The following is a 72,089-nucleotide window of genomic DNA, read 5'->3' on the forward strand; positions in this document are numbered from 1 at the left end:
GCAGCCTAGGTCTGCACTGTTGTCCTTCTGACTTCAGTTAGATTGAGGAGGTACGCCCGGAGCGTCTGTTCATCAAGGAGTTGCGACTCAAACAGCATCTGTTCTGGCATCCAGCGGCTGAGTATGAAATACTGTATCGCGTCAGCTATACCTAAGGAGGCAGTCCCTCCAGCCCGATGTAGACAATGCGGTCCTGGCAAGGTAGCCTGCTGGAAATCTTCAACAGCAAGAAAAACAATAGTAGAGCTGCTGCTGCTAGAGGGATGGCAATCAGCAGTATCTACCCCGCGCGTAAGAATATCCGAAAACACTCCTGGCAACACCCGAGTGGTGAAACTTGCTTTCAGATAGACTACGTACTGGTCGACAGGCGACATTTTTCTAACGTCATAGCAGCAGGGGCAGCAGCGACGAAAGTCCTGGGGCCTGACGCACCCCCCCCCCCCCCCCCCCCCCGTCAACCGAGAGTCCAAAGGACGGTCCGCAAGCTGAGCAGCAGCTTGGCAAAATCATCGACTTTGCGTCCACTAAGTCGAACATAAGCAAGGACCTGAAAACGGCCTTGCTTCGACTTAGGGCGTCGATCGACGATGCAAAGCAGGAGCACGCGGCACTCGCGTTGCTGACTGCTGCAGCAGCGGAGCCTGCAAATGAGAAAGTGCCGAAGTTTACCCAAACGGCGGCCTTCTCCTTCGCAGGAAGTCCGAATAAGGCGGAAGCGACTGCTCGCGACAAACGGGGCAAGCAATCGCAGAAGCAGGCGAGGCAACCGTCAGGCGAGGAGCTGTCTGGCGGTGCCCACAAGGCCAGGCGAATCATTACCCCGAAAGTCGGTAATAATGCAGGAAGGTCGGACCCCAGCCAGGGTTCCCGGAAAGCTGGGAAGGGTGGACCTGAAAAGGCTGGCCCGTCCCGGAACGATGGGAACAAGGGGTTGCGACCGCTGGTGGGCCCTCAACAGTCACAGAGTAGGGCGATCCAAGGGGAGGACCCCTCTTGGACGAAGGTAGAGCGGAAGAGGAAGAAGAAGGCGAATCCGCAGGTAGTAGCGCAGGACGCCAAGCCAAGGCGTAGGAGGGCAGGTGCCAAGCGCGAGAAAGGCGACGCGATCGTCATCAAGACGGAACAGTCCAAGTACTCGGACGTCTTGAAGATGATGCGAAGCGACGCCAAGCTTGAGGGTCTTGGAGCCGACGTACGCAGTATTAGACGTACTCGTACGGGCGAGATGATCCTGGAACAGAAGCGCCAGAAGGAGCACAAGGGCGCCGCCTATAAGAGGCTGGCAGAAGAGGTCCTTGGTGAGGGTGTGCAGGTGAGGGCTCTGACACATGAGGCGACTCTGAAGGTCAAGGACATTGATGAGATCACCGAAGTGGAAGAGCTCGTCACGGCACTGCGGCAACAGTGCGATGTGCAGGTGGCCACCGCAGCCGTTAAGCTACGGAAAAGGCCAGCAGGGACACAGATAGCTTTGGTTCAGCCACCTGTGGCGGACGTCAAAAAGTCCGTTAAAGTAGGGAGCATAAAGGTGGGTTGGTGTGTATGTCACCTGACATTCCACGAGCCACCAGAGGTTTACTTCAGGTGTCTGGAACCAGGACACAAGTCGTGGGACTGCAAAGGCCCCGACAGGCGCAAACTGTGCAGGCGATGCGGCGCAGAAGGCCATAAGGCCCAAAGCTGCACGAGTCCGCCCATCTGCATGATCTGTACCGGGAAATCCTCGAACAACAGACATCCGATGGGTGGTCCAAGGTGCCCGGCCTTCAAGAAAGCCGCAGTGAACAACAAATCACAGTGCAGGTAACGCAGGTAACCTGAACCACTGTGATGCGGCTCAGCAACTGCTTTGTCAGGCGGTTTCTGAGTGGGAGACGGATATCGCCATCATATCGGACCCATACCGAATACCCGCCGGCAACGGCAACTGGGTCGCGGATGGGACCAGAAAAATGGCGGCGATATGGACGACGGGTAAATACCCCGTCCAGGAGTTGGTGTCTACTACCTATGAGGGCTTCGTGGTCGCCAAAGTAAACGGGGTCTTCTTCTGTAGTTGTTATGCGCCTCCGCGGTGGCCGATCGAGCAGTACACGCAAATGCTGGACCACTTAACGACCGTGCTAACAGGGCGGAGGCCGGTGGTAATAGCGGGTGACTTTAATGCCTGGGCCGTGGAATGGAGAAGCCGTTTCACGAACCAGCGGGGTCAGATCTTGCTAGAAACACTGGCCATCTTAGATGTCGACTTGGCTAACGTCGGTACCAAGAGTACCTTTAGTCGAAACGGAGCGGAGTCAATTATTAGCGTGACCTTTTGTAGTCCTGGCCTAACAAGTAGTTCGAACTGGAGAGTAGATGATGGCTACACTCACAGCTACCACCTGGCGGTTCGCTACAAAATCGACTACAACAACAGCAGACAGCGGATAGAAGAAGAGGCGGCTAGGCCAAGGCCAAGCCCTCGCAGGTGGAAGACATCATACTTCGACGAAGGGGTATTTAGGGAGGCGCTCCGCCGTGAGCGAAACTTATTCAGTTTAGACGGCGATGAGCTGGTAGCGGTGCTCTCACGTGCGTGTGATGCGACCATGCCTAGGCGAGTCCACCCTAGAAATGGGAGGCCACCAGCTTACTGGTGGACCGACGCGATTGCGGACCTGCGCCGAGCCTGCCTACGGGCTAGGCGGCGGATGCAGCGAGCACGATCAGAGGAAGAGCGAAACGAACGGCGGTTGGTGTTCGCCACTGCAAAAGCCGCGCTTAAGACCGAGATAAGAGCAAGCAAGTCTCTGTCAGAGTGCCAATACGAACCCGTGGGGTGACGCCTCCCACGGCGTCCCGAGATGTTCAGGTCTGCTATGCAGAGATGTCCATATCCTCAGTGTAGAAAAGAGAAATAGATAATACACCACTCACGCTGTACGTCTGAACAGGAGCCCTTCTCTTATATGTGGATCCACCACTGCGATTCGGATGCGCGCAAGCTTGGTGGGTAGAAATAAATCTCTTAGCTCCCTGAGCACGAGGTTACACAACAGTGCGGTGAGAGCGCTTTAAAATTTTCTCCGGTGAAAGTGTAAAAAATCACCCGGGCGCGCGCTCCAGTGAGGTTTTTGCGCCAGAGTGCGCGCTGCGGTGACTTTTCTTTTGTTGGGTTCGAGGGACTTTAACCCGAAGGTCATTCGTCCCTTAAAACGCTGCGGTGAAACACCGGAGAGTTCTCGCCCCAGTGACACCATGATGGTGATTCGGTGACTGCCGGGTGAAAACCGTGAAAACACGGGAGAGCGCGTGAGAGCGATGTGCGCGAAAGAGTGAGCCACACTCGATCCAAGGCGAACGAGTAAGAGCACACACTAGCGCTTGGTCTACCCATCACCCAAAACAAGAGAAACTGGCTTTTTGGTGTGGTGAAATTTTTTCCTATCCCCAGTGTGGTCGATAAACTGACGCCCCAGTGAATCGCTACTGTGAAATGCCATCTCTGCTGCTATGCAGAAATGCCTGGACGAGGGAGTTTTCCCAGAAGCTTGGAAGAGGCAGAGCCTGGTACTATTGCCAAAGGCGGGGAAACCACCCGGAGACCCGTCGGCATATAGACCAATATGCTTGATTGACACGGCGGGGAAGGTGCTCGAAATAGTATGTTGGGGTTTGGTGTTATAGAATGTAATGTACGACGAGGTGTTGAGGTTATAGTACCCAGTGGAAGTGGAGATTGTCGGATTTGCCGACATTACGCTCGAAGTCTACGGTGAAGCGATCGAGGAGGTGAAGTTGACTACCGACCACTCGATCAAGGTTGTGGAGGCGTGGATACGGTCCAGGAAACTGGAGCTGGCTCACCACAAGACTAAGGTAACGGTTGTTAACAACCGGAAGTCAGAGCAGCAAGCGGAGATCAGTGTACGTGAGTACACTATCCTGTCGAAGCGCTCCGTCAAACACTTGGGCGTGATGATCGACAATAAGCTTACCTTCGGTAGTCACGTCGGTTATGCCGGTAAAAGAGTCTCCACGGCTATTGCGGCACTGTCCCGGATGACGTCCAATAGCTCTGCGGTGTACGCCAGTAAGCGCAAGCTTCTGGCTAGTGTTGCTACGTCCATACTTAGGTATGGCGGCCCGGCGTGGGGCACTGCGCTAAGGACTAAATGCTACCGACGGAAGCTGGACAGTACTTACAGGATAATGTGCCTGAGGGTTGCGAGCGCGTACCGTACCGTGTCACACGACGCTCTCTGCGTCATTACTGGTATGTATGGTGCCTATCGGCATTCTTATCAGTGAGGGCATGCAGTGCTTCGGAATGCGCGGCACAAGAGGCATACGTAGGACTGCCAGAATAACCTCTATGGTCAAATGGCAGCGCGCGTGAGATAGTTCCACCAAAGGAAGGTGGACCCATAGGTTGATAGTGAGGGTAGATATTTGGATTAATAGGCGCCATGGGGAAGTTACATTCCACCTGACACAGATCCTTTCAGGTCATGGTTGCTTCCGACAGTATCTACACCGTTTCGGGCATGCGGATTCTCCCGAATGCCGAGTGTGGAATGGTTTAGAGGAAACGGCGGAACACGTTTTGTTCGTGTGCCCGCGTTTTCGCACAATGCGTGACCGCATGCTTGCCACATGCGGGGAGGACACAAACCCGGACAACTTGGTCCAGAGGATGTGTAGGGATGAGTTTGGCTGGAACGCCGTTTCAACGGCTATCACCCATATCGTCTGGGAACTACAGAGGAGGTGGCGCGTGGACTCGGAGAGTGGCTAGTCCAGATGCAGTACAAGAGGTGGTCCAGGGGTTCGGAGTCGGCTTCGTAGGTCATACCGGTGCCCTGCGGTCGAGATCGACCCTTTCAGCGATTAAGTGGCCACGGAGAAGAAGTTCCGGTAGTGGTGCTGTCGTGGCGCCGGTCTACTGGGTTGGATCCGAGCCCGCGGTTGGAAAGGGGTCCCCGGCAAGGGTCGGGGCAGGTGGAGACCCTGCAATCTGCAAGCTTCGGGTGCATCTGACATGGCCTGCAGGGTAGTGATACCCTTCCTTTGCGGGCAGGTCAGATCGGGTTGCACGTGGGCATCAGTTCTTGATGTCTGCTAAGCAGTTGGGCGTGGGCGGGGTTGACCCTGTCCGCCTTCCGAGGACAAAGGGAGTGGTGAGGACCACTCGGGAAACTGGCTAAGCGCCAGCATGCTACTGTGATGGACTCTCCAGAGCGAGTCATCGATGTTCGTTGCTGCAGGCTACGCAGCTAACCTTGAGGGTGCGATGTGCACTAGCCCATCTCTGAAGCAATGCCTTCTGGGTGGTTCCGGAGAGACGTAGGGTTTGGCGACAAAGGCAGGCCTAGTGGCGGCAGTGCTGAAACAGTGAATGATTGGAATGTGTTTAAAGTTGTTTAAGAATTTGATTATCTTGGAACACTTGTGCCATGTGGCAGTGACGTTTCCCATGGCGTATTGCAGCTGCATACTGATTCTTTCGCGTACCCTTCATGGCTACAGCGCGTGGACGTTAAAGGAGGTAGACCGAAAAGCTTTCCGAGTTCTTGAGCGCAAGGTGCTGCAGAAAATCGCCTAAGACAGACGAAGATGGACTGGGCACACCATAAATTAGGGGTCATCTGTTTTAGTGGACTCATTCTATCGACACTAGAAGTGTACAACTATCCAGGCTGACGAGGGAAGTTCAAAGTGATGATCAACGTCATACTGGGTCGAAAAACCGACAAAACAAGCACCCACCAACTGCCACAATTTCGCCGTGGACACCATTTCAATCAATAAGAGCAATAACATCACTCGACTCTGGTCCTGGTCATGTGTCATGTGCGGGGTTTCCACACTATACGTCGGCCGTCCGTCGGCGTTGGTTGGTCCGGCGCAGTTCTTGGGATCTTCCTGACATGATGTGCGCCACAGCAGCCGCCATCAGCCAAAGCAAAAGCGAGCAGGCCAACCACATCAGGCCAGAAGTGTGGGAGGGAGGAATGAACAGCGTCGGACGCATTTACTTGAATGAGTAATGTTTATTTTGCAATTAAATGAGGTGTCAACTGTCTGGTAGGAAGCGGATTTTACAGCCCGAAGTGTGTGAAGTCCGAATGGGTTCAGGATGTTGAATTTAAATGTAGTAATCTTTTTTTATGTGGACAATAATATTTTAATTGATCCTTGCCTGAATTACGATTTTAAGTTGTTTTGTGGATCAGTTTTGCAGAAAATGTCTTCAAATATTCTGTAACGAGTTCTCCTGTCAGTTACACTAGGAATTCTTCTGAAGATTTATATAAAAAATCTCCCCAAGACCGAGCTGGTAAGTTTAACAGCAACTCTTCGTGGCCGAGCGATTAGCGGCGTCAGTCGTTTAGGTGTCTCGTAAGCCTCGGAGTGTGGGTTCGATTCCCGCTCCAGTCGGGGAAAACTTTTCGTCGGACGAATAATACTCCACTGGGCCACTGGGTGTTCTGTGTGTTGTCCGTTGTCAAATGTTAGTATTGTTCAGTCTGTAGAGGCCGCAAGGTCGAAGACGGTGTAATTGTCTTTCAAAAACTCTCTCAGGGGTTTAATAACTAATTCTTTCAGTAAACACGAACATTTATTTAGTTGTATCTTTTTATTTAGTACTAACATACATGTTTGGTTCAGATATTTCCATTTTTTTCTTTTCAGAAAATAAAGCAGAAATGATTCCTCCTGACATTCCTGCCAGGAATAGTCTCGCGAATTCTCCCAAGAATCCACTAGGAATAACTCCTAAGATATCTCCTGTAATTTATACCGGTGTTCCTATCAGGATTTCCCCCTCCTCCTCTCCTCTTCTTGGCGTAACGTCCTCACTGGGACAAAGCCTGCTTCTCAGCTTAGTGTTCAATGAGCACTTCCACAGTTTTTAACTGAGAGATTCCTCTGCCAATGACCATTTTGCATGTGTATATCGTGTGGCAGGCACGAAGATACTCTATGCCCAAGGAAGTCAAGGATTTCCCCCTGATATTTCTTTAAGCTTCTAGGGGTTTCCCCAGGAATTGTTCCCGGGATTCTTTCTCGCAGTATTTCATTAAGGATAACTTCTGGGTCTTCTGGGTTTCCGTTAGAAATCCCTTCAGGAAATTTTCCTGAGATTCTTTCAGGGATCCCTTTATAAATTACCTTCCCTTGGAATTGTTTCAGGGATTTTTTAAGATTCTAATTCCAGCGAAATTTTAAAAGTATTGCATCATATTAAACTAAATCGGTCAGTCTCGGGTTCATGGAAAATCAACAGTGCTTTAACGTGGCCACGAGAATGAACGGGTTGGTATCACATACCTGCTAGTGTTGGCAACATTTAATTAAAGCAATTCAGCAGAATTCTCCCTATTCCACGGGGAACAAGTATTCCAAACGCTATTTATTATAGATATTATAGGTCCGTTGTGGTGCAAATTGATGAAAGCTGGCAATGGCTGCGGATTTTCGTCTATGAGAGTCTAGTCTGCTCGCATGCAGAGCAGAGTTTTAGTCTCATGCATGCGATAGCCGCCCGACCCCTCTAGGTTCAAGTATCGTTTTTCCGGGTATTTTATGCAAAAAGCTGTGCACTCTTCCTCTCTTTCCGGTTTGTTTATGTTACCACCCCTTTTATAAATGTTATCACTGCCGGGGCTGGCTAGCTAGCTGGGGCCGTGACTTTCATTGACGTCATCATATTTTCATTACGTGCGAACGGCACTTTATTAGCAGCTTATGCCAGCCCCAGGCCATGCCATTGGGCAACACAGCCAGAGTAGACACACACAGACGTTTTCATCGACCACGAAACAAGTTCGTCTAGTTAGTTCCTCTACGCTGGCTGGTTTCGAAGAGGTTTCCGGTCCGCCACACTATCCTGAACTTATTATAGGAGGACATTTGCCGTTGTCGTCGTCGTCGTCGTCGTCGTCGGCGTCGTCCTCGTCAAGTGGACTTGATAGAACGAAGCACCATTTGTATACTCTTTGGAAAGTTTCACTCGTCTACTCGGTACACAATCAAACAGTTCCCATTTAATCTGGACAATGAGGAACGAAATGAAGGAGACTGTAACTTACGACAGTTTGAAACGAGAATCAGCAGCCAGGAAGAACTCTTCTAATATTTCTTCTTAAATGGACCACAAGAGAATATCGCAATGATAAGATTGTGAGAACCGACTTGGGATCTAAAGTTTAGGTTTTAAAACAGGATATTGCAACCAGTGTTCATCGTGTGGAACATGGTTCTATAAATAGCAAAACAAACCTTTATACCTACCCTTCTCAGATGGAAGATAGGAACCAGAGAAATGGGTTGGTCGCGTCATGAAGGAACGTCAATAAATTACGTCAATTTAACGTTGGGTACCTTCTAGCCTTTCACACATGTTGTATGAATTCTTCAAATTATGTGTGTGAGTCGCTATACCTGGGCGAACGTAGCATGATTTATGGACGCTCTCTTGCTATACCCCTTGATTAAATAGTAATGAACATCCCCTTACCTGGCCTAAATGGATCTTTCCTAGTAGTGAAGCTTTTCCCTTTCGACGACGCGACGGCTTGAAATCATGGGAACGGTAATACGCGCATCAATAACCTTTTGCAACGATTCTAATAGGCAAATATAGCGGATGACGATACTACTAGGATCGGATCTGTTTTTAGTCTTGCCTACACATACACAGCCAATGCTAGAAAAAATCCTGGAAAATTATGAAATCGACGGATTTTATCATTTTTCTAGAAATTAACAATACTTGCAGTACATCGGAGATGCACTACGAGCATTGGAGTGACCAGGTCAACTATGCAGCATCTTTGAATGTTAATATGGAAACTAACATTTAATTTGGTTCCACATTGAAACCATAAAGAAAGGACATCAGGCACCAACCACTCCGTGTAATTTTGATTAGAAATGTTATAAAATAATAGAGTAAAGGTGCTGGGAGATTCACATGTCTATGTTGCCCTTTGCAGGCTTTTACCAATTTTGCTGGTACGACTTGACATGCTGGGAAAAACTTGAAAATTAGAAGACACAGAATGTTGATTGATTAAGAGATGAAATTGTGTAAGAAAATCGCGTTCAGGTGGGATTCGAACCCACGACTCCGTATTCGCTAGACCGACGCTTTAACCAACTAAGCCACAGAACATGTAACGGTTCGGCGGAATGGAAAGCCAAACTGACTCCGAGCCCACACCATGAACACTCCTGTTTTCACAATTCTGTCTCTCTTTCAGCTTACATGCCAACCTCTCAACACGATCGCGACTGTGCCTTCTAATTATTATACAAACGAGAGTGGATTGTTTTATAGCACCGAAACATTAGAGTGGGTCAACGTTGTATGGAGAAACTTTAAATTTGATCTATCAACCCGGAACAAAGCTTTTTCAATCTATATTAGCGTCCAAAACAACTGTGCAAAATTTAGGAGCGATTGGTGGCGTCCCCGTATTCTGCATTGCGATTGAAATTTGTATGGAAGTTAGTATGGGAAAACGTACTTTTTTGCATTTTACACATAAGTTGAATTCTTTTGTCTAATACCATGTAACTAAAGACGTTAAAGTTTAGCCTAGAATATACCGAAAAACTTTTCCGAAGACCGCAAAGTGATCCGACGGTTGTGAAAAAAGTTATTCGCCTGGTAACTTAGGCCAAAAATTGAGATTTTATTATTGATGTTATTCCTTTACATGTTAAACGTTAAGCACCACCGGACAATCCGTACGTTAGACCTTTTTTCACAAGTGTCGGATCACTATGCAGTCTTCGGCAAAATTATTCGGCATATTCTAGGCTATACTTCGACGTCATTAGTTAGATTGTTTTAGACAAAAAATTTCAATTTATGAGAAAAATGCTAAAAAGCACGTTTTCCAATTCCATACAAATTTCAATCGCAATGCGGAATACGGGGAAGTAACCAGTCGCTCCCAAATTTTGCACAGTTGTTTTGGATGCTAAAAGGAATCGAAAAAGCTTTGTTCCTAAAAGTCGACCTTGTTGACCCAGTCTACCGAAACATACTCTTGTACTCGCATATCTAGATACTGAACCATATGTGTTGCCAGTGTCTATTTGGTATGTTTTATTTAGTCACTCCCAACAAGGGATAAAAAAAACAATAGAAATAGCGCTTATTAGCTTTGTTTTTGATAGGACGAAAATTTGAGCATTTTGCTTTAGAAGGGTTTCGGTCAACTATCTCTGGATAGTTTTTACCCAGAAGCATTCATCATTAGTTTAACATAATTGTTGTCATTAAAATTTAAAGCTTGATATTTACCGCATAACTCATCTGGGTACCATTCAGGATTGTATTGACAGCTGAACTTCCAGGAAAGATAGCATAACCACGACCCAGTAATCATTTTTGCTGTACAAGAGTGGAACAAACTATTCTTGAGAAAACTTAAGCTTCTTCTTCTTCTTCTTGGCGTAACGTCCTCACTGGGACAAAGCCTGCTTCTCAGCTTAGTGTTCTATGAGCACTTCCACAGTTATTAACTGAGAGCTTCCTCTGCCAATGATCATTTTGCATGCGTATATCGTGTGGCAGGCACGAAGATACTTTATGCCCAAGGAAGTCAAGGAAATTTCCTTTACGAAAAGATCCTGGACCGACCGGGACCCTCAGCATGGTCATGCTGAATACCCGTGCATTTACCGCCTCGGCTATGTGGGCCCTTAAAAACTTAAGCTTAAAAAACTGTTATTCAGCTAGCTCTATCCCTTGGGGAGTAACTGTTGCATCAAAGACCTAATTATTTAGTCTTTACCCATGCTATTTGAAACATAAGTAGTTCATTTGCAAATAAAAATACAATTGAAACCTATAACGCGGTCACACACTTTCAAAACAACAGATTTACACAGAAGAGATAAAAGCTCGCAAATGAATTACCCAAAGTATAAAGTTTTGATATACCAATCCGAGTGGTCAATTAGTTTTCAATTTTTACTACAACGCACTAGCTCAGCTTCGTCATAAGTCTGGTAGATTCAAATACTGTTAAGAAGCGCTGCCACACAGTTTTCTTCAACGATCATATCCGTCATTTATGCACTTACCCTGAAAGAGAGTTTCAGTCTTAGGACTTACCTGAAAATAAACAGAGAAAAAAATTAATAACTGCTTTGTGACGTAAATGCATAAACAGACATAAAGATACATTCTTGAATTGCAATCGCAATGTTGTATTTTGTACAACACGTTGAAAAAATCTCGCTTTTTGTACACCGCATTAGCGTGGTGCTGTAGGTAGTAGCCAACCACGTAACTACCGGAAGGTTAAAGTAACATTACCTTAATGGAACTTCATGATATTCAGGCCATGGAACGTTAGTGACGTTAATACTGGGTTTACGGAACAGGGTTTATAGGCGTTCAAGGTGTGTGTGTTCGGAATAAAGGCTAGACACCTTATAAAGTAGTTAATACCCGACTATAGAATTGTAATAAAAATATAACATAATTCTAACAAACCATGATACTTATTACTTATTACTTAGTAGTTTTGAGTCTTCGACATTTGGAAAATAATGTTACACAATTGTATCAAATATTGATAGAAACTAGCAATCTTGAGGCTAAAATTATATCATATTTTGTTATCATTTAGATCTGGTTACAAAAAATAGGTTATTATCTTGATTAGACCAGTGTACTTTTTGTTTCAATTTTAGTTTATTTAACATCATGCTGCATCTAGTTTATAACATAATAAGTTATAGATATATATGTATATTATAACATCATAACACAATATGATATAAACTTGATATAATTTTCCAGTCGGGTAACACTGTGTTTGGAAATTGAAAGAGTGAATTATTCGAACTTGATGTCGCGATCAGCTGATCGGTTTGTTTGCATATTTTTGGCGACAAATTCAGGCAAACATATATATACGCTCAACCGGACCTGTGAATAATTGACATCGAGTTTATGCTCCCTAGTTTCCTAGTAGGGTGGAGACGCGTGATAGGATATTCTTTTAACCCTCTAATTCCCAAATTTTTGATTTTGATCTAAGTATTATTTTTCGTCATCTAAAATCGATTTAAACATGTTTTGGAAGATGATTCTTTTTAATTCTCGATTTTGTGAATTTCGGTTTTTGATTTTTCTAATTTTTATTTTTGAACATCCTCACAGTTTTATATTTTTCCTGGAAAACTATATGGGGTACGGATTTTTTGAGATGAAAACATTTTGCAATTTTATGATTATTGTTGAAAAATTTATATTTTCCGTGTAATTTTGAAGAAAATAATTTAAGAGTGTATTTGATTCCCTTAAACTATAAAACTAGGATAGAATGATTTGGGAAAAATTTAAAATATGTTAATGGTAACGATTTAATACAAAATAAACAATGACTTCTAGAAGGTGACTAAAACATGAATTTTTCAATGATTTTTTTAAAAATGTTAATACGCTTTAAAATACACCAAAAACCATTTTGAGATATACAAAACAGTCCTAAATATCAGCCAAAAATATAAAAAAAAATGATTTACCACGAAACAAAAATTACAAAAATGCTCAAACTATACCCCGTCTAAAGGCGGGGTTGGGTATTAGAGGGTTAAGCTTGTTTTCGCGTGGGAAAATGCTCGGTGGCAGGGAGTGGTTAGTGTAGGGGAAAAAGGGGCAAAACGCCCCGCCTAAGCATATGCGGTAATAAACCCCAAACTATACTGTTTTAAGGATGTATTTTGCCTTGGAGAGCAGTTTATTCCCTTACCTAAGGACTTGAGCTTTTGGCCCGCGTGCCCTCAAAATTTCCCATTCAAATTAACAATTCAAAAAATTGTTACTTTTTAGGTGCCGAAAAACTGTAGGAGGCAAAACGCCTTTTTGGGTGAGGCAAAACGCCCGCTGGCATTTCCCGCTTTGACTTTTTGTGAAATACCAAGGGGCTCCATCGAATTCTTTCAAGCAGCAAATGAAGGAGTAGGAGACGCATGGTAGTTTGATGGGTTGATTCCATATAATCAGCGCGCAATGTCTTAATTTCTGTGCACTGCAAATTAGGGAATCTTTTCAAATGTGGAAAATCATCATTTTCCACGCTTTTCTTTTTCTTTATCTGTCTTAACGAGATTTTTAGCCCTAGGCTAGTTCATCTCGGGACCCACGCTTTACTTCCCTTCCGAAGGAAGAACTCACATTGTGCGAGTTTGTCGGGAGTGGGATTCGATCCCAGGTCCTCGGCGTGATAGTCAAGTGTTCTAACCATCACACCAGGTCCGCTCCACCACGCTTTTTTTTTCGAATATCGAATATATGTATATACTTAACCTGCTCAATTTTAGATCTAGTTTGCTTGTATCTTACCAAACCCTTCGCAATATGATGTAATCGCTTGATGGAAATTGTTTTGAATACGTTCAGATACGTTTTATGGGTGAAATGCATAGAATATTAAATAATGACAAATTTAAGTAAATTCAAAAATTCAGTATAAAAAAAATACTCCAAAACATGTTGTTAATTATTTTTCCCTAGTAGTTTGGATCTATATCAAGCTGTAAAATTATATTATATCTCTGAAAGTTGCGTCATACAAAAGTTTGTTTCTGACACTCTTTGCTGTCATTTGAAGGGTGAGCCCCCAGGCTTTTTGGCCATATGCAATTTGGGAAACCCTCATAATTGTGTAAAACTGCCCTGCAATTCTGGTTTTCCAATGAATACATGAAATTATGAAGAATGTTAAAGCTGTTGCAATAATTTCGTGTTCGCCCTTTAGTCCCAAGGCTAGTCCCAAAAACCATCCAATAGTTATCTGTGCAATATCGATTGCTCCGGTCAATCACGGAGTAGCAACTATGATTATGTATGCTCATTTTCCACATTACCATCGATACTCCCATAGACCCTATATGTAGAGTTCCTTACATATCCTTGACACTTTTCTGCGATCTCCCTGAACTATAATTGAAAATTTCTTGGGTTTTCGGCTTGCAGTCTGAAAAAAATGCGTTGACTGATTTCAGATCATCGCCGACGTTTCTGTTCAGGTATAGGACCTTACTCAGGGCCTAAAATATATTGCAAATTGGCACAAACATATTCAATATTATACATACAATGTTTAACAAAACATTTAACAGAATTACAGACGCTGTTTGAGCTCCTTGGTGAACAGACGCTCGTGTCGTACCTCCTCAATCTAACTGAAGTCAGAAGGACAACAGTGCCCAGGCTGCACTACCAGCTAAGCACATAACTCTTAGCTAATGATCTTTGTGATCGCTTGACCCGTGGAAGCATGAGGTATGAACTTGTGAGGACCAGAGCTATGTTGGACGCTCTCCTCATCGACTCACCGTTTTGCAGCCTAATGTTAAACCCAGGTTCTAAACTTCTTACTGGGAACAATTTAGCGGTAAACAAGGGTGATGCTAGGTTTCCGATGCATGACCAATTATCAGTGCTCTTGTTTTGTTTTCTATTAGAAAGAAATTTCTAAGAAAACAAAACGAAAACTTATCAATATCAAAACTTTTTGGCAATTGAGTAATGCGACATGCACTACCCTAAGGATACGGGTAATATCACAATAGATCTAAAAACTGGTCGCAGTGACAGACTCGAACAGGAAAAAAATTAACATTTTCCGAATATTAGATCTTTAGTCTATCTGAAACAAAGTAAACTTTTTTGAATTATCTTTTGAATTCAAATACTTCTAAGCTTCAATTCAGAAATTGGCTCAAAGGAAAGAATTTTTTTGTGTACTAGGTTTTTGCTTTAACGTGACACACCCGTAACGTGGGTAGATCACCTTAGAATGGTGCGTTGCGGTGTAAGATCTACCAAATCAAATTTTGATTTTGATATTTACCGAATTTTTAAATATTCCAAGATCAAAGTTTGATGCTCTTTTCCTTGTGTTTTGTAGTATTTGTGTTTCAATGTACTGTTAATTAACATTTTATTTCAGCAGGATTCAGGTAAATGTATCGTACGATATAGATAATATTTTAAAAATGTGTAACTGTGGCGAGCGTATCACTAATATGTATCTTATTTGACGTACGATGTTAATATTATTTTATATTTCAGATTATCAACCGAAGAATCTAGTAATTCAACCAAATGCCAACAAGATGACGAGGAACCCAAGATGAATTGGGCAGACAACTGATTCGAAGCAGTCTAACAATGGTGTGCCTGAACTTTAACCAAGCGTATTCTTTGGAGTTTAGTTTACCCTTCCACTAAGAACACCCAAATTCCCGTGACACCTAGGCCTGAGAGATCGTAGAGTTGTCTACATTTTTCATAGGTGTCCAAAACTAACCATCCTTTCCCATTCCTCAGCAGTCGCAAGGACGTGGCCAGGACAGTGCTCGACCATTGGAGGATTGCGTCAGTCTTGTCTAAGAGTCAGAGATTAGTCCCAAATCTTTGTGCTTTGGTTCGGACGGGAAGGAGTCAACCCTCATAACAGCGGTCTAGGACTGTACCACCTACGAATTTGTGCGACTCGCTTAATGCTAATGCTAATGCTAATGCTAATGCTAATGCTAGGTTTTTGCTTTAACGTGACTGTATGGTGCTTCAAGTTCATCCATTCATTTTGGAATATTCCTCGACGGGTCGTCCTCGGCCGATCGACTACGGTAAGGGTGACCGTAGCACCTTACAAATGTCAATTTCTTGATTTTGCTTTGGATGATCAAGCCATTGGGAGTCGTGAGTTCGAGTCTCACCGGAGTACGTGGATTTCTTCTCATAATTCAAATCTCAATTAGTTCATCGAACACATGTTCTGTTATGCACATGGATGTCAAAACATTTTCAACAGTATAAGGGTTCTTGATACATTCTGTACGAGTTATTGCGCAACACGCTAAAAAAATAATATGAAAAATTTTTTGTTAGAAAATCTTTTTTTTTTTTCAAAAGAACTATATTGTCTTTCTTGAAAAACAAAATGAAAACATAAGAACGTGAACTTTTTCTGTAAATTGACTTTTAATTTTGAAATGATATTTTTAGCGTGTAATATTTTTTCATAAAAGATTGGACATTTTCCATGATGATGGGCCTGCACGTTGTACACCCAAAGTTTATTCTACCGTAGGATGAACTAACTACCTAATCCGTCGTTGATCGGCCCTCACGAAAACTCGCCTGAATCGAAAGACTTCTCAATTAGCCTGTCAAACAGAATTCTGGACAAATTCTTCAAGGTAACACACTTGTTACAGAAGAGTTACGGTGGTGCAGGTTTATGTCCCAGTCAACACACGATCGTATATGCTGTTGAATAGAATGCAAAAGTGGAGGCGATATACGCACACTTTACACGCGGTTAAATGGAAGCAGGTACGCATATGGTCTCCACTTTAGCATCCTATTCAACATCATATAAGACTTTGTGTTAGCTGGGGTTGCGCAGAAGTCACTGTGATTTACTTCTAACAAATAACAAATAAAGGTTTACCTGCACCGCTGTAACTCTTCTGTGACAAATGTGTTACTTGGGCAGGTCGATGCCCTTTTTGTAACGAGGTAAAATGAGACCATCTAACCAACTAGCAGGCAGTTCTTGCTTTTCCCATAACTTGAATAATATAAGGAGTAAGAGTAGATACAGCTGCTAACTACCGTGCTTGAGAGGCTCGACCGGGAGTTCGTTTTTCTTAGCAGCGTTGTTTTCCTCCAATGCAATGGCTGTCTTGATCACGTCTTGATGATGGAAGTTGCACAGCTTGTCCGTGTTGTCGTCGATTCGAATTCTGTCTGTCGCTCTTTTATTACCATCGTTCAACAATACCTCGAAGTGCCCTCTCCACCGGCATCCACTATTGTTTTATCTGACAGCAAGTTTCCATCACGGTCGTTGAACATGATGAGAGAAGGTGCTGTTTTATCCGCACGCTAGGGACAGTTTCGTAAAACCTCCGCATGTCGTTTTGTTCCATACTTCCCATCAAGTACCAGGTACCAAAGCAAAAAAAAACACGTCCAATTCCACATTATACAATCAATTACTCAATAGATTTAAATCATGTGGCGACAACGTAAACAGATTTGAAAATCCCTCACCAAATACAATTGGCTTGCGGTTGCGGTTGGCGCCTAAAGGACTAAATCAGGGCTATTGGAGGCATTTTCTGCCCAGCCATCCACGTACACCTACCCACTACAATCTTTTGAGATGCAAATCCAAAGAAACTTTTCCAACACACGTTCCCCACTGCGACGTCGTCGTCCCTGCGGATTTTCCAATGTTTTATTAATACATTTGCATGCATAATCAGCACTGCTTCTGCTGCGCTGGAATGCTTCCGCTCCACTCGCTTCGCCCTTGTGGTGTTGTCCGAAGCGATTTACCGTAAAGAAAAAGAAGACGCACAACACATGCCAAGCCCAAGCCCGGCAGACACCGGACGACCGGATCTGTCCACGCTTCTGGCTGCCTGGCTAGCTGGTGGTAGGTACCCTGCTCGACGACAACGGGCGACGATGATACGATGATGACAACGATGGTGGCCGAGTGTGTGCAAATTGCCCTCGGAGGGTTGAACATGTGCCAGGAGCGTGTTTGCAGTGCCACAACCACGCTTCCATCATTTATCCCACAATTTACTGGCAAGAAATTACACATTCCACTGCACATGGGTCGATTCGAGGCATCATCTCGGTTGACGCAGAGGTTTCCTACTGTTGTTTCAAGTGATCTGGTGAGGTAGTTTCAATGAAATTGTAACTTACTGGCTTCCAACTTAAAGTTCATAGTAAAGATTCCATGAAGGATACTGTTTCTTCTTTTAAAATGCATAGGCAAACATACCCACAATAATTTGTACAATAGTTATTTATGTAACGAGTTGCAAAAAGTTGATTTTTTCAACACGAGTCGTACATTTATGAAACGAGGCTTGCCGAGTTGGATAAATACGAAGAGTGCTGAAAAAATCGAGTTTTGCAACGAGTTCCATACAAAATTTTATGCAATGATTTTTTCATAATGCAACTCATTTGAGTTGCATAATGAACACTATGCAACTATTTTTCATTATGCTACTCATTTCAGTTGCATAATGAACCGGTACGGAAAAGTAGGTCATTATGATACTGAAATGGGTAGTATTAAATAGAAATTATGATACTGAATTGCATAATAGTTATTTATGTGACGAGTTGCAAAAAGTTGATTTTTTCAGCACGAATCGTACATTTATCCAACGAGGCTCGCCGAGTTGGATAAATACGAAGAGTGCTGAAAAAATCGAGTTTTGCAACGAGTTCCATACAAAATTTTATGCAATAATTTTTTCATAATGCAACTCATTTGAGTTGCATAATATTCATAATGCAACTCAAATGAGTTGCATTATGAACATTATACAACTATTTTTAATTATGCAACTCATTTCAGTTGCATAATGAACCAGTTCGGAAAAAATAGCCATTATGATACCAAAATGAGTTAGATAAAATGTAAATTATGATACTAAATTGCATAAAATTATTAATTTCCCTGCGTTGGGTTTAATTAGATGTAATTGACAATTTGAGTTAATGACAATATGAGTTAAAAAAAATGCAAATCAATATTGCATTTAGTTGTGATACTCAAAAACTCAAAGTTCAGATCCTTACTGACGGTTGACAATTAAATGAGTCGTGTAATTCGAAAGCGTGCCAATGGGAGTTGTACTATGGGCTCCAGAAGAACTGCTGCAGTGAGATAGATGGCGCAACGATGAACCCGTTCGGGAGAGATCGCCACCACGAGAATGGAAGCCGGAAGCTGGAGTACCACTAGCGATCAGCCAGCAGGAGGCGCACGTGATGAAACAGCACAGGAAGAGGAAGCGCAGATGAGTGGCGCAAACCTCAAAACGGGCGCTGAACTAAAACAGGAGAGGGCTATCAAAGATGTCGCTGAGCAAATCAAAGAGGGGCTGCTGAAACTCTACAAGTCGATGGCTCTTGTCAAGAAGGAGTGCGATCTTCCGACCAAGGAGCAAATCGCCTTGGCTACTTATTTATACTGTTATTTCGCTTACTGCATTTATCAGATAAGCGCTCTACCGGCACTCTAGTATAACGGTGGTTTGAACTTTTGCCGCTCCGAATGGATCTAAAAAATAATGGTTCTGGAAAGCGAGATAAACAGCTACTTAACTGTTGGCTTGACCTCTAGTGAATGTGCCTCGATGACCGTCTGCAGTGACCTATCAGGTATCAGAAGGCCGGCTCCAGAGGCACGTTATCCTCCATTTGGGACATTTGTGCCATCGCCATACATATAAGCCTATTTCATCATTTACCTGAGGGAATGGGACAAGGGATGGAATGGGATTAGGAAAAGGAAAGGTGATGAAATAGGAAGGGGTGCCCTAGAAGAGGGAATGAACGCATAAGCGCAACGAGAGCTCATAGCCCATACCACAACAGGTTTAATCAGTGCCCTGAAAAGGACATTGTAAAACGCATAAGCGTAAAAAGAGCCTATAGCTCATTGGAGGTAGCTTGTGACGTCATGCAACTTTCAATATGACATTGAAAGGCACGCCATCGAAAGCACCCTCAATATTCAAGAAATCACCCAAGCAAAAACTACGTTTGAGCAAGTACTTTCTTGAAAACGTATACAACTTTGTGTAAAAGAGTCACTGTGGACATCCCAAATTGGGAGGCATGTGAATTCACATGAAAAGGCATGTCAGCCAGACAAACATCGCAGATGTGATAATCGACAATGCGTTTCAAGCACTTCAGAAAGAACGAGGTAACCAGATGAATCTGGAACTCATTCCTTCTTTACAACGCACGCACCCTTTCGGGATATAACTATGGAGTAATTTCAAGCCATGAAAATACCCAACAGCAATCTACAAGAGTTCAAAACATGTTTGAAATACTCAAATCCCTTTGGAGAAAATAGGACAAACCCCCATTTGCACCTGGAGATTTGAAGTAAGCAGAGCTTTTTAGGGCCCACTAAGTCGATTATATAGCTATAATTCTCAAGCGGAAGCTAGAGCTTCGTAACTATACAAAAGAATGGTTTATCCGAAGATATTTTGAACTTGAACAGATCAGAGTTCCATTCAGGAATACCTCTTGCGGTCCGCACAGACCGCAGAAGACAAGCTTCTTTCAAAGCAATAGTTATGGTATACCACAATGGAGGGCGTTGTAGGTACAAAACCACAATGAAACTCTCTTGGAGTAGCAATGGAAGCGAGTTATCCACAAAACGTGGTCGCAACCAGTTAGTACAGGTTCCCTAGTTCGTTGAGCAGGGACGCCTGAATACGCAAATTTTGCGAAGGAACACTCAAAAGTGCAAAGAAGGTCAAATGGAGACTCCTCATCTGACACATGCCAATCAGTCAGCTCATGACAAATTCTGCTCATGCAGAGTTGGGTTAGGTGCAATTCTATGTTAAGTTATCCTTGAACTGTACTACGTAAGTAATCCATCCAACTGAAGCATCTCAAATTAATGTTTGAGCTACTTCAGATGATGTTATCATCGTAGCAATACTGCCAAATGCCAGCGAAAAAATGCTGAATACAAGAGCTTGCTTGAAGGCATCCATAAGGATATGTTGACTGTTAACGTTATTCTAAGATATAGCATGCTCGAGGCAAGATACTTCATTTATAATGAAAAAAAAAAGCAAACTGGGTTCACAAGGTAACCTATGCAGACGGTACCCTACGAAAATGAACTTTTCGAAGTAGAGTCACTTGGGCTACGCACGCTTTTTACGCTGAAAATTGATCGGAGGTTTCCTAGCCGTAGCCACTACCCAAACTAGACAGGATTACACTCTTCACAATCACAGCACAAAAAGAAAACATCAACGACAAACCAAATCGGTGTCAATTGAAAAACGCCAATGGCGAAAACGCATTAAGCGAAACCACATAGGTAGTAATGTTAGCTAATTTACAACATTTGAATAATCCCGCCCTTATTTAGCCTCAAATTTGAGACTCAAGAAGGGCAACTGATTATCTCGGAGAGACGCAAGGTCCACTGCACTATTGCTCCGGTTAGTGCAGTAAGGGCATAATACTGTGGAGGACGCCCTAATTCACCACAGGCTCCGTTTGTGGTTAGGTTTTTATTAGACCCCCCTAACCATTCATTCCTTGGCACGGTAAGCATAAAGCCGCATAACACCATGAATTAGGGGTCACCTGTTTAGTGGACTCTTACCACTGGATCAGGCGGTCCGTAGTGTTATTCTTAGCCAATTGAGACAACCGCTACCGACACTACACAGCTATCTAGGCTGATCAGGAAAAGAAGTTAACATTGATGGTTAACTTCCAAACTGTCTTAAGCCCCATTTGCAAAATCGCCTTGGCTACTCATTTATACTGTTATTTCGCTTACTGCATTTATCAGATAAGCGCTCTACCGGCACTCTAGTATAACGGTGGTTTGAACTTTTGCCGCTCCGAATGGATCTATAAAATAATGGTTCTGGAAAGCGAGATAAACAGCTACTTAACTGTTGGCTTGACCTCTAGTGAATGTGCCTCGATGACCGTCTGCAGTGACCTAGCTCCGACCGCCACCGCCTGAACCTCTAGCCTCGGAATGGACGTCGTCTCCAACGGAGTAATCTTTGGATTCGCTAAGCTTCCACGCCATACATATCTTAACAGTCGTCGATCAGCACACTGTAGCATGTCGTAGTAGACGAACGTCGAACGTGGGGAGTAATAGCGGAAAATAATCGCATATTCGATCTCCGGAGATTCGAGTAATCCAACGATCCTACTTCTCGTTGCTTTTGTCGTCGGTAGCTTGATTTCAGTGACTATCGCTACGACACAGATCCTGGACCAGCATTTCTCCGTGGATCACGAAGGTAGTCAGCGTTCCTAACGGGTCGAACAGAGTAACACTAACATTTTGGTTGGACGATGATCGCCGGGAAAATACGACGCCAGGTCATCTCGTAGCTTGTCACTAGCTGGACGCCACACTATCCCCATGACATGCTCTAGATTCGATTCTTTGTTCTGCAGAACATACACACTTCGGTCGGGTGCACCCTCACAGCTGCGTTCCAAAACTTCACCCGAGTTGGATACACCCAAACCTCCATTAAGGTTGAATGTATTTAGGTCCCTCCATTAAAGTAGCGTTACCTAAATGGAATTCGATAATGTTCAGAGCAGTTAGAGTACTTAAGATTGGGGATAAACTTGGTTTATGGGGAAAAGCAGAATTAAGAGCTAAGGGGCGTTTACGGCGTGTTTAAGGGTTATCAGTTTAAGAGCATCCAAGAACTCCCTGGAGTTTATGCCATCGGATCTACTGGCATAATCAGTGATCTACTGGAGCATTATGAATAAAATTTAGGCTTGCACAACCCTATGCAACTACATGCTATCAAGTGCTGAGTACATTTTTTGTTTGAGGACCTCCAAGAACTCCCTTGCGTAGGGTAAATTGCCATAATGCACACCTTAAAAACCAATTGTTGCACACTCCATGCTCTTCTTATGATGTGTGTACCCGAGCAGAGGAGAATATCAAACTAATAACTACCAAATCACATATTCTGTTTTTATATCTTGTTTTGTTATTATTAACTTATCAAGGCATATCTTTTCTATAACATGTTTTGTTTGACAATCTTATTTTGTTATGATCGAGCTATTAATATACATCCAAAAATATATTTCAATAATATGTTTTGTTATGGAACAAATTTAGTTATTATTATGCTATTGAGAGTGTATAAATATTTTATAAACAGTAGCACAACAATAACAAGTTTTGAAATTGATTTATAAATTGAATGAAATTGATTTTATATAATAACTAGCTGTCCCGGCAAACGTCGTACTGCCTGCCTACTGTGTTTTTTGACATGCAGCTCCAAAGGGCCGTCCCCGGCGAAGTCATCTGTATGGGAGCCCCCCGTTCCAGAGACCGGAGAGGTCCCGCACCAAGCTAAGAACCTTCCCCGGCCCCATAAATACCCACATACAAAATTTCACACCGATCGGTCCAGTAGTTTCCGAATCCATAGCGGTCAGACAGACAGACAGACAGACAGACAGACAGACAGACAGACAGACAGACGGAAATCCATTTTTATATATATAGACTAGCAAGGATTATTGATATGTTTGTATATTCATTCATATAGGGTCACGAGCTATTTGGGCAGGTGTACCAAATTTGGGCACTTGATCCTGTAACTAAGTCCATTTCGAACAAATTGATTTAAACTTTTGTATACTGTACCTACAGGGGATGGCCAAAATGTTTGGGATAGGCAACTTTTTTTCTCCCTCAAAAAAACTCAACATGCTGTAACTTTTCATAGAGTGCATCAAAAACTCGCAAATTTTGACCGTTTGTCAACCTATGTATTATATGTGCATAATTGGTACAAATTTGGGCTCGATTGATTAATTTTTCGCGAAGGTTCTAAGTTCGGGTAAAACACTATTTTTTAGACAACTAATTTTTGTACTGTCATATCTCGGAAACCAATGAACCGAATTGAATGAATTTTTTAACGTTTATCAACAATATATTGATACTTAATACGACGTTATAAAATATAATATTTTTTCACGGCAAATTAAGTTATACCGAGTTGAAATTTTTACCCATATAGAGGAAAATAAGTCAAATTTACAATATCACACAAAAATTATTAAATGTGTTCTTCCTTCAATCTAAATAGGCTCTAATATATCTGATTATAGATAATTTGAGAACAGAAGTGGAAAATCTTTGGATATCAACACTAAAGTTTATTGACATTGATGTAAAAAAATTACATTTTTTCGACAAAAATCCAAAAAGTGTCAATCCATGATAACTTTTTTCAACGTTCAAAAAGTTTTCATGTTTTAATAGTTTGTGAAGCATTTACATAGTGCTAGTGTACTTTCAAAATTTCATTCAATTCGGTTCACTAGTTCCCAAGATATGACAGCTCAAAAATGAGTTGTCTAAAAAAAAAGGTGTTTTACCCGAACGGTTCTAACTTTGCGAAATATTAATCAATCGAGCCCAAATTTGTAGCAATGATGCACATATAGTAGGTTGACAAACAGTCAAAATTTGAGAGTTTTTGATGCGCTCTATGAAAAGTTATAGCATGTTGAACTATTTTGTGAGAGAAAAAAAAGTTGCCTATCCCAAACATTTTGGCCATCCCCTGTACCTCATCGTGTGCCAATTAAGTGTAAAATTGATTTACTTATATGTAGCGGCAAGTGTCTTAAATAGGTACATCTGCTCAAATGGTACAAGACCCTATCATTATTACTTACTTTGTTATTAGTTTGATAGCATAACTAATTTTGCTTTCGGATTGTTATCAATAACTTCAAAATAATAACATTTGTTATTGAAATATTTTCCAAATTCATTGTTATTATGGTGTTATCAAAACTAACAAAACATGTTATTAAATTGATCTTCCAGGAACATTTTTTTGTTATGATTTTTGTTATTTTGCCGCTTATGACAGCCAAGTTTATAACATAATTTGTTATGTTAATCACATGAAAATAACTGATTTTATTACTCAGTTATTTTGCCAAAATAACACATTTTATTATGCTGTTGTAATTCCCTTCTGCTCGGGTAACAATTGGCGATTTACCCTATAGGTCATTGGATCTACCAATCTATTCGGTTGTCCCTAAGAGCTGTTTAATTGAGGATGATACTCACATAGTTTGAGGTAGCTATGATCTATCGAGTAGTGAGTTCAATGGTTATTTAAGGGTCTCCCTTGAGGAAAGATCATTAAATCCACGAGATCTACTAGTTGTATCTATTAGGATTATCAATAAGGTTCATAATTACACAGCCTCTGGTATACATCTTCTATCAAGTCTTAAGTTCTGTGATTGTGTATGAGTATCCGAGAGCTCCCTGAAGTTTGGGCTCAGCGCGCTCAGCGTGCCTGTCTGGGTCATAATGACCCCAATGCACGACTAGGGTTAAACGCCCATGAAACCTCAGTGAAATTCACCTGAGAGCCTCTGAAGTCACCTGAAATCCCTCTGAACCTCCTGAAACGCCCTGAAACGCCTCTGAACGTACATATGAAATCTACGTGAAATTCACCTGCGGGTCTCTAAAGCCCCCTTAGAGCCCTCGCAAACCTCCTTAAACGCATTGAAATGCCTTGAAACGCTGCAAAACGCCTCCCTAACCCCCATGAAATCTCCGAGAAATTCACCTGAGAGCCACTGAAACCCCCTTAAACCTCCCGGAAACCTCTTGAAACGCATTGAAAATGGTTCGAAACGCCTCTAAAACCTCAGTGAAATTACCTGGGAGCTTTTGAAGCCCCCTAAAACCCTTTTGAATTCCTCTCACACGTCCTGAAACGCCTCGAAACGCCTTCCAACGTCATGAAATAACTCTGAAAGTCCTCAAAAACTTCCCTGGAACTCACTCGAGAGGATCAGAAGTCCTCCAAATCGTCTCAGGAACGCCCTGAAATGTAAGAACACACCTTGAAACGCCTCTGAAACCCCCCTTCGTGAAACTCACCTGTGAGCCTCTGAACCTCTCCAAAACCTCTCTGTAACCCCCTGAAACGCCTTGAAACGTCTCTTATATTTCATTAAATCTATGTGAAACTCATCTTAGAGCCTCTGATGTTTCCTAAAACCCCTTTGAATCCCCTGAAACGCCTTGAAATGCTTTGGAACGTCTCTGTAACCTCCATGAAGCCTCTGTAAAACTAGCCTGAGGACCTCTGAAGCTTCCTAAAACAATACTCAAATGTCCTGAAATGCTTCAAAATGACTCTGAAACCGCTTTGAAATCATCACGAAACTCATCTGAGAGCCAATAAAGCACCTTTGGTACCTCCTAAAACACCGTGAACGCTTTGAAACTCATTGAATTGCCTTGAATGACTGCTGAAACCCCCCGTGAAGGTCACATGAGGAGAGCCTATGAAGCCCCCAAAAGCCCTCTGAAACCTCCCAGTGCACCCTGAAACGCCTTAACCCTTTGGAGCCGGAGGGGTTATATATGACCAAAACATAGAAACGGCTGTATAAATTCACCCATTCGATAAAACAGAATACTGTCTTCGGCAAAGCTGTTGCAATTTGAGTCCTCTATTGGGGAAAAATGGGAATATTTGTATTTGGGACTTCATTGAAAACCTAGAACATCCTGAACACCATGAAATTTGGAAAAACGAAATAATTGACATACCAGTTGTTCTATAAGCTGAGCTTGGATGTGGGTCACGTTTATATGTATTCATTTAGCCTTCGTTAAGGTTGTCAAAAGGTATTTTATATTCTGGGATGTTCTAGGTGCTCCAAACTGTCCCATAGTGAAGTCCTTCCATTCTACACGAATAAGGTTGTGTATTTTCGCCACAAATAAAAGCATTGCCTAACCTACTGGGATCCGTAAAGCTCTTGACATCTACAATATCATTTATAGACACTATAGGGATATTCCAGGTCAGCCAAACTACCTTGGAGTTCAGAACTTCAGGTCTACACTCGTAACAGTAGATATATTTGTTATACTGAGTAACGGTGTGTATAATCAACCGTAGTTACTGGAGCAACCTGAAGTCAACTAGCTTATTGGAAACCTTTGGGACATTTAAAGTCGTCCAAACTGTTATATAATTAAGTCCTTCAAACCTACAAGAAAAATTTTATGTGTTTTCGCCATAAATAGTACTATTTGCATAATATTGCTGGGATCCGCGAAGCTCTTTAAATCTCAAATGTCATTTAGAGACACTACAGGGATATTTCAGATCAGCCAAACTACCTTAGAGTTCAGGACTTATAGTCTACACTCGTAACAGTATCCATATCTGTTATACTGAGTAACGCTGCATAATCAACCACAGTTACTGGAGCAATCTGAAGTCTACCAGCTTATTAGAAACCTTTGGGACATTCAGGGTCGTCCGAACTGTTCTATAATAATGTTTTTCAAATCTACTAGAATAATTTTATGTATATTCGCCACAAATGATAGCATTGCATAAACTACTGGGATCCGTGAAGCTCTTGACATCTACAATGCCATTTATAGACACTGTAGGGATATTCCAGGTCAGCCAAACTACCTTGTAGTTCAGAACTTCAGGTCTACACTCGTAACAGTAGCCATATCTGTTTTACTGAGTGAGAAACGCTGCATAAACAAGCGCAGCTACTGGAGCAACCTGAAGTCTACTAGCTTATTATAATCCTTTGGGACATTCAGGGTCGTCCAAATTGTTCTATAATGAAGTGCTTCAATTCTACCAGAAACGCTTTATGTGTTTTCGCCATAAATTGTAAGTATTACATAATCTACTGGGACCCGTGAAGCTCTTGAAATCTCAAATGTCATTTATGGACGCTACAGGGATATTCCAGATCATTCAAACTACCTTAGAGTTCTGGACTTCAGATCTACAGTCGTAACAACAGCCATAACTGCTATACTAAGTAACGTTGCATATTTATCCGTGGATACTGGACCAATCTGAAGGCTACATTTTTTTATAATTATAAACCTTTGTGACATCCAGGTTCGTCCAAACTGTTATATAATGAAGTCCTTCAAATCTACAAGAAAAACTTTATGTGTTTCCACCATAAATAATAGCATAGTATAATCTGCTGAGATCCGTGAAGCTCTTGAAATCTGAAGTATCATTTAGAGACACTATGGGAATGTTCCAGGTCTGCCATACTATTTTTGAGTTCAGAACTTCAGGTCTACTCTCGTAATATCAGCTATATCTGTCATACTGAGTATCGTTTCATAATCTATCGCGGGGGCTGGACCAACCTGAAGTCTACTATATATTATTATGAACCTTTGGGATACTGAGAGTCGTTCAAACTATCCTGAAGTTTAGCTCTCGATAGTAACAGTATTGATTTTCACAATGAACTTTAAACTGTAATCTGTAATCCCCCTGGCATATCATGAGTCATTTCAAGATAGTTTAGAGATATTCCAGATCAACAACACTACTCCGAAGACCATTGCTTCAGGTCTACACTTGTGATAATAGCTTTTGCCACTACGTTAAGTAGTGTTACATAATGCACTGTACTTACCAAAGTAGTTAGAGGAACAATAAGCGTTTTTATATATTTTTGGGCTTCCTTACTGTTATAAAGCTAAGTTGATAAAACAACCACTGTACCTTTCAGAAGACTTACTGGAGATGATAGATTACAGCTTTTAATGCTACGGTTACACCCGTAGACTTTAAGATCAAGAACAGTTTGGATGACCTAGGACTTCCCGACTGATCTGATACTGTCTATTAACCTTTCAGAAGACTCACTGGACATGATACAGGGGATAGACAAAATGATCGGGACAGGCAAAATTTTCACTTTTCAAAAAATGTTCAATTAGCTGTAACTTTTCGAAAAGTCCATCAAATATTCTCAAATTTTTACTGTAAGTTCTTCAACTAGTTGTGTATCAGTGAACAAAATTTGGAAAAGATCGAACAATTCTTCACGATGTTATTAAGATTTTTGAAAAAGGTAAAATTATCCGATAGCCAAATTTGAGTTGTTATATCTCCGGATTCAATGAACCGAATGCAATGAAATTTTGACCATTTATGACTTATATAATGAGCTGTGAAAAACCATTGACTTAACTTAGTATTCTTAACACGAAAGAAAATTATAACGATTAGATTATTTTTCTAATAAAACACCAAATTATCCAAAACATCAACATCGTTTCAAAATTTAAGATGCAAATTAGAGTTCATTTAGTTTCCCTCTAATTGACTTATATATAAATGCGTTTTGAAAGAAAGTAACAACATAGCCGCCAATAAGTTGAAAAAGTAATGGGATGCATATAAAAAATAGACCGATTTACTAAAAAATCGTGAAAAAAATAAAATCGCTATACTTTTTCGCTTGTTAAAAATTTTAAGTTAAGTCAAATGTTTTCTAGAGTTCATTATATAAGTCATGAATTGTCAAAATTTCATTGCGATCGGTTCATTGAATCCGGAGATATAACAGCTCAAAGTTGGCTATCGGATAATTTTATCTTTTTCAAAAATCTTTATAACTTCGTGAAATATTGTCCGATCTTTTTCAAATTTTGTCCACTGGTACACAACTGGTTGAAGAACTCACAGTAAAAAATTGAGACTATTTGATGCACTTTTCGAAAAGTTACAGCTAGTTGAACATTTTTTGGAAAGTGATAATTTTGCCTGTTCCGATCATTTTGTCTATCCCCTGTATATAACAAATCGTAGCTTTGTATAATGAAACAAGTTACCGTTATACCCGTACATTTTAGGATCTGAACTCAAGAACAGTTTGAATAACCTAGGATATCTCGACTAATCTGATACTGTTTATTGAACTTTTCAGAAGACTTACTGGACATAATAGATTACCAATCGTAGCTTAGTATAATGAAAAAAGTTACCGTTACACCCGTAGACTTTAAGATCCAAACTTAAGATCAGTTTGGATGCCCTAGGATATCGCGACTGATCAGATATTATCTATTAACCTTTCAGAAGACTTACTGGACATGTTGTATTACAAATCGTAGCTTTGTATAATTAAAGAAGTTACCGTTACACCCGTAGACTTTAGGATCTTAAATTAAGAATAGTTTGCATGACCTAGGATATCCTGACTGATCTGATACTGTCCATTGAACTTTTAGAAGAGTTACTGGACATTATGGATTACAAATTGTAGCTTTGTATAATGAAAGAAGTTACCATAACACCCGTAGACTTAAGGATCCAAACTCAAGAACAGTTTGGATGACCTAGGATATCCCGACTGATCTGATACTGTCTATCAGCCTTTTAGAAGACTTACTGGACATGATAGATTACAAATCGTAGCTTTGTATAATGAAAAAAGTTACCGTTATACCCGTAGATTTAAGGATCAAAACTCAAGAATAGTTTGGGTGACCTAGGATATCCAGAAACAATATTCTGCATAATATTCTACCGTTTTTATGCTATTGACCACCAAAACTACCGAAAAACGTAGAAAAAATCCATAATAATGCTTGGAAAAATTCCGGCTTCAAAGGGTTAAACCCTCCCTTGAAATCTCTCTGACCCTCCCCCTTTACATCTGAAAGCCCTAACCTGCTTCTTCTTCGCATCTGCTAGCCACATACTTCTAAAATTTTTTTGCAACCTTGAAATCCATTTGGGTAAAATATTTTTAGGCGGTCTGGACTCATTGCCTAAATGGAGGTTCGATTCTTTAACCCACCTTTGAAATGCAACGTCAACTTGAACTTGAACTTCAACTTCCTAGACCCGTTTTACCGCTTCTTCGACCGAGTCCGTACTATCGAAATGGTCGACCACGTAAATGGTTCGACGCCTCCAGAAACTGTCCTGCGCACACCTCTGCGTTTCAGTTCTTGACAAAATGCGCCATGCAAGACAAACTCGTCGTGTCGAACATCGCTTTATCTGCTCCAACGGTCCAATCGGTCCCTTCAACGATCTGGAATTAAGCGACACTTTGTTGACCGCTTCTACTGTCTTCCCCACCAGATGCACTTTTCCCGGCTTTTTGGGATGTACCACCACCACGCTGATATGTAACCGTTTCGGGATCGATCCGGCCTGTGCAAGTTCGCCAGTAGATGGTTCTGCCTAGTTTCGACCGGACGGCGATCACCGATCCTGGATATCCAAGAAGCGTACTAATGGATCAGGATTTGCGGGCCATCACGTGATAATTCAGTCACTGGTGATAGTCCTCGCAGGTGAGTGTCCGCCGATGACCTCTGACATGGAGACCACTGCGCTAGTGGGCACACACAACGCGTTCTTTAGGACTGTGTGATATGCGCTGACCACCCTACGGTATATCAGGCTAGTGTGAGTACTCTTGAATCACCCCACGTTCCGGTTGACCCGCTGTCCAGGTAACTCAGAGCAGTTGTGTTACGCCTTAAATTTTCAATAAATGAGTTATATATTTTGATGGGCACAATCCAAAACACAATATAACTGAATGCTCAAATCTGGTTTACAATCATATTCCACAAACCATCAGATTGGGAACTCCTGTCTCTTTCGGATGGTACAGCACTAATAATAGACCACAAACGACACCGCCGTCAACGGCATCCCAGCTGTAAGTACTGAACTGCTTCCTCTACATATTCTACGATTGTAAGTACCTACCTACAGCAGCGGTACATCTATATAGAATACCCAACCCGCGCGCCGTCGTCGTCGGGAGTCGTGTAGCTTGTGAAAATTAAAGTGTACTCATCGGGACAAGCTTTTAAAGCGTTTTCGATCCGAAACGCTTCCCCTGAATGTAGACCAAGCGGAAAAACTATTCTATAAGACCATCACCACGAGACCACACCGCACCGCCGCACCATCGGCGTCGTCGTCGTCGTCGTCGTCGTCGTCGTCGAATATAGCAACTAGTAGTGTAACTTCGTTCCACTTGTGAAAACCACACTGACTGTGGTTCACTATAGGTACTACTGATCTGGGTGGAGGCAAGTAGTGGGTATGGTAAGTTGTTTTGTATGAACCAGGCAATTTCCGCCAACCGTTTTGTTGGAAAACTCGATCCTTTCTAATTTCTTCCTGCTGCTGATGTCAATAGAACGCGCGTTGGGGTGGTAGGTATTGTTAGATGATAACCATCCATTCAATTAGTGAAAATTTCATGGGAAATTGTTCATAAACTTGAGATTGTTCATAGTTGACATTTAATATTTTTTGAGTGCCATTGTTGAATGGATCTCGTCTCAGCTGATGATGTGGTAAAGGTGATGTGCAGCTAGGTATTCACTAAGACTAATGCTGGGGTGTCTAGGCTCGATTCCGGTTCGTTCCACACACTTTTTGTAATGGAAATGGACATAGAGAAGAATGGTAAAGAAAACTCTATCAATAACCGTGGATGAACTCATAGAATCCTGAGAAGCAGTGAAGCTGGAAATTTGTTCTATTCTAAACGTAATACAAAGAAAAATAATAAGAAGATGACGAAAAAGAAGAATAAGAAGAAGAAGCAGAAGAAGAAGGAGGGGGAATAAACAGGAGAGGAGTTTATTTCAAGTGGATGTATTGTCTAGTTTAACTGAAAATTCATTTAATTTACACCTGACACATTGCTGATGTAACCAAAAAATGTTTGTTATATGTACATTTCAAAAGATCAATTAGAAATAAACTGACATTTCATTAACTTTACTTGTCATTTTTGAAGAGATGAAGTTGGGACAAAGGAATCAACAATTTTACGACCAGAAGTTATCCTGAGCACTTTAAACACTCATCTTTTAAATACTTCTGCCAACATGAATTTAAACGAGACAATGATATGCCAATCAATGTCTACTTGGTACGAATTTTATCGACCATCACATGTGAGCTCGCAGTCAGTGCTGCTGACATTTCACCGGCTTCCGCACCACACTCACTTGACTTCCAAAGTGAATTACTATCAAAATGAACAAAAGTTGATCATTTTTTTTCTGTTCTGTCCCGGTTGCCCTTTCCGCAAAACTGTTTCGTCCAAATGGCGCGCCCCTTGTCAAATGATGCTTCAACAATAACCGGCTCTTCAGTGACAGACAGGCTCTTTACTGTCGTCCACGTCTGGGCTGGTTGACTGACTGACTGGCTGGCAGGGATGGGCAGCGCCGAGTGGCAGACAACAGGTAGCATAATAGAACTTTCCACTTTTTGAAAACTATGTACTTGTGCACTTTATCCAGGCGATGGGGACATCAACTCAGCACACGTAGGGGAGAACGGAGTGGGATGCGTCTTCTATGTAGAAGCCACAGTTCTTACGGAATACGAATCATAAATATTATGCCATGTACAGTACACGGACTTCAACACGGACTCACCACTCCTGGGTGCCATGGACGGACAGACCTTCCGAAGTGCAATGTAACTGCCGGCTTAGAATAACACTATTGTTGCGGACACCAGCAGCGATGAAGATGGTCACCCTAGTAATTCTACTCTACCGTGATATTTGCTGCAGGGCGATGAACAATAGCAGTGGTCTCTGTAGCTATGATAGATTGACAGTGTGTAATAGGACGTGGAACGAAACACTACGATTGAATTATATAAAAGTTATTAAAAATCTATTCTAAAATGAAAGTTGGACAGAGGACAAACAGACTAAAAATTGGACTAGAAATGTAAGTTTTTTTTGTTGAATTTCTTAACTAAATCTAAATTTGTACTTATAATTAAAATAAACTATATACAGCTCAAAGCAAGCTCCAAGCATAACAGTGAGTTTCGCTGTGGGAATCCGAACGTCTACCTCTCCAACAAACTTTGAGATTTCTAATTAGAAATCGGATCTCGCAGGATTAAGAGCCACCTGCTAAAAATGTCGCGACCGAGACGAAATACCGATAAATCGTTGGAGAATTGTTGCCCATGTGGTCTTCCAGATTCGGGCAAGATGGTGGAATGCGAGCGATGTCTAATTTATCACCACTACACAATTTAGCGTGGTTCAAAAAATCGTTTTTGCTCCACACCGCTTATTCGATTCCTAACCAGATTATATGCCTTCTCTCAAAATTTGAGCTCATTTGGTTGAAAATTGAGACTGCACAAGCCCATCAAAGTTTGTATGGGAATTACTATGGGAAAATGATGTTTTTCATTCAATCGACCGTAGCATTTCCCCAAGTGCCCTAGTGGGTTAGTCGACCCTTGGCAATCCTAGGCTACTCTATCAGCTACAACTTTGCCGAAAACCGCATTCAAATCGGACGCCTCATTAATTAGTTATCGATTTGTATCCAACTAAGCAAACTTTAACAGTGATCCTCCAGCTTCCCAGCAGGCAACATTGCTGCTTATGGCGCCAAAGATAGCACACTGAAATCATGGCTACTATGTTCCACTGCAAAATGCAGTGATGCCCACCGATTAGTTTAACCATCATGAGTAAAGATTTCGATTCTGGATAAAAACACTAGTTTACAGCATTTTTGAACTCGGTAAGCTGATGATCATTTTTAGTGTAGAATCATGCCCTGAGTTCGAAAACGCGAAAGAAAAAAATTACAGTAGAGCGGAAATTTTTTCGACTTTCCATACAAGGTTGATGATTGGAAATCGATTTTTGTTCTATTTTTAAGCAAAGTCGCTCACTTCAAACATCTCATTCTCCGTAATCAATGCTCCGATTGAGCTGAAATTTTTACTGTATGTCGCCTACATATGATATGTCAAATAAACGTCGAGAAAGAATTTTTAAATTGTTTTTTTCTCATTGAAAAAAATACATTTCTTCAAAATTTTTTGGGAATTTCGCTAAAATTTAAGGAGATTGTCCCTAAAACTCGCCAATATCTTGAATTTCATCAATCTGACGCAAAACCTGTATTCAGATGATCGAATGGTATTGTATTCAGCTTTTAATTTATGCAAAAAGATTTAAAATTGGTTGAACAAAACGCAGTATATTTGAATTTAAGTAAATTGCATATTTTGAAAAGTTGTAAAGCTCGATATTGAGCTAAAACTCAAAAACTGTTCTACTTAAAATTTTTTGAAGGTCGGTTTCGAAATCAGCGCTAAATTGTGCTTCAAAAATTTTGGTCGTTGACATAAGTTCACGACTTTCGTTTTATTTTGTAAACTTGTGAAATCGGTAACTAATTAATGAGGCGTCCGATTTGAATGCGGTCTTCTGTAAAGTTGTAGCTGATAGAGTAGCCTAGGATTACCAAGGGTCAACTAACCCACTAGGGCACTTAGGAAAATGTTACGATGGATTGAATGAAAAACATCGTTTTCCCATAGTAATCCCCATACAAACTTTGAAGGGCTTGTGCAGTCTTAATTTTCAACCAAATGAGCTCAAATTTTGGGAGAAGGCATATAATCTGGTTAGGAATCGAATAAGCGGTGTGGAGCAAAAACGATTTTTTGAACCACGCTACTACACATGTGCCGATGTAGGTGATAGCATTGCTAACGACGATCGGCAATTTGTTTGCAAAACGTGCACACAGCTCGCAATTGTCTCGCATGGTAGCAGATCAGGTAGATCATCAACCTCAAGTACGCGCGCGGCACGAGCCGCACTCGAGCTGCAACGATTGGAGGAAGAAAAACAATTACATGCGAAGCAACTTGCTGATGAAGGGTACAGGGAGAAATCACAACGGGAGAAAGCTTTCCAGTTGGAACAACAGTTCTTAGCCAAGAAGTATGACTTGCTGCTTTCTCCCAGTGCCTAGCAATGACCATACGCGTTGCACTTTAGGTTCAACGGTAGCAGCACCAGTTTCGACCGTTCAAGCCAAGGTTTCCGACGCTATGACTTTACTCCCACCGTCAGCCGATCGCCTCACCGAAGAATTCGCCCAACTTCAGGAGAGAATGGAACGCCTGCAGCAGAAGTTGCGATCAGCTTCGAATCATGCCGATCCGCCTGCAACCAGCATTCCCAAATCGCAACCACTAATGTCGCAAGGCCTGCCAACTTCCAGATCCCAACATCTGCTAGTTCCACCGCTGCAGTACCAGCCAATTCGTAGCCAACCGGCAATTACTTGGAACCCTCGGTTGTTCGCTAGCACGCGGACGTCCACCCTGCCGTCTAGGACAGAAACCCCGTTCGTCAGTGCACATATTCACTCAATACCGCAACCCATACATTTGACCGAACCATGTACACCCCCCCACGTCCGCCGGCCGTGTCCCATGATTTCCAACCATCGATTGGGAGCACCCCCTTGGCATATCAGAGCCTAAGTCGCCCCTCCGTGCAAACAGTCTCGAGTTTCCTTTCGCCAGTCGTTACTCCCTCCATTCAGTCAACGCCGCAACATCCCCAGCAGTTATTCAATGGTCCCAACCCTCAACAGCTTGCAGCCAGACACGCCGTTCCCAAGGACCTGCCTCTCTTTTCGGGCGACCCTGTTGAGTGGCCGTTGTTTTTTAGCAGTTATCGCAATTCAATGGAAATGTGTGGCTTTTCGGACGGGGAAAATCTTCTGAGACTACAACGCTGTCCGAAAGGAAATGCCATGGAAGCTGTAAGGAGTTTTTTGCTGAACCCATCATCGGTACCAATCGTTATTGACACGCTGCAAACCCTGTACGGGAGACCGGAACTCATCATCAATTCCCTTTTGCTTAAAGTTCGCGGTATGCCAGCCCCTAGGACCGACAAATTGGATACGTTGATCATATTCGGATTGGCGTGCAAAAATTTGTGTGCGCATCTACAAGCAGCTGGACAACTGGCCCATCTCGCGAATCCATCCCTTCTACAGGAACTAATTGAGAAGCTTCCTCCTAGTTTGAGATTGGATTGGGCAATGTACAAACGTGGATTCCCCGTTGCGGACCTAACAACATTTGGTAGTTTCATGTCGAATCTCGTATCAGCCGCAAGTGATGTAACGTTTTCACACGTAGCAGACAACACGACCAAGGAAGAAAAAAGACAGCCGAGGGAGAAGCTGTTTGTGAATACGCATTCAACGGACAACATGGAACGAAGAGAGGAACCGTTCGGCGGAACAAATGCAAGTGAACGAAAGGACGCACCCGTGAAGTCATGTCCCATCTGCCAGGAACCAGGACACAAAGCTAGGGATTGTTCTACGTTTCGTGAGATGAGTTTGAATGATCGTTGGAAAAGTGTCCAAGAACGCTATCTTTGTCGCCGTTGCTTGATAGGCCACGGTAAATTCCCCTGTAAGGCTTCTGTGTGCGGCTATGACGGTTGTGAGGAGCGACATCATAAACTCCTACATCCTGGAAAACCCGGAGCTTCTTCGGTAACGTTGTCAAAACAACGATTGCCGCTCATCATCAGTCAGGTCACACTGTGCTGTTTCGAGTAGTTCCAGTAACACTTTATGGAAAAGGAATCTCATTGAACACCTACGCATTCCTTGATGACGGATCGTCTTCAACGTTGATTGACATAGAAATAGCCGAGGAGTTGGGATTGAGCGGAGACATACATCCGCTGTGCTTACAATGGACCAATGATATCGAGAGGACAGAGAAAAACTCGCGTGTCGTTCGGTTGGACATCTCAGGCACAAATGCGTCGAAACTGTTCACTATGAGGGAAGTACATACAGTGAAAAACCTCAGTCTTCCAGTTCAAACACTGTCAGCGAAAGAACTTTGTGAAAAATACGTTCATCTACGTGGTCTGCCCATCCAAAGTTACATTGATGCGCGCCCTAGGATCCTTATTGGTTTGGATAACAGTCATTTGAAAGCCGTCCTAAAACTGCGAGAAAGGGGGAAAGATGCACCAATTGCTGCTAAGACCAGGCTCGGATGGACTATCTATGGGAAAATCCCGGGACCAATGGATCAAGTACATCGACAGCTGCACATTTGCGCACAAACTCCTGAACAACAATTACACGATTTAGTGAATCAGTTCTTCTCCTTGGAAAACGTTGGAGTTACTTTATCGCCGCTATTGGAGAGTGATGAGGAGAAACGAACGCGCAAAATTCTAGAAGAGACGACAACTCGCACCTCTTCGGGTCGTTATCAATCAGGACTTTTATGAAAATACGATTTCGTAGAGTTCAACAACAGTCGTCCAATGGCAGAAAGAAGATTGCAGTGTCTTGAGCGTCGTTTACAGGCAAACCCCGAACTGTACGCGAGCGTGAAACAATTGCTTGCTGATTATCAAACTAAGGGGTACGCCCATAAAGCTACCGCTAACGAACTTCAGAATGCCAATCCAAAACGCACCTGGTATCTTCCACTCGGTGTCGTCGCCAATCCTCGGAAACCTGGGAAACTACGCTTGATCTGGGACGCAGCCGCTAAAGCCGGAGGTCAATCATTCAACTCGATGTTGTTGTCTGGTCCAGATCTTCTTACACCTCTTTCTTCAGTGCTGTGTCGTTTCAGACAAAGAAAAGTTGCAGTTAGCGCAGACATTCGAGAAATGTTTCATCAGGTTGAAATACGACCTGAGGATCGTCAGGCGCAACGATTTCTCTGGAGGGACGATGCTAGCAAACCACCAGAAGTATTCATCATGGATGTAGCTATTTTTGGATCGACCTGTTCGCCTTGTACCGCGCAATACGTAAAAAACAGGAACGCAGTGGAACATGCTGATCAACATCCACAGGCTTCAGCTGCAATAATTGAGAATACCTACGTAGACGACGTACTATTCAGCTTGGATACTGAAGAAGAGGCAATACAGCTTGCTGAAGAGGTCAAATTCGTTAATTCGAAAGCAGGTTTCGATACTCGCAATTGGTTGTCGAACTCTGCAGAGATTCTGGAACAAGTCGGCGATAAAGGTGAGGAACAGACGAAAAGTTTCAAAGCTGACAAACTGGAGAACTAGTGACATGGTTGCCAGAAGAGGATACATTCGTTTTCGAAGGACTTTTCAAGCCGGAAATTCTACTATCGCTGAATAACTGCTCCACTCCAACAAAAAGGGAACTACTTCGTATTGTTATGAGCATTTTTGACCCACTTGGACTTATAGCGATAATTGTCATCCACGGGAAAATTTTAATACAGAACGTATGGCGATCTGGAACGGCGTGGGATCAACCAATCTCCGATGATCTTCGTGACCAATGGATGCGATGGACTGGTCTCCTGAAAGAACTAGAACGCATTAAAATTCCAAGATGTTACTTTCCCGGATACGACCCCAGCAGTTTCGAGAACATAGAACTTCACGTTTTTGTGGACGCCAGCGAAGAAGCGTACGCATGTACTGCATACTTTAGGATTTTCGACCAGGGAAGAGTTAGATGTTCTCTCGTATCGGCAAAAACTAAAGTTGCTCCGTTGAAACCTTTGTCCATCCCGAAGTTGGAGCTGCAGGCAGCAGTCATCGGCGCAAGGCTAGCAAGAACAGTCATGGAGAACCATTCACTGAAAATTGCTAAACGTGTACTGTGGACTGACTCTAGCACTGTACTCTCCTGGCTGCGGTCAGATGTCCGAAAGTATCGACAGTTTGTAGCTCATCGGGTCTCAGAAATTCTAGACCTTACGACAGTAGACGAATGGCGTTGGATTCCCACTCGTCTGAACGTGGCTGACGATGCAACAAAATGGGGAAAAGGACCCCAAATTGACGAAAGCAGTCGTTGGTTCCGAGCTCCAGATTTTTTGTACTATCCTCCGGACACCTGGCCTCTACAAGATACACCTGTTCCCAGCACAGTCGAAGAAATTCGTCCAGTTCATGTGCACCGAGAAGTATCGAAGTTTCGACTGATAGACTTTGGGAGGTTTTCCAAATGGGAGAGGATGCTGCGTTCCATCGCCTACGTCCATAAATTCATCAGCGTGTTGCGTCAACGAATTGAGGGTGAATCAACTACGAAACGACTCAACCTGTTGAGCCAGGACGATTTGGTGAAGGCAGAAATGATAATTTGGAAGCAGATTCAACTCGATCAGTATGCCGTGGAAATAGTCAAGATGCGAAGAAATCAGCAACTCCCACCAAACCAACGAGAACATCTAGATCGAAACAGCAAACTTCGTCAAATTTCTCCGTACTTGGATGAACACGGTGTGGTTCGTATGGAATCCAGAATAGCAAATGCGGTTCACTTCACCAGGGATTTCAAATATCCAGTCATCCTTCCAAAGGACCATCCCGGAACGATGCTAGTGATCGACTGGTATCATCGGCAGTATCAGCATCACAGTAACGAAACGGTTGTGAACGAAATGAAGCAGAGATATCACGTATCGAGACTGAGAGAAGTGTTGAAGAAGGTCAAGAAGAATTGTATGTGGTGTAAAGTTCACTCGGCAACACCGAAGGTTCCGAGAATGGCCCCGTTACCTGTAGCAAGGATCACACCACATGTAAGAGCGTTCACCTACACGGGGGTCGACTATTTTGGACCGCTGCTCATCAAACAAGGCCGCTCGGATGTGAAACGTTGGGTAGCTCTCTTTACCTGCCTGACGATACGAGCTGTCCATTTGGAGCCGGTAACAAGCATGTCAACGGAATCCTGTAAAATTGCAATACGGAGATTTGTATCACGTAGGGGTGCTCCAAAGGAAATCTACAGTGATCAGGGGACGAATTTCTTGGGAGCCAGCCGAGAATTAGCCCAGCAGTGCAGCGAGATCAACCGTAGGTTGGCCAATACATTCACCAACACCGTAACACAGTGGCGTTTCAACCCTCCATCAGCGCCGCATATGGGGGGGGGGCTCTGGGAACGCATGGTTCGGTCCGTGAAATGTGCACTTTCAGCGGTACGCAAACCCAACGACGAAACGTTTCTTACCCTGTTAGCGGAGGCAGAATCGATGGTCAATTCCAGGCCACTAACTTACATGCCCGTTGACTCCGAAAATCAGGCCGCTTTAACTCCAAACTGTTTCCTAATGTTGAGTACAAGTGGCGTCAATCAACCGGCAACGTACATGGTAGAAGAGGGCTCAGCGAGTGCCTCAAACTGGAACATGCTACAATACATGCTGGATCAATTCTGGCACCGATGGGTTAAATAATATTTACCCACCATAACCAAACGAACTAAGTGGTTCGCTGACTGCAAGCCCGTAGAGACTGGCGACTTGGTAGTCGTTGTTGAAGAACAGCAGAGGAATGGTTGGATACGAGGAAGAGTGCTTAGAGTTATCCCTGGACGCGATGGACGCGTTAGAAGTGCGGGGGTCAAAACGGCGAGTACCATTCTTCGGCGACCGGTGACGAAGCTAGCTGTCCTGGAAGTCGGCGGTACAGCTCAAGGGAATCTCGAGCAATACAGGGCGGGGAATGTTGCGGACACCAGCAGCGATGAAGATGGTCACCCTAGTAATTCTACTCTACCGTGATATTTGCTGCAGGGCGGTGAACAATAGCAGTGGTCTCTGTAGCTATGATAGATTGACAGTGTGTAATAGGACGTGGAATGAAACACTACGATTGAATTACCGTGGGTACACAGTCATGGATCACTTAGTGGTATTTTTGACCTTCAAAATTCAATTAAAAGTAAAAGAAAACAAAAACAACGACTTTGAAGGCACCGTTGGCTATGTTTTGATTCGAACTTTTCATTCCCGATCCATTTGAAGTATAATCGCAAGTCATTTTCGCGTAAAAAAGGAATATTTCACTGTTTACAAAATGCCTTATTATGGATCAGCTCCACAGAGTCCCACACATTATGGATCAATTTTTGCCATATTATGGATCAGTGCAAAACTACTCAAAATTCCAACTCTAATAATAAATTTGCGTTTGTAAGGCTAAACTACGCAGTGCATTGATTATTTTAATGATGGAGTGCCCGATTTTAAAACAGGAATAAAGAGAAAACATTAAAAAGTCCCGAATCCATTTACTTCGATAGAGGTGCGCAACTAGGTTTCAGTGATGCTCTCCATTTTAAGTGTTATTTTTACAACTCTGTGTTTCAAGACACCTGGTTTTCAAGGTTACATGTTTTTTAATGATACTTTTGATACTTTAAGGTAAGAATATTGTATCAAGAGCGTTCAGTGGAGCAAAAAATCTATATTTGTTTAAAGTGATTCATAATAGCGTCAAACGATCAGTTTTTGGGTCACATTATGGATCACTGTTGAAAGTCACATTATTTTAGTATTTGAATCCCAGAATGAAACAAAACTTCTTTTAATAGATGCATACATATCTTATCCATCTTATCAAACGTGTACGAGCGATTTTTATATCAAAATTGATGGATTTCGACACTTTTAGAGCTTACCGCTGCAGGAGTAACTCTTATGGAATTCGGCTGTTTACTGGCAGATGTGAGAGGAAAACACTATCGTTGCATTAAAATACATTTTATTTTTAGATTGAACTCTTGTAAATGACTTTTTATCTCAGAAAACAAATAGGATCATGCTACAAAAATAAATTTCGTGCCGAAATATATGTTTTGAACAAGATATTCGACTTTAAACATCAAAGTGATCCGTAACTGTGTGTGATCCATAACTGTGTAGGGACGGTATATAAAAGTTATTAAAAATCTATTCTAAAATCAAAGTTGGACAGAGGACAAACAGACTAAAAATTGGACTAGAAATGTAAGTTTTTTTTGTTGAATTTCTTAACTAAATCTAAATTTGTACTGATAATTAAAATGAACTAATTACAGCTCAAAGCAAGCTCCAAGCATAACAGTGAGTTTCGCTGTGGGAATCCGAACGTCTACCTCTCCAACAACTGTGGATGGCAAGAATCCACCAAACAGAGTAACCCCAATTCAATGTGATAAGCGACTCGTGTCAAATAATATATGATCGAGAGGGCGAAAAAGATGCTCGATCGTTGGGCACCTGGGCACTAGAGAGCAGAGACAGGAGAAGTTAGCTGTGCGTGAAGTTCTTACCACGGCACGTGCTAGCGTAGGGAATTTCATTTCATCCTTTCTAGCGCGCAGGGAGAGGCCATGGATGGAAGGTGGGCAATGAAGGCCATTTACAAGAACAGAGATAAGCTTTCTGCCAAGGAGGTGACTGTGCAGCAGCCTGGTTCCCTCATAAAGGTTGCATCCTCGAAGTCGAACATTAGCAAGGACCTCAAGCAGACCTCGTTAAGACTTCATAAGTTAACGAAGACAGCCAAGCAGGACCATGATAAACTCATCACAAGTGCGCAGAAGCAAAGCCCGTGAAGCCGAAGCCAGTCCAGACAAAGGCTTTTCCATTTACGGGTAGCCCGAAGGGTACACCTGGCGCGACTGCTTACGGCCAGCAATGAGTTAACTACATCGGCTGTTTTCCTACTCTCCGCATCGACCAATGTGGCGCTAGTTTCCATGCGCGAAAAATCGCTAAAAGTAAATCGCAAAAATATTGTATGGCGAATAGCATCTTAAGGCAAATTTATCGAAGTGGAATACATTATTCGAAAAAATATTTGGTAGTGGTTGTGCACAATGGTGACTACTATTAAGCCTACCAAATATTTTTTTCAGTAAAAGCTTTCTATTTCAAGTAATTCAAGTTTAGATGCTTTTCACCATACAAAATAAAATTGATTTACTCCTGCTGATCAACTGTGGGTGTGCGCCAAGCGGGTAGTCCATTGCAGAAGTGTGCGAGTAAGCAGTTTCGAGAGGAGCTACCAGACGGAGCTGGCAAAGCCGGGAGGTTTTGAACTCCAAAAGAGAAGGGAAGTTATGCCTGCAAGTCGGACCCCGGCTTGGCATCCCGGAAAGTTTAGAAAGGTGAACCTGAGTAGGGAGTGCTGACCTTGTGGAGGTCCTCAGCCACCACAGGTTAGGGAAGGTCATTGGAAGAATTTCCTCCTTGTCCCTAGTGGACAGGAATAAAAGAAAAGGAAAAATTAAAAAAAAAACAGGAGTGCAGGAAAAGATTGCCAAGGACAAGAGGAGGGCAGGTGCCAAGCGTGAAAAGGGTGATGCGCTCGTCATAAAGACGGGCAAGTCAAAGTACTCGCAAGTCTTGAAGGCGATGGGGAGGAATGCCAAGCTCATGAACTCGGCGTATTCGTACGGGTGAAATAATTATCAAACTTTGGTATGGGGGGCTCGGCTTTAGACACGATACTATTTACCGACAGCTACCGTGATAAGCTGGAAAGAGGTCCTATAGGCAAATGTGCTTAAGGATGACAAGGGTGCACTGCACCGCGTCGCTCAACGCACTTCGTGTTACTGTCGGAATGATGCCTTTCGGCATCCTAATCGGAGAGAACATTGAGTACTTAGAAATGCCCGGCACGAGAAGCATACGTAGGCTAGCCAGGGTAGCCTAACCCGAGCAAAGGTGGATAACTAAGCGATATCATTTTAATAATGCCGGGGCCCGTAGCATAGTGGCTACACGTTCACTTCATAAGTGGATGGTCATGGGTTCGATCTCAGCCCCGGCACTTGCAATTTTTCGTCAGTTGCTCTTCCCCCCGAGAGCAGCTGACATCTGACCCTCTAACGGTAACTCATAATGGACCCCCATTCGGACTGGACTGGAGAAGGAACAAGAGCCAGACATCAGCATCCTCGTGCTCATCATTCTACCCATGGATAGGGTAGAAAAGTGACAGCAGCGCAAAGGCAACCAGTTCGATATGGTTAGAATAGAGCAATCGGTTGGCGCCACCAAACGGTGGGTGAAGGGGTGAGGAAAAGAATGAAACTGTTTTGACTTTCCCCCAAGAAACGTCAAAATCCGAACCGGTTATTACTGCCCGCCGTCGCCATTACCGCTCGCGGATAAGTGGATTGCAGTCGCTCACGCAGTGCCCTAGTGGACAAAAGAGCTGTAAATTAGGTTAAGTGGATAAAGGATAAACAAATCTTTTTGATACTAAACTATGTTATCGGTATTATCATTTTATTATTCTTGTTATCATTTTTTTTCAATTGATGATAACAAAATTAGTTATCAATAATTTTGGTCTATCGCGATATCATAAAAATACTAAATGCTAACAAAATATGTTATCAGTTTCCAAACGCACATTTCAAAGCTTTCCCAAAACTGAGAGTCTGGTTGAGTTCGAATCTAAAAAATAAATTCCGTTTTCCATCTTCAATGTGACAACTGCAGTATGAAAGCGTAGCCTTCAACCACTCTCCCTCTCACTGAGTTCAGTTGGTTTAGGGGCTATCGGCTGCCACCGATAATCACTCGATCATGGTTCGAAACCCACTGGGCGCAATAGTTGAAAACATGGGTTATAGTAATAAGATTTTTTCTTCCAACTGCTAACTATGTAGGGAAAGTAGATTTTTACTATTTTGGTCGATAAAATAGCTCTGAATGATATAGACTGATTCAGAAATTATAAAAACACTTTGTTTATTAAATAAAATGAAGTGCTATAATGATTTTTATGCAATTCAGTATCATAATTTCTAATTTATTGAACTCATTTTGGTATCATAATGGCCAACTTTTCCGAATTGGTTCATAATGCAACTGAAATGAGTTGCATAATGAAAAATAGTTGCATAATGTTCATAATGCAACTCATTTGAGTTGCATTATGAACATTATGCAACTCAAATGAGTTGTATAATGAAAAAAATCATTGCATAAAATTTTGTATGGAACTCGTTGCAAAACTCGATTTTTTCAGCACTCTTCGTATTTATCCAACTCGGCAAGCCTCGTTGGATAAATGTACGACTCGTGCTGAAAAAATTAACTTTTTGCAACTCGTTACATAAATAACTATTACCAACTTCTTTCAGAATATAGCATATTGTACCCCATATTTTAATGTTTCCCTCCAATTGTTTTGATATTTTGAAGAACAGTCGAGTTCTTTAACAATTGACTTCATTCTCCAAATTTGCATTTGCACGATGGTGTTTTTTTAATATTATTTAAATTTTAAATACCCAAAATTATCTAAATGTTTATCACATTCGCTTTCCCAAAAAGTTTTCTATGGAATGCCTTGATCAAAATCTGGTAAAAATCGATAAAGACTTCTCCAAAGCATTTTTTTCCGAGATCAAGTGTCTTATTTTTTTAAGGTTTTCTACGAAACATAAGAACTACCACACAGTTTCTTAGCTTTGCTGAACTAAATGCGTTTAAACAAATTTATTTTTTCGGCTCATTCGATCCTTCAGATGGCAAAGCTTGTCATACCATAAAAACGAATGCAGTACCCGAGCAGGAATGAATAACTGCAACATAACTGGAGAATACCAAAATCAGGTATCATACCAAGACAAGGTATTGGTTGGTTATCCAGGTATCGAAAATAACTTATTTTGGTATTTGGTAGGTATTGATGCAATACCTCAACGAGTTATTGGGTTGGTGTTGAGGATGGTTTGAGGTATTATTCAATTGTGGAAAAATCGCTATTTGTATGGAAAAATCGCCGATTTTTATTCAGGTATTGCCATACCTGATGTCATTATTCATGCGTTATGCACAGAATACACACCAGTTATTATTTTAGGTATTTTACCTCTTATGCAGGGCTACTTAATACCTCATTCAGGTTGTAGGTATACGGTTTTCCATACCTGAGTTAGTTATTCTTCAGCTATTTTCTCCTGCTCGGGTAGGCAGTAATTAAGACATTCGTTTGCTTAACGTTTGCTGCTACCGGTACTGTTGAGAAATTTCAAACAAAAAAATTGCATTGAGAAGGCCCGTAATGATGGCTCTTGATCAAATATTCCAGTAAAAATTACTCTTACCAATCGAGGAATATTTTTTCTTATCGATACAGTAATTTTTATTGTGAATGGAAAATAAACATTAAAATTGTGAGATTTTTTTCTTTTCTACAATGCTAAGTTTTTAGATCACTTTGTGCAACTTAAAATTTTAGTCATCTAGTTTATAGAGCCCTGTTTTTGAACTTTTACCACAAAAATCAATAAATTTGGTATTATTTGCTTTGTTAGCATGTTTACTTTAAGAAGAAACGTTTTTGTATATTGTGCTCAAATTGAAATGGCAGCCAATCGTTAGTGTATTTATAATTTCTGAAACAGTCTATAACTAAATGATAACAAAACCTGTTATCAATCAGCTGTATTTTTTCATGTTGATAAATGAATGTAATATTGAATAAAATATTCTATAACATAATTAGTTATCAACTTGAACTCAATGAAAACTTAACTTCTTATCATTTTGATATTCATGGAGTGAATTTGAGTTATCATTTTTGTAATGTTGGCTCTTAATTTATCCTAAACAAACATAATTATCAAACGAATGATAACCAGGCTACAGAACTTGTTATCATTTTGTTATCCGCTTTTGCTCGGGAAACGATCAAGTAGTGGCGTGCGTTGGCTAATTCCTATTCCGACGGTAGATAATTGGGTCATACAGGTGCAATGTGAAAGTAAAACTCCACCTGACCCAGATTTTTTCGAATTATAACTGCTTACGACAGTATCTTCTCTGTTTCGGTCAAGCAGAATGGCAAGAGTGCCCGATGTGCGCAGGTTTTGAACCAACTGCGAAACACGATTTGTTGGTGTGCCCGTGATTGAATAGTAATTAACCAAATGCTTGCCACATGTGGTGGGAACACGACTCCGGAAATCTTGCCCAGAAGTTCTGCGAGAGATATTCGGGCTAGAACGCCATTTTATCGGTTATCACCCATTTCGAATCGGAATTATAGAGTAGGTGGGGCGTGAATTCGAGAAGTGGCTAGATCAGCCACAACCAAAAGGTGGGCTCAGGCAGAGTACAAAGCAGGCTAAGCAGGCCCTGTGGTCGAATCAGTCCTTCTCACAGTTGGCTGCGTGGTAGTCGCGTAGTATCCCCGGATTCTCGAAGATCCCATATTGGCACGTCCTTCTGCGGTGAAGCTGATAAGGTAGGCACGCCGCAGTATCAGTTCTTGATATCGTCAGTACACAGCAGGAATGCAGGTGTGCTGTAGGCCTTTCCCGCCTTCCGTGGACATAGGGAGCGGTGAGATCACTTAGGAAGCTGGAAATACGCCTGTACCATACCTTAGAGATACCCTAAAAAGAGTCACGAAATCCGTAGCTGCAAGATTAGGCATCTAACCTCTAAGGTTCGTGTTGCACTTGCCCCTTTACCTCCTGATGCCCCGGGAAGACGATTGGCCTCGCGGCAGTGGGTAAAACGTAGGGTACGACTTAGGGTTCAGTTGGGAAAGTAATTACTTTTGTTCCGTTCCGTTCCCCAGCGTGGGCCTCTTCCTCTCTTATCGGGACGATGGCCAAAACTTGATCAATTTGTTCGTCGAGTCATTGTGCAACGTACGAAATCTTCACATGTAAGAACCGAGCAGAAGGGCATACCTTACGAATACCGTGCAAAGAGCAACCTGTGCTCTAATACCTCAAGTTGGCATTGCTATGAGAACACCACAATAACAATTGGAGGTATTTGAGCAAAGTTAGTTATTGATGTGGTATTATTCATAAGGCTGGGAAAATAACTGAAGAACAAGATTTGTTATTACATCATGGAGCTATCGAAAAATGTTCAATTTAATAGCAAGAAATGTTATTACTTCGTTATTTCATACCTTCTGGATAACAAATAGAGCACTTGAAATTTATGGTATGCATTCATTATAGAAATAACAAAACTTGTTATTTTTCAGGTGTTATTTATAGAAAATTATGGTATTCATTTTTGCTATTTTGCCTCTTATGTCCACCTAATGAAGGCCATATCAAGGTATAATGTTATTTAGTATTAATACCTCGATATGTTATTGTGTTGCTATTCTTTTCTGCTATTGGCGATATGAATGCTGCGCCGCTCTGTTGACCCTATACAAGGGGCCTGCAACTCTAAACCATCGTTAGTATACGAAAATACTACAAAATACTACGGAAATATTTTCATCGTAGCAATCCGATTGCTTTGATCGGTAAATTTAATTATGACAAAATGTCACTAGCTTGACCCTATAAGTAGTAGAAAAAACCTTGTTGCCAATTACGTCGACTTGCTCCGACCTAGTTTTGCATGCACTTCTTCGGCCTAGCGCAGAACTCAGTGAAGATGGCCCAGCATTCTGTCGAAGGACATAGCGGTTTTAGTGTTCCTCAGCAGAGGAATTCAGCAGTGGTGAAGCTATGGGTGCGCTTGTCTGCACTCCGAGCCGGGGGACACTGGTTGGGTCCGTAGTGTTCCGCAGGTTGTCGGCCCACAAGGTTAGTCGTTTCGGTGGTTCACATTTTAATCAATTTTGGAATAGTTAGCGATTGAGAACCAATAGATGTTTTCGACGAATTATTCGACGGAATTGGTGTAAAGAGTTTTATTTGATTAGTGTCGAAACATCTAAAATCTGACTAGAAATGACTGAGTTAATAACGCTCAAAATCTTCACTTTGAACCGACGCGACCGATTTTAAGAAATTTGAAATTTCAATCGGTATAAGGGGCTGTCCATAAATCACGTGGTCAAGGGGGGGGGTCGGCCAATAATCATTTAGTATGGACAAATTAAAAATTTTTTATGGACAAATGACCACGCGAGGGGGTGGTTGAAAAGTCCCAAAAAAATGACCACGTGGTTTATGGACAGCCCCTAAAAAAAGTGAAATGTATCCTACATAAAAAATATTACCAATAACCCAAACCGGCGCATTTGACACCGCCTCCCCGGTCTCGTCTGGCATATTTTCCATTGTTGTGTGTTTCTGGCAGCAACAGCAGCTGGAGATGGGCACTGAGGTGGGATGTTGTTGGCCGGTTGGGACTGCAGGTGGATCCATCAGAGCCCGGCCCGCAGTCCGGGCATCCAACCAGCCAGCGCAGCGACAGGATGATGTCCTTCGCTTCCGTAAAGGAAAATTTTACCGCTACCTGAGCAGCTCAAATTGATACACATATGTTATACAATCTGTTGCTGAAATAGAATATTGATCGTACATTTTTGTCCGTCTCCCTATGTACCTCTACTGAGATAACGCAGGAACGAACGGGACTGGACGAGAAGGCGGATTTTGATGGAGGATGCGGATGGTGTTATGTTACCGAGCAAAACGATGCACCCTCCTCTGCTGATCTGGGAGAGTTAGCCAAGGCAAAGGTTCAGGTCATCATTATGCGATTGCTGGTAGGGAATATGCGTAATGAGCTGGAAAAGGGTAGCAAAATAAAATGCTGAATTGCCAATTAAAAAAAAATGTTGGCATATTTGTCATACATGGGCTTCCCCGAAAAAATGCGGGGCGAACTGATCTATTAAAAAGACATTTACCTAATGAAGAATAATGTTGTTCGCTTATCCCGTAGACCTGGCTTCAAATTGATACAAAGAAGCAAGAAGAAGCAGAAAGACGTCATAGCTGTGCTGTGGTTGTTATGATGCTATTAAATGCAGTGTCGCGAATCATAAATTATACATGCATGGTAAGGTTTACCTCCAGGCAGAAATTATATCTTCTTCCAACAATGATGCCACTATTTCTTGGATTTAGTGCATATAAATGTGGACAAAGTTGAAACAAATATTTTCATACAATGAACGATTGAAGGGACAAGAAGTTAAATTCATAAGAGAGTTTCAATTTTAGACCTTGTACCGACCTTTCGAACCCTCAAAGCAGAATACCCTCTTCGAATGAGTGTAATCAGTTTTGTACCTTTCAATTCCTCCCTAATTGCTGACACTGACACTGAGGAAAATTAGAAGTGGTAGTCGAAATACGCGCATCTGTCAAAGGATAAGCAATTAGGGCGGAATTAAAAGGTACAAAACTAATTACACTCATTCGAATTCAATTCTAGAGTTAAATACATAACTCTGGACAAATTTTGTGATAAACTATAAATAATAAAAAATGATAACTAGATTATCCCAAGGGAGCCAATTCTTTTTGAATTTCCAGGAAAATTCTTAAGGATATTATCAGAAAAACTGGAAGCAATTTAAAAAAAATGCATAAAAAATTATGATAATTAATCCATTGAAAAAAAAAATCTTTTGAAGATTCTTAGAGTAAGCTGTCTGGAAAAAAATATGCAGTATTATTAAAGTTGTAGAAAAAAACACAGCATGAAATTCCTGGAGGAAATTTATGGAGAAAATCCTAAAAAGTAGAAGAAGAATTTCACAACAATCCTGGTCGTTTCCAATGGATTCCTGAAGTAAATGCGTGGAAAACTTCAGGATGAGATCTCTAAGACTTTACAAGACTTTACATCTCTAAGACTTGAAGAAATTTCCGGAATAAACTCCTTGGATGAACTAGCTAAGCCTAGCTAAGTCTGAATGAATGAACTAGAAGAACAACTCAAAAAAATTAAAGAAACATTGAAATTATGAAGAAGACGTAAAAAGTAGGATGGAAGATAAGTTTTTTTTTATCTGTATTAACCAGATTTTTAGCGCTAGGCTAGTTCGTCTCGGGACCCACGCTTTACTTCCCTTCCGAAGGACGAACTCACATTTGCATGAGTTTGTCGGGAGTGGGATTCGATCCCAGGTCCTCGGCGTGATAGTCAAGTGTTCTAACCATCACATCAGGTCCGCTCCACAGAAGATAAACTTTTGAATACTGCTTCTTGTGGCTTGTATATTTACATTATTTCGGCAATGGAGCCAAAACACCATCATAATCATTGTTGTGTATACTTACCCTGCATCTAATGATATAAAACTAGCCTAGCCACTTACCTGAAATAGAGACAAAAAGAAATGGTTTAGTTCAAGGTTTTTTTTTCTGTTAATAAAAAATATTTCTCTTTCATTTTTTTTTGCCAAGCCGAAAAGTTTAGCGAGTTTTCGTTTTTTCGTCCTTCGGCTTTATTGGTATATGTCGGCTTGGTAAAACTAGTGTCGCCCCCCTCCCCCTGGTAGACACCTGGAAGCAGATAGAGAAGCGAAGGAACGCCACGATAGAACTAGCCAAACACGAGGAGCCAAAGCCCTAGTTCGTCGGCTCAATAGAAGAAACTGATGCGTCCATGTAGACGGTACAAAAGAGCAACGAAGGCGAGATGGCTGCATATACCTACCACCGACATTTGTCTCTTCTCCTATTTTTCACGTCGCTATTGTGTAACTAAATCAAGTTCTAGTATTCATGTGAAAGAGACGTCTGAACAGTTCTCAACCGGTTGACCAGCTGAAACGTCGAATCGAGCACTTTGAAACACTTTCTCGAGGTTCGACACACTACCAGTGTCAGCACCGCAGCTCAATCATTGCAGAAGGTAGACATAGCCATCCGTAACATAAAATCGAACAGAGTCCCTGGGGTCGATCGCTTATCAGCCGAGATGCTGATGTTACTACAGTAACATTTACACCTAATAATAATAAAGCCTATTTATTATCAAAAAATAAACCTATTTATTATCATCGCGCTTTGTCAAGTAAGTCTTAAGCGGATACAGGAGAAGATCGACTCATCTCTCTTACGGTAGCAGGCAGGATGTGTGGATCCCGATGCATCTTGCAGCAATTTAATGAATTTCAAGATTCTCTCAACGAAAAAGATTTCGTCCATATCAATCACGAAAATATGTGGGGAGACCAAATGCACAAGGGTGCCCCTGAAAAAATAATGGCCTCATTGAAGCGCGGTACAAGGCATTTTTGTGCAGTGTTCAACACCACGGTATCTTGTCCATCCGGGTCGAAGCTGAAGTAAGGCTGAAATGTTTATGTATGTACTATCGCCGCTACCGTTTCTCATCGAAGCGAGATCCGGATAGGTCCAATTGGCTTCTTTAGCGGTGTTGAGATAATTCCATATTCTGAATCTGCATGCCAAACTGAGCTAAAATCCAAGTTTTCATGAATGTTTGTGCCCGGAAACCTATTATAGTATGGAAGGTTCCCTAAAACGCTTTCTTTAGAATAAGTTATCGGGTGTCCATCCATAAGCTCATCTGAGAGCCTGTGAAGCACCCTTAGACCCGTCTGAAACCTCATGAAACGCCTGCAACCCATTGAAGCGCCTTGAAACTTCCATTAACCTTCCGGCACTCGCGCGGTTGGCCACCCTCACCAGCACCACGTGTTGTACAAAATTCAACAGCGCGATCGCTCAAGGGTTAAATCAAGAATGTCATATATACAGATCTATCTGTATTACACCAGAATTTCGTATGGGATACAGATTTATGTTCAAGTGATACAGAACATCATCTGGCAACCCTGCCTTAAATCCTCCTGAAGCTAACCTGAAAGTCTATGAAGCTCCCTGAAACCGCATTGTAGCACCTTGTAACACCTTGTAACGCCTCTGAAACCCCCTTAAATAACCCTGAAGCTCAATTGAGAGCCTATGAAATCCCCTAAACCCGCTTCCGACAGCTTTCAAAACTCTCTGAAACGCCGTAAGCGCATTGTTACGCCTTGAAATGCATTTGAATCTTCCCTGAAATTCCCGTAATGCTCTCACGCGAACCTGTGAAGCCCCTTTAGATACCTTTGAAACCAACTGAAGTGTTCTAAAACGCATTGTAACGCCTTAAAATGCCTTTAAAACCCACTAAAATTCCTGTGCAGATATCCTGGAAGCTTGTGAAACTCTATAAAACTGCTCCAAAACCATCTGAAACACCCTGACACGCTTTGAAAGCTCTGAAAGGTATTGAAACGCCTTTGAAACCTGCTTGAAACTCCCGATAAGTTGAACCGTGAGCCTGTAAACCTTAGATTCCTCCAAAACCTCCTGAAACGCCTTGAAATGCCTCTCTGAAACTCCCTTGTAAGGAATCTGAAACCCCCATATGACCCCAGCACCCCTCATCTTTTATTCTCCTAGCCATTCACCCTTATGTGGCCGTTAGGGTACCCGAGTACCCAGCATCCATTTAAAAAGCACGGTGTAGAAAAAAGCAAAAAGTTTGTCGGACACATAACGGTTAAACTTCGGTACATTTATCAACGGATGAGACCTCCTTAACCGGACTGCAATCTACGACATTCAAGCTAAAAGCTCCGTTTCGCAGGTTGGATCGAGAGCAACAGGTCATAATTTCATCAATTAAGTAATTTATTTTGGTTGGAGTTCTGGATAATGACTTGATATCACATGATTGAAAATTTATTCAATAAAGCGACCGCCGATGCTTCTTTTTATCACTGGAAGACATCGAGGAAGCACAATTCAATTATAGGACAACCGGAGTGATGGCCACTTCATACTAGGGATAAGGACTACTTTGACATCAGGCCTCTCACCTAGAAGATATCTTTTAAAGCTTGTTTTTCTAAACGTTACAGTTACACGAGTAAAAATGAGAAGCGAACGAACGTTGTAAACGAAGTGGATTTTATTGGTTTTGATGCTTGTGACGGGTATCGATCCCATGCCGGAAATGGATGCCAACCCCCCTTGTTTATCTTAAATCATTTACATAGCAGCATGGCAGTCAGTCAGTCATGAGCGAGCAGCACCAGCAGACCACTTGGGTGCCATTTTTCCTTCCTCTTTGTATCTGTCGCCGTTTGGAATATTGAATTTATCCCCCCAGCTCAGTCAGCCCAGTCAGCTAAGCTATGAGGCCATCAGGTCAACGATAGATTGAGCTGGTGGTATTTCACTGCTGTTGTAGATTCAAAGCCACGGGGAGAAAAGAGTATATTTATGCTCCTCTACCACAAGGGACACACTTAACGCCCACCAACGGCGTCATCAGCGTAATGGAGCACCACACCGCTCCGGCTTGGCATGGCCGGGGCCGGACCGAAGAGAATGAAATAAATTTAATTTATTGGATTACTTGACTGGACATCGGACCTTATATTGCTAATCCTCAACTCTAACCGCACACATTCTGCAAACGAACAACCGGGAAATAACCGGAAGAATAGCAGGAGGATCACGGTGCACCGTGATTCCGTGCAGAGCTACCGGAATGCGATGGGAGAATGGATGTTATTTAATTTATTTTTTTGCAGAACGGATTTGTAGAGGGAAACATTTGCTGCCCCGGTCGGCAGCTGCAAAACTGCGAGCGATGGCCAGTTAATTTGAATCGTGATGCACTGTTGAAATTGGATAAAATATTCAATAGGAATTAAATTTTCTGGTTGTTAGCATTGATTGAGTTTTTTGGTATCAACTCAATATATTTCTGACGAGTTGTCGATTACGATAGAAGTTTTGCCTTTCTCGTACACCAAAGTGTACTGAAAGGCTATATGATCACTCAAAAAACAAATTTACGATAGAAGGCTCGGAGGGTCAAGTCACATACACCAATCAACTCAGTTCGACGAATTGAGATGATGTCTGTATGTGTGTATGTCTGTATGTGTGTATGTATGTCTGTGTACAAAAAGGTCAGTAAAAAGTACAACACTACCAAAAAACCTCGCTTTTCGTATACAGCGCGAGCGCGGTGCAGTTTCGGTTGCTTGATGGCGCGCGTCCTGGAAGGCACGTTAAGCACTTAAGGCACTTCCCATTGGCCGATTTTTTGGATTATAGCTCGAGTCGAACCGGAATTCTACCGCATTGTTTGCTAATAGAAATGGTCCGGATCGGTTAAGGCGTTCCGGAGTTATAGCCATTTGAGTGATCCGGACCAGCACCGGTAGAACTGGCCACATATAAAACTGAACCAAGTCCCCGACCAAGCCCCATCATGCGACACATCAAACTGCGGCGATTTTTGTAACCACAAAATTGATTGTGTTGACAAATTTTGTGAGGATATTAACACAGGAGACCGAAAATTCTACGATGTCGGTCCAAAATTCAAGATGGCGGCTGTATAATGGAGTTGTATGCCCTAAACCATGAAATATGGGTATATTTTGTATGGGGAAGATGTTTGAAGTCCAATAATGGCGACCATAATATCCAAGATGGCGGTCTACCGTATGCGTGATAATGTTTGCACCATCGTTAAATAAAATTCCAGTTTGACTTGTGAAGACAATGTATTGGTTTTATTTGCAGGCATTTAAGCTATAACTCATATCATAGCAGGCTGTGAATAAAAAGTGTTGATTTTCTTAGTTTAACACTTGCATAATGACTAAGTGGCAACCTAGCTCGTGATTTGTCCACGCGCAAATGTCGAAAAGTATTCGTGGTAGTGTCAACGTCAAGATTAACAGTTTTTGAATTTATTTTTTTATTTTGACATTGCCTAATGGTGTAGACATTGACACACAAACAAAAGTTATAATAACTATTGATTCTGGAATTTGGTACGGATCGATAGTTTTTCGGAAATCGAAAAAAAGGGAGGTTGTGTTCGGGCAAATTCAAGACTTTCTTATATGGCACTACTCGTAGCTCCTGGATGCCAATGGTAATAATGTAAGTTTGTTTTTCTATGGTTGAAGGATCATAAAGGCCACCGTAATTTTCCTTTTCGATATGCCATGCCATTAAGTCGCTGATTTCGGGTTTCTTTGCCATTTTTCTCATTGTGCGCATACAATTCACCCAAATCTTATTTTTGGTGGCAGCGATAGCTTTCTTAATCCATGTTAACCTTGGACGACCAGTGGACACCTTCGGGAATAGTTGCCCTTGCTTTTTTTCGGTCTAAGACTGTTTTACGGTTCTCCTGAACACTCCTGAAGTGTCTTTTTTAACATTTGCGCGTGGACAAGTCCTGACTATCGCTGCTACCCCTTCATGGTGCAAATTTTAAACTTAAGAAATCGGATTTTTTTACCCGCAACCTACTGAGATATGAGTTAGAGCTTACGTGCATGCAATAAAAACCAAGACATTGTGTGTACAGGTGATATGGGTACCTTATTTGTACGATGGTGCAAACATTATCACGCATACGGTAAAATCCAAGATGGCGCCTCCAATTCAAGATGGCGGCTGTTTAGGGGAGTTTTAGGCACTAAAACCATGTAACATGGGTATATTTTGTATGGGGAAGATGTCTGGAGACCATAAATAGCGATCTGAGTATCCAAGATGGTGATCTAAAATTCAAGATGGCGGCTTCAAATTCAAGATGGAGGCTGTTTAAAGGAGTTTTAGACCCTAAAACCATGCAATATGGGTACATTTGGTATGGCGGTCTAAATCCAAGATGGCTGCTCCATATTCAAGATGGCGGTTGTTTAGTGGAGTTTTTGGCTCTAAAACCATGCAATAAGAGTATATTTTATATGGGCAAGATGTCTGGAGTCCAAAAATGGTGACCTGAATATCCAAGATGGCGGCTCCAAATTCAAGATGGTGGTTGTAAAGCGGAGTTTTTGACTCTAAAGCCATGCAATATGGTTATAATTTGTATGGGCGGCTTTAAATTCAAAATGGCGGCTGTATAACGGAGTTTTAGGCCCTAAAACCATGGATGAAGGGTATATTTTGTATGGGGAAAAGGTCCGGAGTCCAAAAATGGCAACCTGAATATCGAAGATACCGGTCTAAAATTCAAAATGGCGGCTTCAAATCAAGATGGAGGCTGTTTAATGGAGTTTTAGGCTCTAAAACTATGAAAAATTGGTAAACAGTGGGGACCCGATTTTGTCAGCTTTTTGACCCGATTTTGTCAGCCTTTTTTTTTTTAAAAGACACTACACCGTCTTCAACCAGAGGTTGTACAGACTGAACAAGCACTAACATATGACAACGGACAACACACATAACACCCAGTGGCCCAGTGGAGAATTTTTCGTTTGACGAAAAGTTTTCCCCGACTGGAGCGGAAATCGAACCCACACTCCGAGGCTTACGAAACGTCTAGATGACTGACGCCTCTAGCCGCACGGCCACGAAGCCCAAAGTAGTAAAAAAATCAATTTGTATTTCATTTAGAATTTCAATTTTATATAATTATTAATGCAGTTGATGTCTTCTGGCGTCATAGAAAAATTACGAAATGTACAAAACTCGTGTAATTTTTGAAAATGGCCAAACTTTTTTCGCAAATCAACACATTGAGGCAATTTTAACACCCAATTTTCGCCAATGTTTTAAACCAATATTGTTTTAAATTGCTAAAAGATTCCAGCTCTCTCTTTTCTTGGCGTAACGTTCCAACTGGGACACAGCCTGCTCCTCAGCTTAGTATTTTCTGAGAACTTTTACAATTTTTAGCTTAGATTCCCCACAGCCAATGTTTATTTTGCATTTGTACATATATCGTGTGGTAGTCATGAAGATATTTTATACACAAGGTAGTTAAGTAAATGTCGATTGTGAAATGGATTCTGAGCTATCCGTGAATAAAACTCCTCACCCTCAGCATGGTTTTGGTGATTGCACGTGCGCTTACCACATCGGCTATATGGGATTAAGGACTATTCTTCTGAATTTCTTCAGGAACAGAACAAACAATAAACGCTGCCTGTTGTTGTGATTACAAGTCAATCCATTTACTTCTTTTCGGCATCTCTGGGATTCCTCTAGGTTTACTTGTTTGGATTGATCCAGATAGACTAACATTTGGCACAACAACCATTTCGATTTTTTGCTTCTCCCCTCCTTCTGAGCACATGGCTTATTTTTCATGTAATCTCTGACCAGTAACAGATAGAACAGACTCCCCTCTATCTGATAACGGGATAAGTTTGCATAAATAAATTGAAATACACCTAGACGGAGTGGAAGAAGTTGAGACATGCAATGGTTGTTCCGCCCTTTTTTACATGTTGGTCTAGATTTATTATATAGAGACGAACCAGCCAAGGGCTGAAAGTCTCTTTAATAAAGTCAAATCAATCAATCAATAGATTTATTATGAAATTTGTATAGTAGATTTCCTTCAAAAATTGCTGTAAGAATTGTATTCATTGGAAATTCTTTTGGAATTCGAGATGGGATTCCCCAAAAAATTCTTGCTGCGATTCCTTCAAGAACTTTTGCGTGCAACAATTTTTGCTGGTATTTCTCCAAGAATTCCGCTGGAAGATTTTAAAAGAAATTTTTCGGGGAATTTTTGAACGATTCATTAAGGTGTGTCTCTTTAAGATTTTTTTAAGCATTCCTCCTGTGATTTCTCCAGAAGCTTTTCTTGAGACTTGTTCCGAAACTCCTGCTAAAGTTTTGCTGATATTCTTACAGCATTTTTTTTTCAAAAATTTTCTACATGAACTCCTACAGCTATGTATCTAGGCCTAGGGGTTTCTCCAAGGATTTCTCCAAGGATTTCTCCAAGAATTCCTCCTACATTTGCTACGTGGATTTACCCAGGGATTTTCCTAGCGATTCTTTCAAGACATCCTGCTGGCATTTCTCCATTCATATCTGTTTGGATAGTCCAGGAACTTCTGCTGGAGTTCCTCCAAGAAATTTTCTGGAAATGTCTACAAGAACCTTTTCAGATATTTCCCTAAGAATTGTTCATGCATTCTTCCTATGATACCCCCAGGTTTACGAACTCCTGTTGAGATTCCTTCAGAAATTCTTCACTAGTGATTTATTGTGTTCAGAGTATTCTGTAGATACTTCTGAAATAATTCCTATATGAATTACTGCGTGCATTAGTCCATGAATAAATCTACGGAAGGCACAAATTTTCCAAATGGAAGAGAACGTGCCACTGGAGCCAACCTAGTGATGAATAAATCTGGCGAATTTCCTAGGTATTTTTTCAAGAATTCCTCTTAGGGTTCCTTCAGGTATCCTTCTAAGAATTTGGTGAAATGTTCCTCTATTAATGCTTTCAGTTATTACTCTTACAAGAATTCCTCTAGAGTTTTCACTATGATTCCTCTATTAGATTTTCCAATTGGGCAATTGGCCCTCTATTGATTTCCCGAAGGTCCCGCTTGAGATTTCTCCTGGGTTACCTCTTGGTATTTCTTTACGAAAATCCCTTGGAATTGCTTCTGAAATTCCTTTTGAAAATTATGTTGGAAATTCTTCTGCAATTCATTTCTGATATGGTTTCTCCTTAAACAGCTCCTGATATTTCCGCAGTACTTTTTTGCAGGAATTCCTCCATGGATTTCTCAAGGAGATTTCTTCAAAGATTGCAATGATTTTTCAGAAAATGCTAACGAAATACCTCTAGAGATTGCAGTAAGGATTCTTTCAGAAATTACTTAAGGGATTTATCCGGAGCTCCTGTAAAGGTTTTTGCAGAAACTACTGACGGGATCCCTTCCAGAATGTCTTGAGGGTTACGTTCCGTATATCCTCGGGTAGTTTCTCTAAAAATTTCCCCGAACATTTCTTCAAAGATTTCAAAGAGCCTAATCTGTGGAAATTAAAGTGGAAAGGCAGCGGAAACGTAGCCATTTCGGGCAGTTTGAATGTCCATACTTGTCAATCAGATGTTGGTTCATTTTCATTCGATGACAGCTAAAGTTAGATGTTATGATTTAAACTGCGTTCTATAGACCACAATTGGTATAAGCTAGGAGAAGGCTGTGTTCCAGTAGGGATGTTATGACAAGAAGGAAAAGAAATTAAAGATTTAATAATTCTGCTGTAAAAAAGCACTGAATGTTAACTTTGCCAAATACCATTTTTTTTCTGTGCTTTTAACACTCTTTCGTTTTTTTTACCACAAAAGGTTCGTTCAAATATTACGTAACGCAAAATTTGGCAATTTTAGACCCTATCCGCTATCCCTCCACCGCGTAAGTATTTTTGAAAGACAAATTTTAAACTTTTGTATGAAGCGTAACACAGTGCTGGAACCTGGAACCAGCACCGCAACCCCCCCCCCCTCATTGGCGTTACGTAATACTTGAACGAACCCAAAGCAGACCCTCCACACCTATCTCCGTCTCTACTACGGGCGTCGACGCTACGGCTGCAAAACGGCGAGTCGATAAGAAGAGCGTCCAACATAGCGCTGGTCCTCACAAGTTCCTACCTCATGCTTCCACGCGTCAAGCGACGATAAAGACCGCCAGCTAAGAGTTGTATGCTTAGCTGGTAGTGCAGCCTGGGCACTGTTGTCCTTCTGACGCTAGATTGAGGAGGTTCATCTCGAGCGACTGTTCACCAAGGAGATGCGGCTCAAACAGCGTCTGTTCTAGCATCCAGCGGTTGAGTATGAAATGTTCCTCCATCGAAAGCTATACCTAAGGAGGCAGCCCCACCACGGTGCATAGGGGACCTTAGGCCATCAACCTACTGTTTCCGAAACCCAAAAACCATTACAGAAACCGAAAATGAAAGATTACAAACTGATTTAACGGCAACGACTTTTAACGCGAAACAATGGAAAAGAATAGGAACTTGGAATGTAAACTGGCACAACCAGCTGATGAGGCATGCCGTAAGCTTGAGATCCTAGAACTGAGCGAACTCCGTCGAACTTTGGAGAACACATATTGGCATCGGGTCAAATGCTGCTATACTCTGGCTTACGAGGTGAACACGCACCTTGTCACCGTGGAGTAGGTTTTAGCTTCCTGCTTAGCGCTCACGCCCACGATAAATATCTTCATGAAGGTGGAATCTTTTAATGAGAGGATAATTGTAACCAGATTCAGAACACGGGTTCAAAATCTTACCATGGTTCAATAAGTAAAAAGAAAATCGTGTTAAGTACTGTTCCTTTGACTTCCACTAAGAATTTACATCCTTTGACAGATACGTATTTCGATCTCAACTGTAAGGTCGTCTTCAGTGTCTTGACTCGACTGACACTGAAGATCATCATCATCATCATCATCATGGTTCAATGTTACGCGCCAACCGATGCTGCCGAGTTGCAAGACAAAGAGAACTTTTACAGCCAAATTCAGTTTGAGCCTGTAGCTCGAAGCGATCGGACGTACATCTGAGGCTGAATGTCAGAGCTATTTTTTGTGGGTTTACTTTCTTCGGAAACAATAGTGCACATCGTGGAAAGGGAAATCATGGCCGCCAAAATGGAATACGCGCGGAAGAATACGGTCAAAGTTCGATTCGAAGATCAAGCCAGATATCCATCCGACAGCGATATGGTTACCTTTGTCGTAAGGGGCCTGGGGATAAAACCAGAACAAGTGTCACATCTTTACCATGATCCGTATGAAAAGTGCATAGTTATCAAGTTCATCAACGAAACGCTGATGAAAATGTGTCTGGAACAGCACATCGGTGAAAAAGTGTTTGGATATTCCAGTGGACAGGGTACTAAGGTCATGGTTACGGACGGAAATGAGGAGGTTAAGTACGTACGTTTATTTTACATCCCTCCGGAGGTTCCGGATAGGGAAGTCGCGGAGTTTATGAAAAAGTTTTGGGTAGTGAAGAAGATCGTCCACGAGAAACGTTCGATGGGATCGGGATTTAATTGCTTCTCCGGGGTGAGGGGCATCTATATGGATGTGAACAAGGAAGTACCCCCTCAAGTCTACATCTGCAACTACAGATGTCGTGTGTACTACTCTGGTATGCAGGAAAAGTGTTTTATTTGCAAAGCAACAGATTATTTGAAGCCGGATTGCCCCCAGCGAGCGGAAAGGTCCCTGAATCCTCGAGAACGAGTTCGGGAGAAAGAGGAAACAATAGCGTTAAACTTTACAAATCTGAACAGTCTAGTAGGTGCAAAGGAGAGCAAGGAAGGAAGGGTAGATGACAATGTAGCCGGCACTCAGCGTGGTGGTGATGCCAGCACAATGGGAGCTGCTGACAAGGTCATGGAGAGAGATACATCGAGATCGGAAGCTGTACCGTATGTGATAATGTTTGCACCATCGTACAAATAAGGTACCCATATCACCTGTACACACAATGTCTTGGTTTTTATTGCATGTACGTAAGCTCTAACTCATATCACAGTAGGTTGCGGGTAAAAAAATCCGATTTTTAAGTTTAAAATGTGCACCATGTAGGGGTAGCAGCGGTAGTCGGGACTTGTCCACGCGCAAATGTTAAAAAAGACACTTCAGGAGTGTTCAGGAGAACCGTAAAACAGTCTTAGACCGAAAAAAAAGCAAGGGCAACTATTCCCGAAGGTGTCCACTGGTCGTCCAAGGTTAACATGGATTAAGAAAGCTATCGCTGCCACCAAAAATAAGATTTGGGTGAATTATATGCGCTCAATGAGAAAAATGGCAAAGAAACGCGAAATCAGCGACTTAACGGCATGGCATATCGAAAAGGAAAATTACGGTGGCCTTTATGATCCTTCGACCATAGAAAAAAAACTTACATTATTACCAGCGGCGTCATGGTCGCAATTTTTTCCGCAGTCAAGTTCGCAGATTGTGAACAATCCTCGGTACTCACTTTACGTAATTTATGTTTAGTCCCTTACTGTCAGAGCTGTCAGATCAGTGTAACACGCTAAATAAAATTTACACAAAAGGCAATTTACACGGAAAAAAATACACGGTTATGAATATTTATTGGGTACCGGACTGGTCACCGAAAATTTGATCGTTTTCTTTGGTACATCGAGGTCTTGAAATTAGTCTATGTTATTACCAATGGCATCCAGGAGCTACGAGTAGCGCCATATAAGAAAGTCTTGAATTTGCCCGAACGCAACCTCCGTTTTTTTTGATTTCCGAAAAACTATCGATCCGTACCAAATTCCAGAATCAATAGTTATTATAACTTCTGTTTGTGTGCCAATGTCTACACCATTATGCAATGTCAAAATAAAAAAATAAATTCAAAAATTGTTAATCTAGACTTTGACAGTAGCACGGATACTTTTCGACATTTGCGCGTGGACAAATCACGAGCTAGGTTGCCACTTAGTCATTATGCAAGTGTAAAACTAAGAAAATCAACACTTTTTATTCACAGCCTACTAGGATATGCCTGCAAATAAAACCAATACATTGTCTTCACAAGTCAAACTGGAATTTTATTTGACGATGGTGCAAACATTATCACGCATACGGTAGATGTGGATGCTGAGTCCGGTGATGCTAGTGGTTGGGTGAACGGTCAACCGAAATGGGTCCTCGATTGTGAACAAAGGTTCATCCGAAGGTGCCTCTCAATCAGGTAAAAGCGAGAAGAGCGAGAATCTAGTGGCAGATGTATTGATAGGTAACGCTTTTGCTGACCTATCCGAAGTTGATGATGAGAACGAGATATCTGATGTAGATCCGAAAAAACGGAAGCTGAGTTCCCTTCTGAGTTTGCAAAATGAATAGATTTTCAATCAGAATTGCAACAGTCAACTTGAACGGGATCGTGTGTAAAGCTAAGCAATCATTAGTGAGGGATTTCGTCATTTTAAATGATATAGATATCGTCTTTTTTCAAGAGATTAGTATGACTTCAACATCTTTTTTGCCAGGTCATGCTGTTATTTTGAGCTACAAAAAAATAGCTGTAGATCTACAGCCGTAGCTATCAGGAAAAATTTTGAATACTCGGACATGTTGGTAGATCCAAGCGGTCGATTAATATCGTTCATTGTGAATGGAGTTAATTTCGTTAATGTTTATGCGCAGTCAGGTTCCCAGTATAAGAAGGAACGAAATGATTTTTTTCACTCAGAGCATAGCAATTCATATAAATAAGCATTTCGACAGTTTAGTCATCGGTGGAGATTTTAATTGTGTTTTGAGCGAGAATGATTGTAGAGGAGCGAACAACTTTTGTCAGGGATTGCAACAATTGATTGATAAAATGAAGCTTAAAGATGTAGCAAAACATATAATTAAGAAGCCTGTATTCACCTTTTTTTTCGTGAAAACAGAGCTTCTAGGTTAGATCGGTTTTATTTCTCTGCGAATTTAGTTGACAAAGTTTATGATGTCCAAACAGTTCCACTTGCGTTCTCAGACCATCATTTGGTCAAAGTTAAAATTGAAGTAGATAAATTACCCCCCGCTGCATTTTTAAAGCCAGCCTAACATGGAATTCCTCTTGGATTTTTTTCCGGGATTTCTTCAGGAGCTCACTCTTAGGTCCTTCCAGGAACCCTACAAGAACTTGTTTTAGTAATACTCTTAAATCTTATCCGGGGTTTTTCCAGAAACTCCTTCCGGGATTCTTTTAGGAACTACTTCTAGGATTGCTTCAAAAATTCCTTCCGGGTTTCCTACGGTAATTCCACCGGGCACTTCTTCTGGGACTCCTCCAGGAAATACTTCCACGATTCCCTCGGGAAATACTTCGTAGATTCCTTCAGGAACTTCTACCGGCATTCTTTTGGGAACTCTTTCCGGGAATCCTCTTGGAACTTATTCCAGAAACATCAATTTATTTTGTCAAATTCAATAAGTTTAAATACTCCAAATTAACGTTTTATTAATATTTGCCTTCTGAGCGCGTAGTCGTGGGTACCAACTTATGTCAAATCCCATAAATACTCCATCTGGTACGGTCAGGGCGTAAACTGTAAACAACCCCCAGAGGGATCTTCTGAAGGAATCCTAAATAAACTCCCGGAAAAATATCATCAAGAACTCCCTGGGAATCTCAGAATAAACTCCTGGAGGAGTTCGGGAATATATTTGTGGAGAAACCGCGAAGGATTCCATGGAGGAATCTCGGATGGAATTCCTGTTGAATCCCAAAAGGACCTACTGGAGTGGTGCCACCACTTGCACGCTTGGTTTGAAGCGGCGCAATATCAGCGCACTTAGCTTGTCGCGCTTCATATTCGGCTTCGATAATACGGTGTTCCTTCAGCAATTCTGGATGAAAGATAATTCTGCCATTTCTATAAACGTGAGGTTTGTTTTTCCGTTTTTCAACTCTGTTTTGCTAAGGAAAACATGACGTACCGTCAATGGGAGTGACAATGGGTCTGGGGGGTGAGATTGAGTCAAAACGGAGAAACATAAAATTTGAAATAGCTCATCAACTATCGCTAATTTATATTGAACACTTTAAATTATTTCAAAGAGAAGATGTTTTTACACATCATGATGCAGAATAAGATGTTTAGCAATAATCGTTTTTTTTTTGTTAAATTTGTGGCTAAACTTATATGGTATCAGAAGGCCGGCTCCAGAGGCACGTTATCCTCCATTTGGGACATTTGTGCCATCGCCAAAATAACAGCCTATTTCATCATCTACCTGAGGGAAAAGGAAGGAAAAAGGATTTGGATGGGGATAGGGACAGGTAGGGAAATAGGAAAAATACCCTGGAAGAGGGTACTAACGCACAAGCGTACCACAATGGGTTCAAACAGCGTCCTGAAAAGGGCACTGTAATAACGCATAAAGCGAAAGAGAGCCTATAGCTCTTTACCACAGCGGGTTAAGAACAACAGAATATCCTGAAGATTCAGGTTTCTGAAGTCAGTTTCACTTAATAAGTGTTTACCGAATACTCGGAAACGCAGTTGCGCGAAAACTGGACAGTTACATATCAAATGATACGAAGTTCCATAATCGGATTCACAGCTATCACAGGCAAATGAATCAGCTTGCTGAATATTCGCCATGTGATAGCTGAGTCGGCAGTGGCCAGTCAATGCTTTGACCAGCATGCTGCAATTCTGCTGAGACAGATTAGTTAGATACTTCGCCACCCGTAGAGATGGCTCAGCACTATACAATTTGGTTTGACGACATGACTCCAAACTATTCCAATATTGTCTGTGTTGAGTGACAGCCCAGGTGTGAATCTGAAGCTTAATCCAACACTTCGATATCGGAATAGCTGGCTCAGGGCCAATGAACTCATGTGATGCTCCAGAGCGAGCTAACTCATCAGCCAATTCATTTCCAGCGATGGAAGAATGACCAGGTACCCATAGAAGGTGAACAGCGTTTGCTGAATTCAGCTCCTCGATTTGAGTTCGACAAGCGATAACTATCTTCGACCTGGAGTTGGCCGAAGCAAGTGCTTTAATAGCAGCCTGGCTATCTGAACAGAAGTATATTATTTTGCCCATTACGTGCTGCTGAAGTGCTGATTGCACTCCGCACATAAGAGCAAAGATTTCGGCCTGAAAAACGGTACAGTGTCTACCAAGTGAATAAGACTGATACAGCCTTAGCTCACGAGAATAAACACCAGCACCTGCTCGACCTTCGAGAAGGGAGCCATCAGTGTAACATACGATGCCGTCTGATATACTTCTTTCCAGATAACCAGATGTCCACTCTTCCCGGGAAGGGAATTTCGTGGAAAATGTCCTATATGGAAAATTACAAGCAATTGTAAAATCACTTGGAGCAAGGACAATTCACTAAAAGTGGAAACAACGAGGTGTGTGTTGAACTGCGGTTCACAGGAGTTTCCTCTAGTAGACCGAGTACCCGTAACCGGTAAGTGCAAGAAAGGGCTTCTTGTTTGAGATGAATGTGTAGTGGGGCAACGTCAAAGAGAACTTCTAGCGCTGCCGTAGGAGTTGAAGAGAACGCTCCAGACATCGCCATTAAGCACATCCTTTGGAGATGGCCTAATTTTGATTGGACCGTTCTCACTTCACCCTTTTGCCACCACACAAGACATCCATAAGCCAATATTGGCCGAACCACAGTTGTGTAAATCCATTTGATATACTTGGGTTTTAGACCCCAAGTTGTACCAAAAGTACGCCGGCATTGCCCGAAGGCCATACAAGCTTTCTTGATTCTGAACTCAATGTGAGGTGTCCAGGAAAGCTTGGAATCAAGAATGACTCCAACGTACTTTACCTGTTCAGTCACATCGATTTCAGAATCAAAGAGACGCAAAGGTCGAACGCCATTACGGTTTCGCCTTTCCGTGAAAAGAACAATAGATGTTTTACTCCGATTAACCGAAAGGCCATATTGGCGACACCAACCCTCAACTACCTGAAGGGCGTTTTGCATCAGGTCGAAAAGGGTGCTGATGCACATACCAACCAACAATGTTAGGTAGTCGTCGGCAAAACCATAAGTAGGAAAACCGCTATTATTGAGTTGCCTCAATAGCGTATCTGCTACGAGATTCCACAAAAGCGGTGATAAGACTCCCCCTTGGGGGCATCCACAAACACTCAATTTCCTAATCCCTGCTAGACGCAATGTCGAGAAGAGATATCGGTTTTTGAGCATTTGGTGAATCCAATTGGAAATCATTGGAGATATACCATGACTCCGTGCGGCTTCCAATATGGCATCGAAAGGCACGTTGTCAAAGGCACCCTCGATATCTAAGAAAACACCCAAACAAGATTGCTTTTGAGCGAATGCTTTCTCGATATCGTAAACAACCTTGTGTAAAAGAGTCACAGTGGACTTACCAGATTGGTAGGCATGTTGGTTCACATGAAGAGGCACGTTGGCCAGATGAACATCACGGATGTGATGATGCACAATGCGTTCTAAGCATTTCAGAAGAAAAGAGGTCAAACTGATAGGTCTGAAACTCTTTACCTCTTCATACGACGCACGACCCACTTTCGGAATAAACTTTACAGTAATATCCCTCCAGGATTTGGGAATATACCCTGTAGCAAAACTGCAAACAAGTAGTTTTTTCAAAACATGTTTGAAATAATCAAATCCCTTCTGAAGCAAAATAGGATAAATCCCATCTGCCCCAGGAGATTTGAAAGGAGCAAAGCTATTAAGAGCCCACTCAATCGATTCTATAGTTACAATACTCCGAGCCGAAGCTAAAGAATCATAACTACAAGAAAAGACATCAGGATCATCCGAAGATGTAATATCCACACATCCAGGGAAGTGTGTGCTGAATAAGCATTCCAGAACTTCCTCATCAGAGGAAGTCAGATCGCCATTTGGCAAACGAAGTTCGTTCACCCGGAAATCCTTAGATTTCGCAAGGATTTTGTTTAACCGACTGACTTCACTCAAGCTGGAAACATTTGTACAAAGGTTTTTCCAGCCGGATCGTTCAGCAGACCGGAGAGCTTTCCTGTAGGCCTTGCGAGCCGACCTGAAAGCCTCCGAACCAGCCGAACGTCGTCTGTTCCAACTCTTTCTACATTGTTTCCTGAGTTTCGCCAGATCAGAGTTCCACCAAGGGGTTCCTCTTGTGATCTTCACAGACCGTAGAGGGCATGCTTCTTCAAAAGCTTCCATGATGAAGGTCGTTGTAGTATCAACGGCATCATCTAAATCACTTGGAGTGTCAATGGATGGTGAATATCCATGAAATTTGGCTGCAACCAAATCAGTATAAAGATCCCAGTTTGTTGACCGTGGATTCCTGAAACGCAATGTTTGCGAAGTAACATTTAAATGTTCAAAAAAGATATAGCGATGGTCAGATAAAGATTCTTCATCTGACACATGCCAATTGGTCAGCTCGTGACTAATTCTGCTAGAGCAAAGCGTTATATCTAACACTTCCTCTCTAGCAGATACCATGAAGGTTGGGCGGTTGCCTATGTTAAGTAATGCAAGATCTGTACTACTTAAGTACTCCATCAAACTGGAGCCTCTCAAGTTAATGTCTGAGCTGCCCCAGATGATATGGTGAGCATTAGCATCACTGCCAACAATTAGCGGAAGGCCTTTTGAAGTGCAGTATGCGATGACTTGTTTGAAAGCATCCGTAGGGGATGGTTCATCATGTGGTAAATACACAGAACAATAGACGTATTTCCTGTTGAGGTTTCCAACAGATACATCAATTGTGATAGCACATACATCTCTGGTGGTTAGCTCAGAGATGAGTGTAGCAACTATTGCGTTGTTGACAAGCACACAGGCTCGAGGCATGACACGCGAGTTTGCCATTTCATGTTTACTGAAAGTGGCAAACACCGGGTTCACAAGGTTTCCTAGATAGAAATTTCCCTTACGAAAGTAAGGTTCTTGTACCAAGGCCACTTGGGCTGTACCATTTTGCATAAGTCTGCAAAGATTGATCGTTGCTGTTCTTTTATGCTGAAGATTGATCTGAGCTATCCTAACCGTAGCCACTACCCAAACTAGGTAAGATTAAACTCTTCGCAACAGCAGCACAACAAAGAACAGCAACAATAAAACCAAATCGGTATCGATTGGAAAACGCCAAAGGCGAGGATACACAGAATACACTGTGTAAATCGCATAATGCGAAACCATATAGGTGAAAATTTAAACTAATTAACAACATCTTCATAATCCCGCCCTTATTTAGCCTCAAGTGAGACTAAAGAAGGGCAGCTGATTGTCTCGGAGAAACACAAGGTCCACTGCACCATTGCTCCGGTTAGCGCAGTAAGGGCTACATACTGTGGAGGGCGCCCTGGTACTCCACAGGCTCCGTTAGCGGTTAGGTTTTTATTAGACCCCCCTAGCCATTCATTCCTAGGCACGGTAAGCATAAAGCCGCATCACACCATGAATAAGGGGTCACCTGTTGGTGGATTCTTACCACCGGAACAGGCGGTCCATAGTGTTATTCTTAGCCAATTGAGACAATCGCTACCGACACTACACAGCTATCTAGGCTGATCGAGAAAAGAAGTTAATATTGATGATCAACTTCATACGGACTCGAACAGCCGATGACGTACCGTCAATGGGAGTGACAATGGGTCTGGGGGGTGAGATTGAGTCAAAACGGAGAAACATAAAATTTGAAATAGCTCATCAACTATCGCTAATTTATATTGAACACTTTAAATTATTTCAAAGAGAAGATGTTTTTACACATCATGATGCAGAATAAGATGTTTAGCAATAATCGTTTTTTTTTTTGTTAAATTTGTGGCTAAACTTATATGATGAAACTACTAGTAAATCACTCTGAAAAAAATTCTCCTTCATAATGTTGCACACAAGTACCTAACCATAAATTTTCTTATAAGTGGTTAGCTGTAGGTATTACCTGGTTGATGCAACGAAAAAAGCGGACTGTCAATGCACATTTTATTTAAAAATTCAATATTTTCGACCCTATGTCTAAATATTAAGAATGGGGGTGAGATTGGGTCAAGCAAGTTATCGAGTGCACATAACCTTAACTAAAAATTCAACTTGTTATCCAGTCCCCATTTGACGTTAGAGTGGTGCCATGTTTACCGTATCGTCATAAAAGCACGCTTTTTTCGAAAATATGTCGAAGAAGTATCAAGCGAGTGTGTTCATACGTTTAGTGCCTAAAATCATTTATAACAATAAATCCATGCATTTGGACAGCTCTTCTGATCATCAGCTAATTTTTAGTGTACTGCAATATCGTAAGCTCACAAAATATACTTGATAGCGTTTTTCTTCTCCACTCATTTTTTTTTAATTTTAAGGAAATATCGTGAAACTACCAGACGGTAACGGCATCCAGGAAATACCGGGCCATAAAACCGGTAACATAACAAAATTTCGGAAGACGAACGAACGTCGAAAAATATCATGTTTTTTTTCAATAAATCTTTTAATACGCCTCTCCCGGTGACGAGTTTTTCGCATTCTGTCCTGAACGGTTCCCGAATTATTCTAGGTGATTTTTTTTCGTGTCCGTAAAAAAAAAAGATTCGAGGATCAGCGGGGGGAGTGGATCAAGTGCGGCAAAAGTGACATTTTGTGAACTTGTGAAAATTTTTCGGCGAGCGCCCGTCGTAAGCCATGGTGGGGGCAAGCAAAAAACTGTGATGTGCGGTGCCTTCTCCGCGGAACACTACGATTTCTTAAGAAAAATATAAATGAAAAAAAAAAAAATGGCACTGCTGCGACCTAGATGTGTTCTTATGAGAGGCATTCAGGAATGTTGTGTACGGTGGAGCAAGTATTTATCGGTGCCGAAAATTAGGATCTCGTGACGGACACTGCCTGGCCACAGTAGTAGTGTGGGTGGTGGCGGTGTCTAGAATCTTGTTTTCTTAACCGCCGTTTTTCGTCTCGGCCAATCCTTTTTTGCGTTTGTGTTTCCTAAGCCACCGCAGTATCGTTTCGCAATTTCCAATCAAATTAATATTGCGGGGATATAAAAAAAAAGGAATCGTCCGTCGTGAAAAATTGATCTCTGTAATAACTGTGCACCTCCATCATCTCCCGTCAACCTCGTTAGTAATGTAGTGTTGTGTGCTGCTGTTCGTTAAGTGGAAATGATCGAAAACTGGAAAACTGGAACTAGGTGAGATCTTTATACTTTAAATTGAAAATTCGCTATTTTCAATTTCCGATCATCTATTGGAAGCTGCTCCAGTTCTGGCCTCTTTCTAAGTTGATGATTGGACTATACAAATGCTTGCATGGACTTGGCCAGGTGTGTGGATCTGAGTGGGTCTATAGCATTGTTGATAGTAGCGACATCAGCTATGTCAATGGATATATTCAGCTTTGCAACTCCATCCAAGATTTGTGCAAGTATTCATGCTATGCTATGCTATGCTATGCTATGCTATGCTATGCTATGATACAGAGTATCAAAGTTTCAAGTTAATGTTGTCAAAAGATTGTATTATATTGTGTCATTTTTTAAGCGTAATGATATAATCATTTCATACCATATTAACATAATCGGTATTTGTTTCAGGAAACACACAGGTAAATAAATTTATATGTAGTCGCATAACTTAATCATACTGAATTTCATGTGTACCAAAATCCCAACTCCTTTCTATTTTCGAGGGCGTCGGTGAGTCGCTGGCACCTTGTTAAATAGATATCATTCCTTCCCTTCCCTTCCACATAACATGTTTCTTATCGTTTCAGAGAGCGATCAATGGCGCTTAAGCCTAGGCTTGTTAGCCAGGACACAGTGTAAAAGCCTGTGCCTCATCCCGGAATCAAAAAGGCCCATGAAGTGACAAAATTTCTTAGGTATGTCACTCCCAACGTTGGTGTTAAAATATACTCAAACACTTTCACTCACTCCAACACATGTACATGATTTACTAAAATACACTTACACAATCTGAATCTTGTCGCATCACTCGCTTAA

General features: G+C 41.9%; 1 protein-coding gene across 1 annotated transcript; it reads left to right on the plus strand.

Annotated features, from left to right (window-relative positions):
• Positions 1–35,358: 35,358 nt before the first annotated feature.
• On the plus strand, positions 35,359–42,290 carry LOC134283984 (uncharacterized). The gene is made up of 3 exons (XM_062855935.1): positions 35,359–35,661; positions 38,875–40,017; positions 42,174–42,290. The coding sequence occupies exons 1-3, from the start codon at positions 35,359–35,361 to the stop codon at positions 42,288–42,290; spliced, it is 1,563 nt and encodes a 520-aa protein (XP_062711919.1).
• The last annotated feature ends 29,799 nt before the right edge of the window (positions 42,291–72,089 follow it).

The sequence above is a fragment of the Aedes albopictus genome, chromosome 1 (genome assembly GCF_035046485.1).
Source record: "Aedes albopictus strain Foshan chromosome 1, AalbF5, whole genome shotgun sequence".
Classification (NCBI taxonomy): domain Eukaryota; kingdom Metazoa; phylum Arthropoda; class Insecta; order Diptera; family Culicidae; genus Aedes; species Aedes albopictus.

What these genes read in the sequence shown, in the direction of transcription:
- LOC134283984 (XM_062855935.1), top strand. Translation starts at nt 35,359, where the DNA reads ATGACTTTACTCCCACCGTCAGCCGATCGCCTCACCGAAGAATTCGCC. An exon ending in CTAGGACAGAAACCCCGTTC is followed by an intron (nt 35,662 to 38,874) that starts GTCAGTGCACAT and finishes TCCATCCCGAAG; the next exon opens with TTGGAGCTGCAGGCAGCAGT. An exon ending in GAGCTGTCCATTTGGAGCCG is followed by an intron (nt 40,018 to 42,173) that starts GTAACAAGCATG and finishes AACTAATTACAG; the next exon opens with CTCAAAGCAAGCTCCAAGCA.